The 72,089-nt window shown below is 42.2% G+C and overlaps 1 protein-coding gene across 1 annotated transcript; it reads right to left on the bottom strand.

The window, feature by feature from the left end:
- Window positions 1-28,451: 28,451 nt before the first annotated feature.
- EPS8L2 (EPS8 like 2) lies at window positions 28,452-68,351 on the bottom strand. The gene is made up of 19 exons (XM_044274959.1): window positions 68,325-68,351; window positions 63,249-63,410; window positions 62,983-63,129; window positions 58,477-58,556; window positions 55,122-55,237; window positions 50,409-50,488; window positions 49,496-49,622; window positions 49,233-49,321; window positions 48,594-48,668; window positions 48,123-48,271; window positions 46,919-47,069; window positions 45,475-45,513; window positions 45,285-45,388; window positions 45,043-45,151; window positions 44,814-44,936; window positions 37,206-37,335; window positions 35,850-36,027; window positions 32,374-32,506; window positions 28,452-29,791 (listed from the first exon to the last, which is right to left on the bottom strand). Exons 1-19 carry the CDS (start codon window positions 68,349-68,351, stop codon window positions 29,720-29,722), a joined length of 2,091 nt encoding a protein of 696 aa, XP_044130894.1. The 3' UTR covers window positions 28,452-29,719.
- Window positions 68,352-72,089: the final 3,738 nt, after the last annotated feature.

The raw sequence follows: 72,089 nt of genomic DNA, 5'->3' as shown, positions 1-72,089 counted from the left end.
CGACAGTTGAATCTGAACGGCAGTTGGTCGTGTGCAGGGGGTCAGAGTTCACGATGGAATCCTCAGGTGGCATCTCCTGGCAGTGGACCATGGACATGCTCTGCCATGTTTGCTGTGAGGTGGGCATCTTGAGTGGCAGTCCAGTGTCCAGAGGAATGAGAGAGAACTACATGGCGGCATCTTCTGGTGCCATGTTATTAGTGGATGGGGACAGGTGATGTGACTGGTGTATGAGGGGTGGCAGTGGTGCCCATAGTTCATCACCCATCATACTGGCATGTTGTAATAAGATCAGTTGTGTGGAAATTCATTATATGTAATGCACAAAGCAGCACTTCCAGGAAAAATAGTATATAGGGCTACAGCGAGCAGGGCCTGGATCCACAGCCCTCAGATGTACACCAGTGAAGAAGTCACAGCTCTCCCAAAAAGTCCAATCAAAGAGGATTTATTCTTCCACGTACAGACAGCGACATTTCTGTCCTGTCCGAGAAAAGTCCTGTGATAGGACAGAAATGTCGCTGTACAGGGAAGAATAAATCGCCTTTTTTTATTGGACTTATTTGGGAGTTCTGTGAATTGATTTATTGGCGTGTATATATATATTCATATATACTGTATTTGGCTTTGTAAGACTTTGCAAGACTTAAAGTGGGGGAAAATGTCAGTGCGTCTTATAAAGCGAGTACTAATGAGCGCCTCCATTATGAAAGCGCTCAGTAGTGTGCAGGAGGCGCCATGGGCGGTGACTGTGCTGTGTCCTGACTGCGTAACGTCCGGATGTGGAGCGCGTACTGTAGGTGCGCACTATGACCCGACGCTGTGCGATGTCTGGTCACAGTGCGGCGCAGGCAGAAGACCCGGAAGCAGTGAGTGCAGGCAGAGCGCTCCGTCCAGAGCAGGAGAGGTACTTCTGTCATTCATTTTAATGTCTCATTTAGGGTTGGACAATTTAAAAAATATTCCCATGGTAAATAATCTGATATTAAGAAATGTATCGCAATAACGATGTATATTGTAATAAATACCCATTTATCCCATAGTATGGGGGCTACAAGGAGACATTAGTGTGTGGGGGCTACAAGGGGACATTATACAGTATGGAGGCTACAGCATTGTCTCCTTGTTGCACCCATGGTAATTTTACGGTGGGCACTAGAGAACACACTGTCGATGTACAATATATCACAGTGGCCTCTATAACACTTCCTGGTAATGTGCAGTGTATCAGTGTCCTCTGTAACACTCCCTGGTAATATTACGGTGGGCACTAGAGCACATGCAGGTGATGTCCAGCTTCTAAACACATGCCCCGATCACCTGGCACCCCAGTCTCCACCACCACCCCGAGTCCACACATTTGACCTCCTGCAGCGAGTCCTGACCTGCACCCCAGTGTAGTGCTGGAAGAAGAAGAGCACCATGCTCTGGTAGATGTTGTAGAACTGCTGATCGCATCCCCCGATGGTATAAGTTTTCAGGCAGCACAGTGCCTTCCAGCAGCCCCATGCCAGCAGGTAGGTTGGCGCAGTGCCCAGCAGGACTGTGGCGGGAACCATGTAGCGCAGGGAGTAGGTTAGCAGCACAGCGGAGAGCAGCATGGTTTTGGTTCTACTTCAAGAAGGTTACACCAGCATTATCATTTTCTAACCAGTCATTCGTCAGATGTCCAATTACACACACAGATCTTTAGTTATACACACCTGCTATTGGATTGGACAGATATTGGTCAGATAATCTGCTGGTGTAAATGCCCCTTATATCCCACACTGTATCTTCTGACACCCAGCAACACGTGAGGGAGAGAAGCTGGGGTGGAGACCTTGTGCTGCTGACTGACTAAAGAGGAACTGCATTTCCCAGACAGACGGAGGCGTGCGTGTGTCCTGGACCCATCAGTACGCGCCGGGCATGTTTTGGAAGCAGCCAAAGCTGTCAATATACATCTATATACATATCTATGTCGCCATATCACCATTTCTGCGGTATACCATACATACTGATATATCGCCCAAGCTTAGTCTGATGGGAGGTGTGATGAAGATTGGGGCTCCAGTCTGAGGTCTGATGAAAAATACTTTAATATTTTTATTATATATATTTTATAATATCCTAGTATTTGAATATGGAGGCAGCACTCCAGATAAGTGATAAGTGTGGTGGACCCGCTTTATTCACCCGTGCCACGTTTCAGCACAATGAGGCATTTGTCCAGCTTGTTTTGCAGGTCTTTCTCCTGAGATTCCAGAGGGATTGCACCGCCTCTTACTGTGACGGTGCTGCTGTTTTAGGCTACTTTCAGATCTGCGTTGCGCTGTCCAGTTTTGAGATGTGGAACAGGCTCTCAAAACTGAACAAACCGGAATGAAGTGCACCAGAATGCATTCCGTTCTGGTTTGTTGGGTTCCCATGCAAGCAGCGTTATTGTGTGTGGCAAGGGAAACTGAAATGAACAAGTGGGATCTGGCCCCAAAAACAATGTCCATGGTGCCGGATTCGGTTTCTTCATTTTCAATTATAATGGAATTGGATCCGTTCTGAACGGATGCAGCCGGTTGTATTATTACAACGGAAGGGTTTTGCTGTGGTTTTGAGATCCCATGCCAGATTTCAAAACCATACAGCAGTATCTCTGATGTGAACATAGCCTTATCTATCTATCTCATTATAAATAGTGGAGTTCTTCTGATAATGTGAATGGAAATATTTAGGTAATACATGTTCCTGGGTTTTGACATGTCTGTAAATTATGTCTACTCGGCACATGCAGATGTCAGAATGCACTGATGTTTTTAGACCCCAAACAGTGTCTATTCATCGCCGCTAATCTCTGAATATATAGGAGCAGATTGGATTATAAAGGGCCCGGGAAAACACATCTACAAGTGGTCATATGTGGTAGGCGGGGTAAGCAAGTAGCCACGTTGGTGGTAGGTGGGACCAATAATACTGTGGTAGGCAGAGCTTCTACAGTAGGTAGGTACAGTAGGTACCAGTCTGTGCACAAGCAAGAGAGGCACGTCACTGGTAGATGAGACCAACGCTGCCTGTATTACACCTGCTAATGTTTCGGCAGATGATTGCTAACGAGTGTTCGTATGACCACTCATTAGCGATCATCATGCTGTGTAATACTGACGCCGATTGTCCGATGAACAAGCGAACGCTCATTCATCGGGCAATTCAAATCTTTTGCCTCCTGCAAACCACTACACAGCATGGGGTAGAGCGATGGTATAGCGATGTAATAGCAGTGGCCTCCACCGCTAGTGAGCAGGCCATTGCCAGGAGGACTGTGTAATACAGCCTTAACACTTTCATGCAAATATCTCAAAATTCTTACCAACAGGTCTGACTTTTAACACAATTAGCATTGTCTTTCGCATTAGAAGCTGCTCGAAAAGTTACCATTCACTTCCTCATGTGTCTAGGAACAGTGGTATTAAATAAACATCCAGTGCCCTCCGAGCAGACCCGTCATGTTTACTCTGCCCTCTCTTGGTAGACCCGGTGGCTGGATCCAAATGGCTGTTCCTCCCTACACTCTGCAGCCTGCCTCTTGCCAGCAAAGTCTCTCTTCTTTAGCCGTAGGGCATGTGCTCCTTCCAGTTCTTGGAAGAGCCAGTGCATGCACCCTAATTCACACTAGCCAATGGCTGGTCATCTTGGGTTGCCTAATGTAACTTCTCCGGTGCCCAAGCAATCGTTGTCTAGTTGCAAATTCACTGCAAAGGTGCCATAGATTTGTTTCTCGCCTGTTACCAACCTCTGTCTGTTTTCTGTATTTTACCCTTCTCTTTCCGATCTCCATATTGACCCTGAGCTGCCCATCCTGACCTCAGTCTGTTTTATCGGATTACACACCCTGTGCCTGCCTTGACCTTGGCCTGTCTCTATATACAGTCTTGCCTGATCCCTCTGTGCATTGCCTTGGTGTCTCTTGACACCCGTGGGTCAGCAGTTATCCAAACAGAGATTACTCTAGGAGGTAGCGGCCTGGTGATTCCCCTGCAGAGAAGTTTATATACATGTATAGGGTTTAAAGGGTGAAAACCAGGGGAATGCCAGGATAACACCCTTAGGATTAGCCCCAATTCAAATCTGTACGGTTGACACAGTGCTCCGCACCCACTGCTGTAACAAGTAGGCAGGACAGCAGCAGTTGGCATCACACAGGGCATTACTAGGACCTGAGCTCTGTGGCTCATGACTTAGTTGTGGGTATAATCAGAGAACATCTTAGAGAATTTGTTCTCCCCGTTCTCTCCCATTTGCATTCACACTGGGATAAGTGTCCCATATGCAGCCCACTATTATTTAGCCTGGGAAAGTTGTTGCTGCTCGTCCCTCTTGCTGCCAATGCCTGTTGATATATACAATTGGCTTGGATCTCTTTGCACAAAATGGCTGTATTTCAAATGCCTGATTTAAACCCCTGTATGTAGAGCAAGTATCTAACACGGTCTGAACCACTGTAGGCCTGAAGTAAATATTTATTTGCCCAAAATGGCTGTATTTCAAATGGCTGTATTTCAAATGCCTGATTCAAACCCCTGTATGTAGAGGCGGTATCTCACAGGGCCTGAACCACTGTAGGCCAGAAGTAAATATTTCTTTGCCCAAAATGGCTGTATTTTCAATGGCTATATTTCAAATGCCTGATTCAAACCCTTGTATGTAGAAGGGGTATCTCACACGGTCTGAACCACTATTGGCCTGAAGTAAATATATCTTTGCACAAAATGGCTGTATTTCAAATGGCTGAACCAAACCCCTGTATGTAGGGGGTGTGGGGATCCGCTCTGGTAGGCAGTGGTAGCGAGTGCAGTATAGAGGCAACACAGAATGGTCTTGGTGTAAAACACGATGCTTTGTTTATTCACACGGTGCATATTTGTGAAAGACGGTGCAGTTCATAGGGAGGGTGGTCACACACAACAGCAAAATAATAGTTCAAACACAGCAAGTCCCTGCTGCAGGCTACTTGAGGCCTGTTTCAGTCACATAAAGCAAAGTCTATTTAAAGCCAGGAGTAATGTCACCTTTTTCTCCTTGGTGAAGTAAGTCCATGGGTCTTGCTTCTAGCCACAGGACACGGATCCCTCCTGGTTTCAGCTGCAGGATCCTGCACAGTCCTCCACAGGCCTCAGCACACAGCCCAGCTCACCTCCACTTCTCACAGCCAGAGAACACAGAAGCTTCACATTGCGCACCACACCCTTATTGCTGGTCAGGTTTTAACCCTTCCCTGCAAAACCTGGCCTGGACCGTGGGGAGACAGGCACCCGCCCGCATATCTGCCTGCTCCCGAAAAGAGCCGGCCCGGATCCGCTGTGTTAACAGCATAACCGCTGCAAAATGCACTTTTCTGGCTCTTACTCCACCGGAGCCAGGACCCCCGGTGGCACGTATCTCCCGTCTACTACCACCCCAGGTACTCTCCTACAGGGGGTATCTCAGACGCCCTGAATCAGTGTAGGCCTGAAGTAAATATATCTTTGCACAAATTGGCTGTATTTCGAATGGCTGTATTTCAAATGCCTGATTCAAACCCCTGTATGTATAGTGGGTTTCACACAAGCCCTGAACCAGTGTAGGCCTGAATTCAATATGTCAGTATTTAAAATCTCTGAATGTAACCCAAATGTATTAAGGGTGTATCTCACAATGACATCTGCATCAAAGGCTGCCAACTATTTTTTTTGTAACCAAACAAGTGTTTGTTTAACAACTGAATTTGACAGCAGTATATAAGCCTGTAATTTCACACGTGCTGATGCTGCAAGGCCTGAAAAAATTTATTTTTTGGTCAAAAAAGTGTTTTTTTCAAACCCCAGAAAATGATGGGTGTATTTCTAGCTTAAATTGCACACTGACTAATACAGATGTTGTAGATTGCCCAAAAATTCTTTTTTTGATAACAGAATATAAAAGCTGTATATATTAAACTTGAATGTAACACTTGCAGATCTGGAAAATACAGTTTTTTGGAGAGAAAAAAGTGTTTTTCAAACCCCAAAAAATGATGGGTGTATTTCTACCTTAAATTGCACACTGACTAATCCAGATGTTGTAGTTTGCCCCCCAAAAATGATGATTTGCAATGTCCCAAAAGCTCAGATGCAGTGCTGGTGAACTGAGCATGCATAAAATGGCCGCCGCCACCCACCTAACTAACAGAATTCTAAAATGTTTCTTTTTTTGGTCAATGGCCTCAAGGCAGGGTAAAACGATTGTGTCCTGCACCCACACAACTATTTTTAGGTAGATTGCTGAGTTAGATTCTCTCCTATTCTCTCCCTGAAATCACAAGTCCAGCAGCATCCTCTCCCTACACTTGTAACAGCAGAGTGATGTGTAGCGCTACGTGACTCAAGCGTATATAGAGCCTGGGTCACATGCTGCTCTGGCCAATCACAGCCATTAAAAGGCATGGCTGTGATGGCCTCTTGGGGCAAGTAGCATGACGCTTGTTGATTGGCTGCTGTGCAGCCTTTCAAAAAGCGCCAAGAAAGCGCCGAACACCGAACCTGAACCGGAACTTTTACTGAAATGTTCGGGTCCGGGGTCCAAAAATCCTAAAGTTTGGTACGAACCCGAACTTTACAGTTCGGGTTCGCTCAACCCTAGTGCTGGCACAATTATCAATGTAACCACATCCCTACTGATGTTCAGTGATAAACAACAGTTTTATCTTTGATCTTCTCCTCTGTTAACACTGACCACTTTATTATTGCACTTCTATGAAAAGTAGAAAAACATGTTGGTAATTGTCAAGCGTAAAAGTAGCTTTAACAGGGGCGTATACGACCAGTGCCTAGCGTAGCATGAGCTGTAAATGCAGCCCTGGCCTCTCTTCTTATTTACAGTTTCTAGCTATATTACAACCTTCTAGAGGTAAGGGTAAAATGGAGAAGCACAGCCGAAGCACAAACACTGTTGCAATTTCTGTTTATCATAAATTTGTATAGAGCTTTAATTCAAGGCTATGCATAAGCAGTTTTCCAGATATAAACAAGTCTTTAGACATACACAACTGAGCTAAATCAGACAATCAGAAAGTCAGTGTGTCTGTCCACCCCCCCCCCCCCCCCCCCTCCAAAACTTTGCATAGTTAAAAGTCAAAAAGCCTCTCAGTATTAGCTGGCTGTACTGTACATTTAAACCCTTCCACAGTGCAGTGCAGCTAGAGTGTAATAACAGTGCAAATGAACAGGATATACCGTATTGCAAAAACATATAAACGCATGTAAATGCAGTTCAACAATACATAACAGTATAAGTACACACAATAGCATACATTGATGGCTTTCCATAGTAGCAATAAGGGCAAGTTTCCAGAAATGTCCACTGTCCATAGTCCATTTCCAGGAGCTTGGCAGAAGGAAATTGTTACGAAGCAGATGTGGAAGTGCTGCGTAACTTAAACAAATTTGGCTCGGGGCCTCTCCTTGGGTCTTTAGGGAAAAGTTGATGGCCCCCCTCATATTCACTCTTTAACCCTTGTACAGGGATCTGGACTTCACTGCAGTGCATCCATCAGGCCACTACTGCAGCATCCTGCTCCATGAGTCGCATTATACTGCAAAGTGCCAAAAATATGTTTGTCATGTATGCATTTACTGTATATTTTCTATAAGCACATGGTAATCACAGGCCGTGTCTTCAGCCACCCCTAGATTTGGCTGGTGTCAGCCTGTATATAAGAGAGGGCAAAACATTCTAGAGTCGATCTATTCCAGTTATTCTGTTGTAGCCTACTCCAGCCTAGGTCTAGGAGAAGGAAGCATATGTGAATCTGACAGGCCAGCTCTTCCAGGACCTTGTACTAATGAGGATACAGCTAGAACATCTCCAGAAAGCGAGCCCGGTGCAAGAGAGGTGTAGAGAAAGAGCTGTAGAGGTGATCAGTCTTAAAAATGACTTTATGGACTCTAAGGCACCCGTGTTCAGGAGAAGCCTTCAGAGCCTGAGCACACGCCACCAAGTTTGGACCACCTGTGTAGATTTCCATATTGCAAGGTGGAAGAATGGATTAGGAGCCTGTTCAAATAATGTAGCAGAAGGTTTGGAGATATTGCTTATGGTAACGTATTACACCACACACTGGGATGCTAAAGTACAAATCAACTAGCAAAGTGCAGAGTAGGAAAGTTTGCTTCAACAATTTTAATGAAACACCTTTTGGCCTGTGATTACCTGTGCAGCTGTAACATCTGCAAACTGTAACATCTGAGGATACTGGATTTCTGTTTAACATCAGCCGGTCCATTGCAAGTATGACCTGTCCTGAACTGTTTGCATTTTAATTCTTCAGTAAAGAAACCTGTTAGGCTGGTGGTCTGAGTCCACCGCTGTCCTGCTGTCCCGAGCAGGTGTGGGCGTCGCTCTGCTCGCCCTTTGCATATTGGGTCTAGTACTCTGAAAAATTCCTTTCAGTACTGCTAGAGTTAATCCACTAATACTTACCTCCATGCTGGTAGCGATACAGGCCTCTTCCGGCCTGTGTCCCGCTTAGTACAAATCTTGGCTCAGGCGGACGCGATGATGTCATTACTCCGCCTGCCTCTGATTGGCTGCAAGCCTAGTGCCTACAGCCTATCAGAGGAGCAGGAAAGGGAGACGCCTCTCCCTTGCTCTGCTGCATCTCCCCATGACCTGCTGCTGCCGCTGCCAAGCTCCGGATCGGGATTCAGCCAGCAACACAGTTCTCCGATCCGGCTGTAATTTTAACAACCGGATCTGGAGAACCGGAGCGAACCGGCTGAATCCCATGCCTGGGTCTAGCACTCTGGGAACTTCCTTTCAGCACTGCTAGAGTTAATCCTTCCCTTTTGCTCCCTGTCCAGCTGATGATTAAGGAGCTGATCAGCCTCCCAATTTAGCTGGGCTTTGGATCCACCCTCTTGCCTGAGCTTTGAGGTTTTCTAGTCTCTAGTAACCAGTGAAGGTGTAATCTTTTATATGACTACTAGTGATGAGCGGCAGGGGTCATATTTGAATTCGCAATATTTTGTGAATATTTTGTAGAATATTTGCAAATTCAAATATTCGTTATATTCAACGATTTTTTTACTCGAAAAATCGGCAAGGTAATGATTGTGCAATATGCGAATTTTCGTAATTAGAATTTTTGGATTTGAATTTTTTATTGCGAATTTTTCAACTTACAACTATTAGACAAAGAAGATTATAGAATATTCGTAATATTCTAAAACAAGAATATATAGTGTGAGACAGTGACAGGTCTCACTCAGGTTAGAGGCAAGGAAGGGGTGAATAGTTCGGTCCACACCCCTGTTCCACCACAGGTGAGAGAAGCTGGAGGTAATCAGCCTGGCACAAAGCACCTCCCAGAGTGTCAAAAAGGGGGGAGTGTGGTACCTGTGGACAGAGGCCTGGAGGCTCTGTCTGTGTGGTCTCAGCTGGGCAAGGCTGAGGGACCACAAAAGCCGGGCGATAGCTTGGAGTTGGGGGACGCAGCGACGCCTGGGAGGGTCGCAAGGCCATAGTCAGGCAGACTACTGAGCCCCAATCCCCCACAAGAAATACTGAACTGGAGACAGTGGGCGTACTGTGCTCTGTACAGCCAGGAGGCTGTGGGACATTGGCTGACAAAGCCGCATGAGTTCACAGGGTGTGAACTGGGACCTAGGTGAGTCAGGAAACTTCATGTTTAGTTAGAGCCTGGACGGGCGAGTGTTTATTATTTTGTCATTTTATTGTTGCTGGTGTTGAACAATAAATACACTGTTTGGACCTGAAACCTGGTGTCCTAAAGGCGTATCTGTGAGAATGACCCCCAAATAAGAGGCGATCCCCTACAATAGCAATATAGCGAATATTCGAAAAAAACGAATATAGAGCAATTTAGCTAATATTGTGCAATAATCTTTTTTTTTTAACAATAATTTGTTTTGAAAAGTTTTCATAAAAAGTAGGTTACAGCAAGAATGAATGGCAATCACATGTACAAGTGAGAATTAAGGTAATTGTGAAGCTTCTAAGGTTAGAAGTTATTGCACATCACAGGATAGATAATATTATACCATTAAAGGAATAAAGCATAACAGGTACAAATAAACTGCGGTACGTATCAGAGTGCAGAGATATTTAGCAATGAGAACAGACTTATAATCTAAAGGATGCATTAGGAGGTAGTTTACAACTATTATGATTAAGCCACACATCCCAGTTTTTTAGGAATGAAGACTTCGAATTCCTAGAAGATGCCCATAAACCTTCATATAAGCAGCTGTTATCCAGAGTTCTAAAAATTCTGTTAATATTAGGTAGGCTCCCAGATTTCCAGCAAGCAGCGATTTTTAGCCGGGTGGCAAATATTAAGTGGCTAGCTATAGACCTGAAGTGGTAAGGAAGATCTATAAGTCCAATAGACAGAAGAGCCATCTTAGATGAAGGTTTAATATAATAACAAGCTAAAGATGAGATTAACTTAAATATTGAATCCCATAAGCTTCTAACTGTAGGGCATTCCCACCACAAATGTAAATATGAACCAGGAGCTTGGCCGCATCTCCAACACTCTTGGGAAATCTCAGGGAAAATCTTATTTAAGTAAATAGGGGTTCTATACCATCTATATAGTATTTTCCTTGCCCCCTCTAAGTGGTCAGAGCATCTAGACAATTTAGATACAGAGGTAAAGGCTTCATTCCAGTCTGAATCTGTGAGGACAGAACCCAACTCAGTATTCCAAAGATCCAAAGTATGTTGCAAAGGGTTAATACGTGACTCTTTCAAGAGTTGATAGCCTTTAGTGATTCCTTTGTCCAGGATATGGGACATATGTATCCAGTCTAGCAGTGTATGGTTATGAGAATTAAAGTTAAAAACTCTTGGGGATTGCAATAAGTGTCTTATCCTTAGATACTTGTAAAAATCTGAGTTGGGAATATTAAAGTCTCTGTGTAATTGAGCAAATTCAACAAAGATACCATCCTTCCACAGTTGTTTAATATCAGTAATACCTGAGGCCACCCAATTATTTATCCTTAAGTCTGGGATAGCTAATTCACAGATTTCCAGAGGCACTGAAAATATTGATGTGGCAATTAGCTTTTCTGTTCTAGTAATGGAGTACAAGGTGTTATGTATTGCTTTCAACGTTGATAATGAAGAGTTATTTTTGATACCAAAGACCGCTGTAGCGGAAAGACATAAATGTATGTCATAGGGTCCCATTAAAGTTTTTTCCAATGCCACCCATTTTTTTGAGATGTCATTTTTAATCAAATATCTCAATTGGTCGAGTATAGAAGAGGCATAATATAGAAGGGACATTGAGACCTCCTGTTATGAGTGATTTGCTAAGAATAAGCGCTTTCACTCTGGGTTTAAATTTCCCCCAAATGTGATGGTTAATTAAAGATTGTAGCTTGGTTACATAACTAGTGGGAATGGAAATTGGAGTATTACGGAACATGTAAATAATTTTGGGAAGAATTACCATTTTAAGTGCAGCTATTCTTCCTAACCATGAGAGAATAGTCCATCCTTAGGTTAATTAAAGAGTCACTAATTTTATTATATAAAGGCCAAAAGTTAACTTTGAATAGTTATTAATAGCAGATAGTGCAGTAGTTGGATTTGAAGTTATAATTAAAACATCATCTGCAAAAAGACCTATACGGTGATCTGTGTTTCCCACTGTTATCCCCTTAATAAGCGGGGAGGATCTAATATGTTCCGCAAAGGGTTCCATTGCAAGAGCAAATATCAAGGGTGACATAGGGCATACTTGTCTGGTTCCGTTCTTGATATTGAACGGAGCAGACAAAAAGCTAGACGAGTATATAAAGGCACTTGGATTAGAGTATAAGGACATAACTGCAGAAAGGAAGAAGTTCCCAAATCCAAACTTTTTAAGGTTGCCTTAATGTATTCCCAGTGTATTCTATCGAACGCCTTCTCCGCGTCCAAGGAAAGGAGCAGAGAAGGCGTTCGGGTGGCATATGCCACGTCTATTAGATCTATAAACCTTCTAGTAGCATCGGATGATTGTCTGTTGGGAACAAAACCAATTTGGTCATTGGAAATTAAAGAAGGTAGAATGCTAGATAGCCTTTTTGCTAGTATTTTAGCAAATATCTTTATATCAGAATTTAAAAGAGATATGGGTCTGAAGTTAGCCGGTTTATCTGCAGGTTTACCGGGTTTTGGAAGGGTAATGATCAATGCATTTAGCATATCTTTTGGGATTGAGTTTTGCGCTGCTATTAAGCTAAAGGTTCTGTTCAGGAAGGGATTTAAAATGTGTGAAATATTCTTGTAATATTCATTTGTAAGTCCATCTGGACCAGGGGATTTATTATTTTTGAGGGAATGGATGGCTTCGGAAATTTCCGAATGCGTGATATTAGAGTTAAGGGTTTTGAGATTGGGTTGGAGTTAGGGATGGGAGGGAGATACCACTAAGTAAATCATTGATGTGCTCAGTAGTAGGTTGAACAGTGTCAGTTGATTTTTCTAGATTATACAGATTTGCGTAATAATTGGCAAATTCCTCTGCTATATGTTTGGGATTAAATAGTTTTTGCCTTGAGTATCATAAAGAAAGGGGATTCTTGTCTTGACTTCTCTTTTTTTAACTCTGTTTGCTAAAATTTCTGAGGCTTTGTTACCTTGTGAGTAGTAATCTGATTTAATTTTACATAGATGGAACTCGTGTTTTTCATGAAGATGAAGGTAGAGGTGGTGCCTGGCTGTTTTCAATTTGCTGAAAATTTTTGGTTCCACAGAAGACTTAGCAGATTCCTCTAGGGTTTTAATATCAGCTAGTAATGTATCCAGGGTTTTCCTTCTATTTTTTTTCTGAATTGCCGCATGTTTTAGCAGTACACCTCTAATAAATGCCTTATGCGCACTCCATAGTGTGGTATCTGATACCAGATTATTGTCATTAGTCTTAAAATATTATTTTAAAGAGTTTTCTACATCCGTACGTCTAGAGGAATTTTGAAGCACGGAGAGTATACTCTATTATTATACATGTCATCTAACGTGAGATTTATAAACGCATGATGATTGGAGATAGATACATCAAGCACTTTTTGGAGAAGCCACTTATCTGAAATAAAAAGATCAATTCTAGAGTATGTATTGTGTGGATGTGAGAAAAAGGTGAAATCTTTTTCATTGGCATGATGGACCCTCCAATGGAGCCCTTGCTGAAATAAAAAATCTTGAAGGAGCGAGTTTTTAAGAGAAGGGGGGGGGGGGGAGATGGAAGCTTATCAATTGAGGAATCAGGACACATATTAAAGTCGCCCCAGATCAATAAGGATCCCTGTTTGGAGTCCTGAGCCAATTTAATAGTACGTTTGATGAAATTTATCTGGTCGGAGTTGGGAGCATAAAGGTTCACTATTGTGTACCTAGAATTGTTTATGTCGCAAATAATGATAATATATCTACCCTCCTTATCTGACACTATATTATGACATTGAAAGGCAATAGTGTTCTTAAAGCCTATAATCACACCCTTTCTTTTCTTAGTAGCTGGCGAAAAGAAAATGTGCGGAAAGGAGGGGTGACAAAATCTGTAGGAGTCCTCCTCATTAAGGTGAGACTCTTGAATGCAGATAATGTTAGCTCTCTGTCTTCTCACCTCATTCCAGCATGTGGACCGTTTTAAAGGGCTATTGAGACCCTTAACATTTGCTGAGAAGATCTTTATACCTTTACTGACCATCTTAAAGCTTCAGAGCAACATGCTAGTGTTTCTAACCTAAGTAACATATATAAAAATACATGCATAGATGAATAAAGCACCCAAATTTTACCGTGTAGTAATTGTGGGAACCGTGAATTTGTACCTTTGTTTTCAAGTATTTGAGGAAATAGAGGTATATTCCATGTGTGTAACCTTATAAAACAGTAGATTAATACACAAAAAATAAAGTAAATAATAATAACCTAATAAAGGTCTAACAATGACCACAAAACTGTGATGTCTATCACTTAGTATGAGATGCGTAAAGGAAACAGTGGATTAGGGCATATGAACACTTAGATGAAATATGTGTTCTGAGAGGTAGAGCAGCAGGGTGTGGAACCCCGTAAGAATTGTATGACAAGGTAGAAAGTTTAAGAAACTATAGTTACTGTCCAGAATGGAGGTCACAGAGGATTTCTTCCTACTTTGGTCCACTCTGGTGTTAGGTTGAGCTGTTTTCTATCAGAAGAGGACCTATTGGTAGGAGAGTTCATTGCTTTGTCTTTGTCTTTGGCGCCCTCTGGTGGCACAATGATGTTCCATTTGGAAAATTTTCTGACGCTTCCTGAGGAGAAACTAGAACAGTTGATGAGTTTTGATATCTCACAATCAACTTGACAGGGAAGCCCCATTTGTAGGGGATATTGTTATCCCTTAGCGCTTTGGTGTAGATTTGAAAATCACGCCTCCTGCTTAATGTCGCTGGAGATAGGTTGGTAAATAGGAGGACATTGCAGAATCTTTTTAGGAATATCTTTCCTCTTTTTTTGAGCTTCTCTCATCAGGGAATCTTTTAGATGGTAAAAATGAATCCTGGCGAGGACGTCCCTGGGAATAGATGCTGGTAGAGCTTTAGGTTTTGGAACCTGATGCACCCTGTCAATGATTAACTCTGATCCAGGGGTATCTGGTAGATATGACACGATAAGGTCTGAGATAAATTCTTGTAGCTGAGAGTCCAGAACGCTTTCAGGAATGCTTCTGAATCTGATATTATTTCTCCTGGAGCGATCCTCTAGATCAGCAATTTAAGTTTAATAGCTGCTACGTCATCCTCAATCCCATTGTGATTATCTACCAGAGAATTATGTGCAGCAACAAATTCCTCCATTTTTTCTTCTAAATGTGCAGTTCTTTCTCCTATAGCCACTATATCTGCATGGATAATAGATATTGTCTCTTTAAAATCACCATGAATAGATCTTTTCAAGTCTGCAAGCATGCCCTGCATTGTAGCTACTGTTATACCAGTGTCTTTGCCTGGTGATGTAGAGTAAGTATCAAGGGGAGGATTATAAAATTGCTGTTCACTCACCCTCTTTTGTTTTTTAGGTTCCTGTGCTGAAGAAGGGCTGGAGCCTGCTGAAGAGGATGATCCAGATGAACGCTGATCGCAAGTGTCTGCAGCGGTACTGAGCTCTCTTTCTGTGTGGCGGGAATCGGCGCCATTTTGAGAAGAGCCGGCGGCTGGATGGAAGAATGCCGTAATTTTTTGAGGCTGTGCTCCCTTCTTTCTCCCTCTCGTCATCATCGGCAGTGCTGCAAGATCGTGGGCTGAGGCAGGTAAGTATAAAGATTACCGCTTATGTGTGAGACGCTTTGTCCCGCTAAACGGGGCTCCACAGACTGAGCTCAGGCACTATGCGTCCTCTGCTCCCGGCATCCGGCCACGCCCCCCTTTCTCTCCTTTATTTTCTTTTATTTTTTTTATAGTTGTAATTTTTTTCCAATCTGAACTTCAGATGAGAAAAAAATTATGACTATTAGACAAAGAAGATTATAGCACTATATTAGCTAAATTGCTCTATATTCGTTTTTTTCGAATATTCGCTATATTGCTATAACTTTGTTTTTTCGAATATTCGTAATATTCTAAAACATATATTCGAAGAAAAAACAAATATAGAGCAAAATTCGCAAACACTACTACTCCTAAAGTCAAGTATATTGCAGCCTTCTTATTGGCCCACAAGCTAGAGGCAGGGAGGAATCCTGTGTACTGATTAAAAAAAATAAAGAAAAAGGGAATTTTTTTTCGAATATTTGAAATTAGGAATATATATAACTATATTTGGAATATTTGCGAATTTTCAAAGTACCTATATTCGCGATAAAAATTTGAAATATGAATATTCGTGATCAACACTAGTCAGGGATACCATCTCTTACCTGGCGGTAAAGCACCTGTTCCCGATGGGCTGTCATATAAATACTTTAAAACATTTGGGGATTTATTGATCCCCCATATGGTCGAGATTTCTTTCAAACGATAAAATCCCTGACTCCATGTTGCGTTCGTACTTTACTGTAACTGTTATCCCTAAATCCAGCAAGGATCCTGCAGACTGCTCTAGTTATCCCCCCATTAGCCTGTTAAACACAGACTTGAAGATATTCACAAAACTGTTAGCGTATTGCCTTACCGTTTGGCTCCATCATTTAATCCACAAAGATCAGGTTGGATTTGTTTGTTTCCGCAAAGCAGAGGACAACACTAGAAAGGTCTTTGGCCTGTTAGACGCAGCTGATAGGGGAGGGGTCGAGGCCCTGTTACTAAGCCAAAGGCTTTTGATCGCTTGAACTGGGAATTTATGTTCCATACTCTGCATCATTTTGGCTTTAAAGGCTCCTTCGTAGCTGCTGTGAGGGACCTCTACTCCTCCCCAAGAGTGACGGTAAGACTACCACATGCCCACTTTCCTCTCGATCTATAATGGGACTCACCAGGGGTGCCCCCTTTTCCCCTTCTTTATGTGCATAACATTGAACCTCTGGCTGCCCTTATACGTAACAGTCCAGACATCCAAGGAACCCCATTAGAGATAAATCATTCTCCATTTCGCTCTTTGCAGACGATGTGTTCCTTTGTCTAACAAATCATTTCCTTTCTTTTCCTAACCTTCATGCAGTCCTGGACCATTACAGTAAACTTTCGGGATACAAACTTAACACCTCTAACACTAAGGCATTACCGACATCTCTCCGGATTGGCTTCACCTTCTTCAAACTCGGTTTGATTACTCTTGGCTCATTCAGCTGGTGGACATTGGTCCAGTTACGTACTGTACATGTACCAATATCACTAAAGCTGATGCCCACAGGCTAGAAGGTACTGTGCATGCGCCATCCCGTGATCACAAGATTTATGGCTCATGCCCACGTCATTTGCGGTCCCCAATGCATAGGCATTATCCGCGTGGCTGCCACAGGCGGATGGAGACCCATTCAACTTCTGTACTGAAAAAAATAGAACATGTTCCATTCGCACCTTCCGGATTGCGGACCCATTCAAGTAATGCGGTGCATAAACAGCCGGTGCCCGTATATTGCGGACCCCGGGGAATGGCCGTGTTCATGAGCCCTTAAAAAGATGAGTGACTTTGATTAGCAAAATGTCAGCCATTAATTAAGACAAAAGAAGAGGCGCGGGGCAGGGATTGCTCAGGAGAGCAAAGGACTTGGTGTTATTGGGACCGTCCCGGTCACTTGCTTATTAGATAGTACTTCATTTTGTCTCTAATTATATATTATGTATTTAGAAGGAAAGACCTCATTCATTGTGAAGACATTTTTTGGTCTTAAAAATCTCTTGATAAGCAACCAGACTCCTGACTATTTGTCTGCTTGGACTCAGAAAACTGGCTATATAATGGAAACTACTTCAGATGCAACATTTATCTTACAGTGGCCATGATAGTTGTATGTAATTTGACATTATAGATGTCCTTTTTATTTACATATAAGATACTTAAATGGGTTATCTTGGAATGACAAATTATCACTGTGGCGAAACCAACCTCGCCACTGGGTTTTGGAGAGGACTGTTTAAAAGCCTCTTGCCTCAGGATTATGGCCCATAGTAACTGTAAAGGAGAAGACAGACCGGCCGCACAGCTTAAATCTGTCTGTAGAATTGTATTTTATGTTATTATGCGTTCGGTTACATTGTATGTTATGTGAGGGCACCCAGATAGCTAATAGTATTGTATTTGTGTATTCTGAGTGCCATTCACCTAATGATATGCACTCAGACTTGAGCTATCTGGGGATATGTTAAATGTCTGTGGTTGCTGTGGGGGTGTGCCATTGTGTGTTTGGGTGGTGATTCCTGTCCTGTTGTCTCCACATGTGTATTGGTGATCTCCCCTTTGTCCTGAGAGATAATTGGATTGTGTTCGGTCGTCTCCGGGACAGAGGGGAGGAAACCATGATGCATTGTGGGGATATGTTGTGTCTGTTCTGTATCTGCAACAAACTGTAATAAAAACCAGGCTGGGTGTGCCAGCACTTCAGATCACTGCTTGACCCTCAACACGGAGCCTTGTCTCGTTATTGGGGGATTCCCTGTATGCTGTTGGAGACTGATTGCCAGGAGTGTAAGCTGACGGATACGCTTTTCCTGTTCGTCTGACTGACAGCTACTTGTGAGGTTCCAGTTTGGAGTGCTATTTTGTATCCAGTTCGGGAGGTTGGTGTTCTGCAGTAGCTGTGCCTGTCTCTCGGAAAGGGGCATATCGCCTAAACGGATTTTAACCCCTTGTCTGCGGAAACGGTGCCGTTACATTGGTGGCAAGCAGCGGGATCGTTCCTACAGCCAGAAGGACAGCTACAGGAGACACCATTTCTGTGGATTCTACAATTTAAGGGCAACGCATGTCTCAGTACAGTGACCCTAAAAGCACCAGGATGGAACCAGCAGTGGAGTACAGATACTCTGTGGAGGAATTTGACCGTATGATGTGGTTGCGGCTGAACTTCTTCGGACCCAATCCAGGTGAGAAATACGTGAAGTTCGTGAGGAATCTAGTGTCTACGACCCTACTATACCGGGCAGAAGGTGACGGTCAGCTGCCACGTTGGGTGGACCTCCATCGGAGGTTACGGTTGCGGGACAGTGGGAGCCTAGTCTCCATTCCCCAGCGGCAGTGTGAAGTGCAGGGAGAGGAGAGCAGCGGCCTCCCTCCCCAGCGGCAGGCTGAGTTACAGGGGGCAGAGGTAGTTGTTCCTGCCCCCCAGCAGCAGAGTGATGTGCCGGGAAGGCAGTGTGAAGTGCAGGGAGGGGAGAGCAGCGGCCTCCCTCCCCAGCGGCAGGCTGAGTTACAGGGGGCAGAGGTAGTTGTTCCTGCCCCCCAGCAGCAGCATGATTTTTTGGGAATTGGGAGCCGAGTCTCCATTCCCCAGCGGCAGGCGGAGTTACAGGGGGCAGAGACAGTCGGTCCTGTCCCCCAGCGGCAGAGTGTCCTACAGGGAATAGAGAGCCCAGTCTCCTTTCCCCAGCAGCAGGACACTGTATTGGGAGCGGATGCGGTCGGTCGCACTCCCCAGCGGCTGGAAGTATGTATGGGAGAGGAGCTCGTTACCCCCTCTCCCCAGCGGCAGCTTAACGCACCAGGGGGAGACAGTAAGCCCCACAACAGTGCAGATGGGACCGTGGTCTCTGCACTTACAGCACAGGGGGTAGAGACAGTCGGTCTCCCCCTCCAACAACCAGGCTCCAACCAGGCTTCTTCCGTGGTAGCGCTGGCACCAGGGCTGAGTACCGCTGATCCCTGCCCACAAAGCAACCTCCACTCCAAACCAGGGAGCAACACAGAGACCGGGAGTACCAGCTTCCAACATCACCTTGGTGGACTTACTGGACAGAGACAGGCTAAGAAATTCAGCAGGTCCAGTATTGGGTTGTGGGTGGGCTGCCAGACTAACTCAGGTACCGACCGGCGTGAGGTCAGGTATCTGGTTAGTCTTCCCTGGGGGGGGGAGATGTGTGGCGAAACCAACCTCGCCACTGGGTTTTGGAGAGGACTGTTTAAAAGCCTCTTGCCTCAGGATTATGGCCCATAGTAACTGTAAAGGAGAAGACAGACCGGCCGCACAGCTTAAATCTGTCTGTAGAATTGTATTTTATGTTATTATGCGTTCGGTTACATTGTATGTTATGTGAGGGCACCCAGATAGCTAATAGTATTGTATTTGTGTATTCTGAGTGCCATTCACCTAATGATATGCACTCAGACTTGAGCTATCTGGGGATATGTTAAATGTCTGTGTTTGCTGTGGGGGTGTGCCATTGTGTGTTTGGGTGGTGATTCCTGTCCTGTTGTCTCCACATGTGTATTGGTGATCTCCCCTTTGTCCTGAGAGATAATTGGATTGTGTTCGGTCGTCTCCGGGACAGAGGGGAGGAAACCATGATGCATTGTGGGGATATGTTGTGTCTGTCCTGTATCTGCAACAAACTGTAATAAAAACCAGGCTGGGTGTGCCAGCACTTCAGATCACTGCTTGACCCTCAACACGGAGCCTTGTCTCGTTATTGGGGGATTCCCTGTATGCTGTTGGAGACTGATTGCCAGGAGTGTAAGCTGACGGATACGCTTTTCCTGTTCGTCTGACTGACAGCTACTTGTGAGGTTCCAGTTTGGAGTGCTATTTTGTATCCAGTTCGGGAGGTTGGTGTTCTGCAGTAGCTGTGCCTGTCTCTCGGAAAGGGGCATATCGCCTAAACGGATTTTAACCCCTTGTCTGCGGAAACGGTGCCGTTACAATCACCAATTCTCAATAAGTGTCTGATCAGTGGAGGTCCAACCCCGGAACCAGAAATTCCTATCTCTCGTTTGAATGGAGTGGTGGTTGATGTTCAGAAGGTGGAGAGGATGATGAAAAAGTAGAAACCTAAGATGCCTGTGTGAAAAACTCTGCAGAGACAAGACATGGCTGAAATAAGTTATTATGGCAGTCCATGGTGTGAATGGAGAAGATAAGGAAAGAGAACATTAGAGGAGACATCACTGGATGTAAGAGGTATGTGCTGCTGTATTCTCCTGTATGTTTGATAGGGTGGAATGTAATAAAAAAAAAAATCCATCATAGGTCCTAATGTGGTGTCTGTTATTTTGACAGCATGATTAGTGCTGCATGCTGCGCTATTCTTTCTGTCAAATCTGAATAAACTGCAGACAGAGGCTCAGAACACAGCCTATGAACACGGTGTGAGGATAGCCTTATTTTGTTAACATTTATCACAGTTCGCTTTCTTGAGGATACTTGGTTTGAGCTTATCACTAGGGGGTACTTGGTGTGAAAAGGTGGAGAACCTCTGTGCTAAATAACTTTTAGACACTGTACAAATGTGCCATTTTATAAGTTTATTGTTGCACTTTACATTGTACACGTGGTATATAATGGAATAATTACAGTATATTGTTACAACATAGGAATAAGAAACCGGAGAAGGTCTCAGCATGACACGGCATACCATTTGTTTACCATGGATGACTGACAGCGTCCTGAATGCCAGGCAGAAGGAGTGCTGAGGAGAAGGCAGCCAGTCTCACAGCTTGCCAACGCAGATCCTCCAGATAACCTGTTTCTACATGCTTTGTGCAGCGATGTATTTGCTATACCAGGGTGTATCCAGAGGTAGAAATCATAGATTGGAAATTCACTGCTGCACATCAGAAGTTCCAGTATAGTACAACTATGCATCAGGGAAAATGTATTATCTGGCTAGATTCCTACCATGGTAAACATATCCATAGCCTTCAATGTGTCCGACATACGTCAAAAGAGTTATTTTTTGTAAATTTTTGGTAAGCATTAGCATAATGTTATCAATTTACTGAAAAGCTTAATTGATTATCCTTTTCCATAATAGGGATCTCAAGACAAACAAATACCTTGCAGTATAATGGGAGTAAATAGGTGATTTATGCAACTGGGCCTTAATATCTGGCGTATATGCTGGATATAGTGCATAAACGAGGTCCAAACTGAACCTTAAATAGATGCCATTGGTGTAATATAAGGTTGCAAAGTTACATGAAGAAACAGTGGGGGTCATTTATTAAGGCCAGCGTTTTAGACACTGCTCTTAAACAGCCCTATACCTGGCTGTGGATCTGCTGAAGTTATGAAAAGGCGCCGGCCTCTACATAACTTAGGCAGATCCTCTGCCACTTCAAATTGTAAGATAGCTTCCTTGCTGTCTTACATTTAGACCATTTTCTACCTAAAACAGGTGTAGAAAATGATGAATGAGACGGGCCTGCCGACCTGGCCCCTTCCCCCACCCATGCCACTCCCACTTTTTTTAGACCTGGAGTGAGAAGTTGCAGATTGCGGCTCAAAGAACCTTTGCGCCATAATCTGCACCAGAAATACATGGAATTTAGGCGTATTTCTGTTTAATAAAAGACCCCCAGTGTTTGCAGTGAGCTCCAGTTCTGGCTAATAGAGGCAAGTCTTAAGTTGGGGGAAACTCCTCTATGATCTCCTTATACTCTATGTATAATATTATATATATATATATATATATATATATATATATATATATATATATACAGTGAGGAACAGAAGTATTTGAACACCCTGCGATTTTACAAGTTCTCCCACTTGGAGAGGGGTCTGAAATTCACATTGTAGGTGCATTCCCACTCTGAGAGACAGAATAAAAATTAAAAAAATCTGGAAATCACATTGTATGATTTTTAAAGAATTTATTTGTCTTGCACTGCTGAATATAAGTATTTGAACACCTGAGAAACAGCAAGAATTCTGGCTCTCAAAGACCTGTTACTGTGCCTTTAAATAGTCCACCTCTACTCCACTCATTAATCTAACTTAGTAGCACCTGTCTGAGCTCTTTAAAGACACCTGTCCACCCCACAGTCAGTCAGACGCCAACTACTACCATGGGCAAGACCAAAGAGCTGTCAAAAGACACCAGAGACAAAATTGTGAACCTCCACAAGGCTGGAAAGGGCTACGGGGCAATTGCCAAGCAGCTTGGTGAAAATAGATCAACTGTTGGAGCAGTTGTTAGAAAATGGAAGAGGCTAAAGGAGACTGTCAGTCTCACTCTGACTGGGGCTCCATCCAAGATCTCACCTCGTGGGGTATCACTGATGATAAGAAAGGTGAGGAATCAGCCCAGAACTACAAGGGAGGAGCTGGTGAATGACATGAAGAGAGCGGGGACCACAGTTTCAAAGGTCACTGTCAGTAGAACACTACGCCGTCATGGTTTCAAATCATGCATTGCACAGAAGGTTCCCCTGCTCAAGTCATCACATGTCCAGGCCCGTCTGAAGTTTGCCAATGGCCATCTGGATGATCCAGAGGAGGCATGGGAGAAAGTCATGTGATCAGATGAGACCAAAGTAGAACTTTTTGGTCTAAACTTCACTCGTCGTGTTTGGAGGAAAAAGAAGGATGAATTGTATCCCAAGAACACCATCCCTACTGTGAAGCATGGGGGTGGTAACGTCATGCTTTGGGGGTGCTTTTCTGCGAAGGGGACAGGACGACTACACTGTATTAAGGATAGGATAAATGGGGCCATTTATTGTGACATTTTGAGCAACAACCTCCTTCCCTCAGTCAGAGCATTGAAGATGGGTCGTGGCTGGGTCTTCCAACATGACAACGACCCGAAGCACACAGCCAGGATAACCAAGGAGTGGCTCTGTAAGAAGCATATCAAGGTTCTGGAGTGGCCTAGCCAGTCTCCAGACCTAAATCCAATAGAACATCTTTGGAGGGAGCTGAAACTCTGTGTTGCTCAGCGACAGCCCCGAAACCTGACAGATCTAGAGGAGATCTGTGTGGAGGAGTAGGGCCAAAATCCCTGCTGCAGTGTGTGCAAACCTGGTCAAGAACTACAGGAAACATTTGACCTCTGTAATTGCAAACAAAAGCTTCTGTACCAAATATTAACACTGATTTTCTCATTATGTTCAGCAGTGCAAGACAAATAAATTCTTTAAAGATCATACAATGTTATTTCCTAAATGTTTATTATTTTTTTATTCTGTATGAATGCACCTACAATGTGAATTTCAGACCCCTCCATGATTTCTAAGTGGGAGAACTTGCAAAATTGCAGGGTGTTCAAATACTTCTGTTCCTCACTGTATATATATCTATATATATATATATATATATATATATATATATATATATTTAACACAGCAGATTTGGTGAAATCTGTGATTGACAATTAGTTCCATATATTTGCACGGGGTTGCCTCTGCAGTATGTGTGTGGATTTCTGCAGGCTCCATTCACATGAAATCTTCTGTGTCTGAATACATTCTAACAGGGCATATGAACAGAGTTTCTCCTAGGACCTCATTGTCATGTTTGAATTCTGGAGTCCATATTCCGGACGTGTGTCTCAGCCTGACCATGGGTTTGATGAACTGAACTCACTGCATCATAAGGCTCTATGATGCAGGGAATTTGGATCGGTAGAGGGGTGTCCCAACATTCATGGTGTATCTCTAGGATGTGCCACAAATATCAGATAAGTGCAGGTCTCAGAGGTGGATCCCATCACCAGAGTAGGGCTCCAAAGTGATGGAGGGCACACCACATATGCATGGCACCCTCTGCATTCAGTAATATGAGAATTCCAATCTGAACAAGTCCCATAGCAGTGAATGAGGAGCAAGGCGTGCAAGCATAGCCACCTCTACATTCACCTCTATGGGAAATAGGCGAGCCATCACTAGGCTATTTTCAGACCTCCAACTGTGGTAAATGCAGTGTGGCTCCACATATGTGGTGTGCTCTCCTTCACTTCGATGGCCACTTTCTGGAGATAGATGTGGGACCCACAGCTATCCGACATTTTTAACATATCCTACTGATAAGCCATAAATGTTGAGATGGTACACCCCTTTAAACCTATGGTTGTCTGGGACACATGTCCAGGATTACAGATGTGTATGGCCAGCCTTATAGTCATTGATTACAGAACAGGTAGAGACCTGTGCACCTTCACCCACAGGACAGCCCACATGTCTGCCCTGGGATTTAGAGATTAAAATTTTTATTTTATTTTTTATTTAACATTCATTGTCATGCAGGACAGAAAACACATACACATTTCATATAGTAATGCAGTTCCTGAGACATATCTCAAATGCTGAATAAAAATTGCTGCAAAATGCTTTAAATTTTGGAACTTGGTTCTTTAATGTTTCGAAATATCTTTAAATTAGTCACATCTTAACATACTTTTTTTTATTTTTATCAAAGGAATATCAATCTGGAGATTGGAATGAGAGAAGGCAAGTGGATATTTAAATAGAACCAAAGCATCAAACAGGAAAAAGTGAATTATTTATATGAAACCCAATCCCTCCGACAGACAATATACAACTTTATGATATCATATACATGATATACCTGGAATACACGCTCACGCACACACATAAAATATCCACATTATAGGCAAATAGTGTTTATTATCAGTGAGAGGCTATTCATTGATCATACAGCTCTAAGTCATTTATATCATGGAATATTTTTGGGGAAAAATTTGGAAAAAGCTGTTGGTCTTCAGCTACTATTTACACAATTTCCCTTATTTTTTTTCACATTTTCTAAAGTTATTTTATATATATATATACCGTATATATTTGTATCTTTATTTAAGTAGCTGTGTCCTTCAGCTGGAGTAACAGAAAAGCCATGAGGCCTTGTTGAAAAAACGCGGAGGAAAAAATCTCAGAATCCTGACTTAATATATAAAAGTTCATACTTTGTCTTAGGTACTGTTCACATTGGTATTATGTCTTGCTCTTGTAATGGAAACTACACTGTATTGCCGGATCCATCATGTGATGTATACTACTTGCGCCCATCGCATCACATTCCTGCACGGGATGTGCCGTTGTGAAATTGCCAAATCGGCAGCAGCTTACATTACCAGCATAGCATTTAAAGAAATCTTAGGCTTTGTTCACATAAAAATCACATCACATGAAGGTCTTGACGAGGTGCACGGGCTCCGGTATGTTCTTGATATAAGAATATATTGGCGAAAGTCTCATTTTAATATCAGCGTGAGGGTTTAGCCATATATTATCAATTGCATTTGCCATTGTAGTGCACCATTTTCAGTGATTTTTCTGTTTCTTTTAGCCCCATCCGCACATTTGTCTTACATGTGGTCCGTTGCGGGCATCCTCCATTGTATGCATTTTTTCTGGGGATTGCTGTAGCAAAGATCACAGGGCAGTTGCCCCCGGGTAAATGCAGCACAGATTGGGTTGAGCATCTGTTCACCCACTAGGTACTTCCATTAGAATTTTTTTACACTATAATGCGAAGACGTTCTGACGGGCTACCGCTTGCATTATTTTGGTGATCGTTAACGATCCTTGAGCAGTGTGAAGTAGCCTAATTCGTTTGTTCACATGCCGCTTTTGTCCTACATTTAATGTACGCTTTAGGAAAAAAGGATGCAAATGCGTAGAAATGCTTTTCCATCAGTCCAGAAAAAAAAGTTATTATCCATTTTTTTTTTTATATATTTAGGTGATGAGAGGCACTTTATGGCATCCGTTTAGGGCTCATGCACACAAACGTATTTTCTTTTTGTGTCCATTCTGTTTCTTTGCAGACTGTATACAGAACCATTCATTTCAATGGGTCCACAAAAAAAAACAGATTTACTATGTGTGCATTCCGTTTCCGCATGTCGTATTTCCGTTCTGCAAAAAAACAGAACATGTCCTATTATTGTCCGCATTACTGACAAGCTTAGGACTGTTCTATTAGGAGCCAGGCTGTTCCGTTTCGCAAAATACGTAATGCACACTGACGTCATCCATGTGCATGATCCCTTAACGTGTTTCTTCTGAGTATACGTTAAACATAACTTGGGACAATAACGGGATGTGAGCGCAGCCTTATCCACATGCTGCAAAATCTGCAGCATAAATTTTTCTGCGGTATGGATTTGAACTCTGCAGAATGCCAAATTCTGCGGTGGATTTCACCCTTTGCAGTGCCCAAGGTGTCATCTGTAGCAAATCCGCATCAAAATCTGCACGTAACTTACATCTCAAGTGGATGCACAATAACAACTCGGGATGCTAACATGGCAGTGTTGTTTTTCTTTAAAGCTGGTCACATTGTTTCCCATATACAAGAACGTGCAGGGGTAAGAGTGTGTTGGTCGGAGCATTGCTCTGCATTTATTTCAGTTGCAATAGGATTGTATTATATTACTTTTCAGTGGTCAGTTAGGGTCCATTCACACGTCCGTAGTGTCTTGCGGATTTGCAATACACCCGGGCCGGCACCCCCATAGAACTGCCCATTATTGGCCACAATTGCAGACAAGAATAGAACATATAATATTTTTTTCGGGAGCTGCGCTCTGGAAATGTGGATGTGGACAGCACACTGTGTGCTGTCCTTATCCTTTCCGTCCCCATTGAGAATGAATGGGTCCGCAGAATTGCGAAACGGATCCGGGCCCATTCTACGGATGTGTGAATGGACCCTTAAAGTCATATATAATGAAGCAGCTGATGTCTTTATAGTGTTATATCTGTAGAGATGTTATAATGAGGTGTCATATTCTAGGTCCGAAATTTATCATTTCACAAAATGTAGGAATCAGAATTTATATCAAGTGGTCAGGTCGTGTCCAGCAGGTTTATGGGGTCTCATGGACTTGTTTGCTGTTGAGTAGTCATTTCATGTGGTGTATCTGCAGTACCCGACAGACGGGAAGACTTGCACCGGCTAATATAGTGAATGTCTACCTTTGGGGTATGTTCACACAGCAAATTTTGACGCATTCTACAGCAGAAGCTGCTGCGGTTTTTCACTTTGAATGTCGTGGACCAGCTCACGGTTTAGCCACACGGAATGGAGCTAAACCTCGAGGAGGCATCTGCTGAGGCTTCCAGCGGTGTCTGTCCAGACAGTGCGCCAAGAAGGGCTGCGGGGTAGCGGCCTTAAACCACTGGCTGCGTGAACTGCAGCGCTGCCTCCCATTGCAATCAATGAGAGGCGTATACAACATGGCCACCAGCAGAATTTTGTCACAGACACCTGCTCCAAAATTCACCGATAAATCCTGCTTGTAAGGCCTGATGCACACGACAGTTGTTTTTGCGGATAGGATGGGGACCCATTCATTTCAATGGGTCAGCAAAAAAATGCTGATAGTTAATCCGTTTGTGTTCCGCAGTCCGTTGTCCGTGTTTCCCGTCAGCAAAAAAAAATTGTGCATGTCCTACTTTTTTCACATTTGCGGACAAGGATAGGCATTTATTACAAGGGATCTGTGGAAAAAAACTGATCCTCCAAATAAAAATGGATGCTGCATCCGTTTTTTTTAGCGGACGCACAATTTGCTGATGCAAAAAACAACTGTCGTGTGCATGAGGCCTTAAGGGGGAAATAAAATCCACGTGGAAACTGACATGTGCTGCGGATGATAAATCCACAGAATGTTCATTCTTTCTGTACATTTTCACAGTGGATTTAACCCTTTGCAATGCAGATTTTGCTGTTGATTCATGGTGGACAATTTGTAGTGGAAACACTTTAAAGGGGTTTTCCCCATCTCAGACAATGGGGCATATCGCTAGGATATGCCCCCATTGTCTGATAGTTGCGGGTCCCACCGATGGGACCCGCACCTACAATGAGAACGGAGCCGGGAAATGAATGGAGGGCGCACTGCGCATGCGCAGGCGCCCTCCATTCATTTCTATGGGGCTGCCCCATAGAAATGAATGTGAGCATGGGCCGCTCATGCGCGGTACGCTCCCATTCACTTCTATGGGAGCAGCGCTTGGCGGTGGACAGACCCCGGGAAATCCGGGGTCCTCCAGCCACAGCGCTCCCCGCTTCGTTCTCGTTGTAGGTGCGGGTCCCAGCGGTGGGACCAGCGCCTATTAGACAATGGGGCATATCCTAGCGATATACCCCCATTGTCTGAGATGGGAATACCCCTTTAAAATAAAAAGTCTAAAACTCTTTGCTGTTTTTTTTAAATATGTCTTTGCAGAAGTTGAAGCTCAGTTTTTCTAATACAGAAATCTAAATCCACTGCATTCTGACTGCCTGCAGTCACCACCAGAGGGAGCTTAAGAGCCTAATTACTGTAATGAATGGATTAATGGAAACAAAATAATGAGATTAGTTCCATTGGTTTGTTAGCTACAAAATTTGCTCTTCAGGAGGAGTTATTCAAAAATAGTTTAAGAAAAAATACATTTTTTTTATATTTTGTATACAAATATTACATTTCTTATTGCATTATTTATCTAGAGTGAGATATTCCTTTAGTAGATATCATTGGTCCCTGCTTACTTTCAGCAGAATCCTCCTCTGTAGCAACATTTTATTGTGTTATGTGCATTGTATACAAGACAATGAGCAGAATAAGGGATATTCAGTATTTATCCGTTAAATGAAATGCCCCTCATTTCCAGTGGAATAGAGAATTGTCTACATGCCTTGCAAAGACCCTTGGTGAGACTTTAACCTGACTCTAAAACCTTTGCAAAAAATGTATAAAATAAAAGTACATACATATAAAAATAATACTTTCATGCAATACTTATAGCTCTCCTCCTGATTTAACCCTTTAACTGCTAGCAGGACAGCTGGCCTCATAAGAAAAGAAAGAAAATTGTATAGAGATTAGATAAATCCATGTGATATATAAACATAAATATATGAATATTATATATATCTATACATATATGCAGATATCCTCTAGCAGGTTCTGCTACTGACAAGTGCTCAAAGGCAATGGAATTTGGTGGTGAAAACCCTGCAATACACCACATTTCCCACTAGAGGGCTTTATAAAACTTGCTGCACATCTATGTACCGACTGTAGTAGAGTTAACACTCATGCTTTCGGAGATTTCTGAGATGTGTTATCTAAACTAAGCAAACTCCTTCAATTGCTTTACAATGGTTTTTTTTAGTTTTTTTTCAAGATAACACGATGACTTAAGAAATTTGAGTTAAGAGTTTGAGTGCTAACCCTGCTACATCTGTATACATTTGTATATATTTCCTGCTGAGGTCAATGTCTTATGTTCCTTGCAAGTTGTGGGTGTCAAGACATAAACCTTCTGCAGCCAGAGGCATGAATATCTGCAGCAAGTGACTTTACAAGGCTACGTGGGCAGAGAAACAGAAAGGGGAGATGTTTTGCTAGTTGGTGGTTTCACTCTTTTCTTGACGTCGTTTCATGATTTCCTCTAGTTCTGATTCCCCTTGACTTTTCTGCAAGAGAAAAAAGTTCAGAAACGGGATTATAAAAATTGTTATTTTAGGTTGGGTTTCCATGTACCCATTGGCATGTCCAGCCAAATTCTGTAATCGGCAATTTATCGACTGGGACCACGTTGAACCCCTGCTTCACACCGCGGTTGTGTCGCTACTGAATGTTGGGTGATACACCCTACGATGTGGCATTAAGTGCTTATGTGATTATTACATACCTACTCCCAGATTATACCTTTTATCTGCTAGGGTGGTAGGTGTGGAGAGCATACTGTATGTGGATACAGACCTGATAACTGGGTGTTCCCCCACTTTTTTATTGATATTCCAAATTGATATTGATATTCCAAATAAAGATTTATTTCTTTTTAGCGTCGTACACAGGCAGTGATTAATGGTTCAGTCTAGGCCCAACAACCTGAGGGTCCAGGGGCCAATCTGCCACACACAGGAATAGCAGTGTTCATATCTCTGTACTGAGAGCTTTGTATTTATTACCCATATGTTGTGACATCACTGCATTCATTATTCCTGCGCTATAAGCGTATGTTCACACTGCAGATTTTGCAGGTTTCTGCCGCGGTTCTTCACTTTGATTATCACCGACCCATATGTGATTCAGTCCCATTGAATGGAGGCAAACTGCAAGCGCACCACCTCTGTCCCATGTCCGTCCTTTACATGGTCGCAGTGTTAGACCGCCAGGTGCGCAAAAGGCGGATACCAGCAGATTTCCGGTGACAAAATCCACTGAGTGAACGATCCCTAATATCACTGTGTTCATTACTTCTCTATTGTTACATGACGCGTCTTCATTTTCCTTGGAATACAATGCTGTCTTTATTATCACCCTGCTGTGACATCATCACTATATTTATTCTGTAACATTACTCCTGTGACATCACTGAATACAATAGTGACATCACTGCGGTCATTAGCCATTAGCTGTGACATCATCACTATATTTATTATCCCTGTTCTGTAACATTACTCCTGTGACATCACGGAATACAATAGTGACATCACTGTGGAAGTTAGCCATTAGCTGTGACATCATCACTGTATTTATTATCCCCGTTCTGTAACATTACTTCTGTGACATCACTGAATACAATAGTGACATCACTGTGGTCATTAGCCATTAGCTGTGACATCATCACTATATTTATTATCCCTGTTCTGTAACATTACTCCTGTGACATCACAGAATACAATAGTGACATCACTGTGGTCATTAGCCATTAGCTGTGACATCATCACTGTATTTATTATCCCCGTTCTGTAACATTACTTCTGTGACATCACTGAATACAATAGTGACATCACTGTGGTCATTAGCCATTAGCTGTGACATCATCACTGTATTTATTATCCCCGTTCTGTAACATTACTTCTGTGACATCACTGAATACAATAGTGACATCACTGTGGTCATTATACATTAGCTGTGACATCATCACTGTATTTATTATCCTTGTTCTGTAACATTATTCCTGTTCTATTCATTGAGCACAATAGTGACACCACTGTGTGCAATAATTGTGACCTCAGAGTATTTATCCATGTCCTGTGACATTTCATGTTAGTTATTCTGGTTTGATGACATCACTCTGTGTATCATCTCTGTGATTATTGTTCTGATGCTGTTACTTCACTTTTGACATCACTATCGTTATTATTCCTGTGCGGACCTATCAATGTTTATTATCTCTGTACTATGATATCTCTGTATTTATAATGCTTGTACTGTGATATCACTGTGTGCATGATCCATGTTCTGTGACATAACGGCAAGCAATATTCCTGTGCAGTGACATCACTGTGTGCATTTTCATGGGTTATGGGTATATGATTAGAGATGAGCGAAGTATTCAAAAATTCAATTTGGCTGCTTCGCCGAATTTTATAAAAAAGCGCATTTCTTTGTAAGTAGCAGGTGCAATGAGTGGGAGCTGTGATTGTGCAGCTCCCCGTCATTGTACCCCTCAGATGTCTCGTTCTGAAAGTAATAACAGAATGTAAAATAAAAAAATAAAAAATCATACTTACCTCATCCATTTGCTCGCGACGGGCCGGCCGCCGCCATCTTGATTGAAGATCTAGCGCAAAATCTCGAGCGGCCCGTGTTGACGTCATCATGTCAGCCATGCGGTGACATCATGAGTTACCGCACACAGGATTTTACACAAGAACTTCAATCAAGATGGCAGCGGCCGGTCTGTCGCAAGCAATTGGATGAGGTAAGTATGAGTTTTTTTGGTTTTTACACTACTGTATTTCAGGGAAAATCAATTCGCTACCTCAAAGCACAAGTAAATTCGGCTTTGTGGCAAATTGAATTTTCCCTGAAATTCAGATCAACACTATATATGATGTGCAGAGGTTGCATTTTAACTTGGTAACTGGGACCTCAGTGACCTAATGGTTCATCTGCCAAATAAAAGGATGCCATGTAATGTTCAGGGGGTCCTAGCAGTTGCACCTGGACATGTGGCATTGGAGGTATTGTGCAGCCTCATCTATTGCAGTTGGCTGACCATACAATACAATAGACATAAAGGTTTAGTGAAGACTGTACTTACCTCTAGTTGAGACTTCTGTACAGCCAGCTGGCTGTATACCCTTGCACCCTCTTCTCCACAAACTTTCTTCAGCTCCTCCTTATTGAGAGAGAAAAGTTGTGCCCCATTTAATATGCCCAACTGAGCGGAAGTTCTGTAAGGAAGAGATAGTGTCCATTATAGATACATGCCTATAACATGACCATTATGGTCCATTTGGCTCTGTTCACACTAGCGTTAGTTCTTCTACTCTTTATCTGACACTCCCCATGTTGTACTATTCTATCCACTGAATAAAAAGTAATCCCTGATGGATCAATTTTAGGTCCATGGAGGAAGGAATATTGGGCTTGATTGATCATGACGCAGTAGTAGAAGAAATCCATAGTATTAAAGAAGTAATATCTTGTATCCAGCCTAATCAAACTCCAAATCTAGGTGAGAGCACATTTCCAGAACGTCGCCCAGAGGCTTGTATTGTAAAAAGTGGATACCACACAGAATACTTCTTTACTGCGCCCGAACCAAGATATGTAAAGTTTCTCCCAATCTTTAAAAGTTGATTCCACCTTAGTGAGAAGGGGTAGAAAATTTAAGGTATATAATTCCCAAAAGTTTCTGCTTATATTGATACCTAGGTATTTAAAGGATGTGAGCGTTGGTTTCAAGGGGGTAGTAGATATGATCTCCTGCCAAACTGGTTGGGGCATAGTCACATTATACACCTCAGACTTATGTAAGTTAATTTTAAAATATGAGATGGAGCTACAGTCAGGTCCATAAATATTGGGACATTGACACAATTATAACATTTTTGGCTCTATACACCACCACAATGGATTTGAAATAAAACTAACAAGATATGATTTAACTGCAGACTGTCAGCTTTAATTTGAGGGTATATACCTCCATATCAGGTGAACGGTGTAGGAATTACAACAGTTTGCATATGTGCCTCCCACTTGTTAAGGGACCAAAAGTAATGGGACAATTGGCTTCTCAGCTGTTCCATGGCCAGGTGTGTGTTATTCCCTCATTATCCCAATTACAATGAGCAGGTTAAAGGTCCAGAGTTCATTTCAAGTGTGCTATTCAAATTTGGAATCTGTTGCTGTCAACTCTCAAGATGAGATCCAAAGAGCTGTCACTATCAGTGAAGCAAGCCATCATTAGGCTGAAAAAAATAAAAATAAACATCAGAGAGATAGAAAAACATTAGGAGTGGCCGAAACAACTGTTTGGAACATTCTTAAAAAAAAGGAACGCACCGGTGAGCTCAGCAACACCAAAAGACACGGAAGACTACGGAAAACAACTGTGGTGGATTTTTTCCCTGGTGAAGAAAACACCCTTCACAACAGTTGGCCAGATCAAGAACACTCTCCAGGAGGTAGGTGTATGTGTGTCAAAGTCAACAATCAAGAGAAGACTTCACCAGAGTTAATACAGAGGGTTCACCACAAGATGTAAACCATTGGTGAGCCTCAAAAACAGGAAGGCCAGATTAGAGTTTGCCAAGCGACATTAAAAAAAGCCTTCACAGTTCTGGAACAACATCCTATGGACAGATGAGACCAAGATCAACTTGTACCAGAGTGATGGAAAGAGAAGAGTATGGAGGAGGAAAGGAACTGCTCATGATCCTAAGCATACCACCTCATCAGTGAAGCATGGTGGTGGTAGTGTCATGGCGTGGGCATGTATAGCTGCCAATGGAACTGGTTCTCTTGTATTTATTGATGATGTGACTGCTGACAAAAGCAGCAGGATGAATTCTGAAGTGTTTCGGGCAATATTATCAGCTTATATTCAGCCAAATGCTTCAGACTTCATTGGACGGTGCTTCACGGTGCAGATGGACAATGACCCAAAGCATACTGAAAAAGCAACCAAAGAGTTTTTTTAAGGGAAAGAAGTGGAATGTTATGCAATGGCCAAGTCAATCACCTGACCTGAATCCGATTGAGCATGCATTTCACTTGCTAAAGACAAAACTGAAGGGAAAATGCCCCAAGAACAAGCAGGAACTGAAGACAGTTTCAGTAGAGGCCTGGCAGAGCATCCCCAGGGATGAATCCCAGCGTCTGGTGATGTCTATGCGTTCCAGACTTCAGGCTGTAATTGACTGCAAAGGATTTGCAACCAAGTATTAAAAAGTGAAAGTTTGATTTATGATTATTATTCTGTCCCATTACTTTTGGCCCCATAACAAGTGGGAGGCACATATGCAAACTATTGTAATTCCTACACCGTTTACCTGATTTGGATGTAAATACCCTCAAATTAAAGCTGACAGTCTGCAGGTAAAGCACATCTTGTTCGTTTCATTTCAAATCCATTGTGGTGGTGTATAGAGCCAAAAATTTTAGAATTGGGTCGATGTCCCAATATTTATGGACCTAACTGTAAATTGTTCTAGTTCTTTCAGAAGCGTGGGAATTCCATGCAAGGGGTTAGTTATCATAAATAAGGTATCATCGGCATATGCCGCTACTTTATGCTGTTCTTTAGCTGTTGTAATACCCTGAATCAGAGGGTTGGATCTAATCTTAATGAGTAATGGTTCTAGAGAAAGAATAAAGAGAATAGGCGACGGGGGCAGAATTTACTTACTCCGAACTATTAGAAAAACTGTAGTGGAATAGTTACATAATCAGTTAGTAATCATTTTATTGTTCTATTAATTAAGAATTTAATTTCCATATGATTACTTGTCTTTCAATGTGAAAATTGTTAAGACATAAGTTCGACAAATTATTAAGAGTTTGACTGTTTTCATAAAAACTTTTCTTTATGTATAATTTCATTACAATACATGACATGACATTCAATGCTATGTATAACGATTTTATTTTCTGTATATGACATTGATTTACTTTTTCTCGCATTGTAAAGAAAATTGTTGCTTTTTGAACTTTGCAAAATTCTGAATAAATAAAGAATTTAAACAGGATACTTCTTTACTGTGTCCCTCAGACCCGTACAGGCCTATGCAGTTAAAAATAAAATATAAAAAAAAGCATGATGATGCATAGTGGCCCAGGTTATGCCAAAGACATACACTGGGTGCTAGGGGGCCTATAGATTCATCAGAGGTACAGAATATGCTGGTACCTCTAACATGTATACAAATGACGTGAGCAGAGCCTAAGAGGTACAGCAAGATAGCTAATGTTCAGCTTCATAGACCCCCGACATGAGCAGTTATTCCCAGGGAGCGCTGGCGGCCACTAAAGGTAATATGTAGTATTACATGCTGCCCATTCAAATGAATGGCTCTCTGGGTAATACATAGGTAAGCTTGGTTAGTGAATGCCACTCCTTGCTCACAGCTTTCAGTTCTTGCTAAAAGGAAGGAGTTAAGAGTGGGACCTCTTAAATTTTAAATATATATTAGGGCCTGCCTTTTTCACAGTGATTACCTCATACCACCAGTTCCTGAGCCCTTGCTTACAGTTTGTATACGCAGAGTATTAAGTGTTCCTATTGTCACCTACCCTTTACTAAAGCCCTTTGCTTCGAGCCAGGCTTTGACTTCTTCTGGCTCCGACTGGAAGGTTAATGGTGCATGCACTTGCTGAACCTTTGGTGCAGCAAAGTTCCTTTTAGGTGCCTGCTGTGATGTCAGCTTCTTGAGGAGTTCGTCATTCAACTCATCCATATTGTGAATTATCTCTGAAGGAATAAAAAGACCCGTTTTTCACTGTTTTCAACTTTATCCTTTGATATAAACTAGCAGTTGACTGAATGGTAATGCAGAAGACTAGGTAATAAAGATGTGCAAAACTTCAGCAAGTCCAACCACCCAATTTTAAAGGGGGTCTCGCAAGAAGAATATTATACATTACAGGACCTGGATCTGAATACTTTTGTAATTGCATGTAATTAAAAATGTAGTATAGCCACAAAGTTATTCAATGAAATGTATCTGTATAGCACCACTAGGTGTTTGTTCTTTTCCTCATTTTTCTGGCCACTGGACTGAGGTGGTCACAGATGCTCAGCTTCACCATGTCACCAATGAACCCCCTAAACTACTGCAGGAAAGCTCAAAATACCCAAATTCAGAATATGGAATTTTTATCTTTCCACTCACTTGGATTTTCCTGCAGTAAGCCCGCAAAGGATCCGTGCGCTGAAGCACTTAGGAGTCCTCTTCATTATGTTGCAGAGCGTAGGAGTCCATGGTATGCATTAGCAATCAGTACATGGACTCTTTGTAGAGAATGTGTGTGAGTAGAAATTAAAAAATTCTGAATTTGGGTAATTTGAGCTATGTAGTAGTTGGGTGGGTTTTTAAATGCTATGAACATCCTCGGGAGCAGTTTTTTTTAATTTATTTTTTCATAAATGCATTTTACTAACTTTAGGCTAAAAATCATTTTTTTTTTCAATTTATCTTTTATAAACAATTTCCAACAGTTTCTGTCCTACAGCCTTTCAGTGTTTTACAGTGAAGCCGTCAGGCAGCTGCACTGATGGCTTCTGACAGCTTATAGAACTCATTTAATTTTGACCTGCACAGGTTTCCCTTTAATAATTATAATTTCTAAAGCAAATGAACATAATGCACAGAACACAACAAATAAATACATTTGCACTTATTTCCATTATTTGGTCACCAGACATCAACTGTATAATATCTTCAGGCATTTCCAACTCCTTAGAGAAACCATGAGGCAGCAGAGCAATAAAGGCAGCTCAGAGTAAGCAGGAAGATTGTACCTCTATCCTTGGCTTGCTGCCTCTGGGTATTAGAATTTATCTCAAAGATATCATGTCAAATCGAAAGACTATAGTAACCATATGACTAGGTATAATAGGAAAGATAGATACATTAAAGTGTAACTTACGCTCCTTCTGATTGTTGGACCATCCTGTCGTCTCACTCCCCCATTTATCTCCAGCATAACTGCCAGGAATCTTATATGCTGGGCTAATGGGAGCTCTAGGGCTCAGTTCTCCTTTGTACTTTGGCCCAACCTGGAAGATAAAGCAGATATGTATTAAACAGTGAAAATAAGTCTATACTAATTTGATTTAGTACATTTAAATGTTTTCTTTATTAGGACATTGTACTGGTTTCTAAAAAGCCACACTTACATATCTTTCTTCAATGACAATATATCCATGAGATATGTATATGTTGTCGTGGGGTTTGTTTGGTCCTCACTACCTACCCGCGATGCATGCCACTGGCCACAATGTAAAAAATCATATACTGAGCGCAAGGCTGGCGTCAGCACCCGACACACCTGGGTATGCTGAGTCCCACTGCTCCTGGGGGGGGGGGGGGGCCCACTGTGCCTGCTCACTCCTGCAGATGTGTCCTGGTCTTCATTAAACTGGCTGTTCTGAATTCTAGGGCAGCTTACCCCAGCAATACAGACAATTTTCGTCATGTGCACTGCTGGAATGGGCGGCCCCAGGACTCAGAACAGGGTAGATGGAGTTTCCTACTGGGCTAAAGGACCTTCCTGATGTCATCGGCCCATGTGACCAGTGGGGGAGATGCCGGAGGAGCAGAGAGCTGTGTTCCTGTAAGAACTGGAGCCTGGCTGGAATGTGGTGAGGCCTAGCTGTGTATGTCTGTTCCTGTGTGTGTGTCTGTCTGCCTGTCCCTGTGTGTGTGTGTGTCTGTCTGTCCCTGTGTGTGTGTGTCTGTCCCTGCGTGTGTGTCTGTCTGTCCCTGTGTGTGTGTCTGTCTGTCCCTGCGTGTGTGTGTGTGTCTGCCTGTCCCTGTGTGTGTGTCTGTCTGTCTGTCCCTGTGTGTGTGTGTCTGTCCCTGCGTGTGTGTGTGTGTCTGTCTGTCCCTGTGTGTGTGTCTAAGGCATTACTTAGACTCCATACCACAGCCTAGCCAGTGCCTAATGGGTTACAGTTTAGACCACCTTCTGGTACATGTTGATAATTCCCTTTTAACCCCTAGTCCATGTCCCCTCAGTACTGGGAATCAGTGGGAGTCATATTAGAAGGTAACAAAAGCATAACTAAAAGTGGAACTCCCTTTTAATGTCCCCTAAAGGTGGCCACAAATTAGATAGAAATTGGCTAATGATATCACCATCGCACAGGTGTCTGTCCATATGTATGTGTCTGTCCCTGTGTGTGTGTGTGTATGTGTCTGTCCCTGTGTGTGTGTGTGTGTCTGTCCCTGTGAGTGTGTCTGTCCCTGTGTGTGTGTTTGTCCCCGTCCTTGTGTGTGTGTGTGTCTGTCCCTGTGTGTGTGTCTGTCCCCGACTGTGTGTGTGTCCGTCCCTGTGTATGTGTCCCTGTGTGTGTCTGTCCCTGTGTGCGCGTCTGTCCCTGTGCGTGTATCTGTCCCTGTGTGTATTTGACCATCCCAGTGTGTCTGTCCATATGTATGTGTCTGTCCCTGTGTGTGTGTATGTGTCTGCCCCTGTGTATGTGTCTGTCTCTATCATTGTGTGTGTCCGTCCCTGTGTCTGTGTGTCTGTCCCTGTGTGTGTCTGTCCCCGTCCTTGTGTGTGTCCGTCCCTGTGTGCGTCTGTCCCTGTGTGTGTGTGTCTGTCCCCGTCCTTGTGTGTGTCCCGTCCTTGTGTGTGTCTGCCCCTGTGTGTGTGTTTCCGTCCCTGTGTGTCTGTCCCCCGTGTGTGTCTGTGTCCGTCCCTGTGTATGTATCCCTGTGTGTGTCTGTCCCTGTGTCCGTGTCTGTCCCTGTGCGTGTATCTGTCCCTGTGTGTATTTGACCATCCCAGTGTGTGTGTCCATGTGTATGTGTCTGTCCTTGTGTGTGTGTTTCTCCTTGAGTGTGTGTGTCTGTCTTTCCCTGTGTGTGTGTCTGTCTCTCCCTGTGTGTGTCTCTCTCTGTGTGTTTGTCCCTGTATGTATGTGTGTGTCTGTCCCTGTGTGTGTCTGTCCCTGTGTGTGTCCATCCCTGTGTTTGTCTGTCCCTGCGAGTGTGTCTGTGCCTGTGTGTGTGTGTGTGTCTTTCCCTGTTTGTGTCCCTGTGTGTGCCCCTGTGTGTGTGTATCTGTCCCTGTGTGTATTTAACCATCCCGGTGTGTGTGTGTGTGTGTCCTTGTGTGCATGTGTCTGTCCCTGTGTGTGTGTGTCTCTCTCTCCCTGTGTGTGTGTGTGTCTCTCCCTGTGTGTGTGTCTCTCCCTGTGTGTATCTCTCCCTGTGTGTGTCTCTCCCTCTGTGTGTGTGTCTCCCTGTGTGTGTGTGTGGGTGTGTCTCTCCCTGTGTGTCACCATCACCATGCCCACAGTGTTCCTATGTCTTGACGCAGCTGCATTAGGATGTTGTGTGCGGAGCAAGAAGAAGAAGATGGAAGAGGATGCAGCGCCACTAGCATGGAGTCCGTGGGAGAGACACAAGTAGGCACACTAAGGATGTCTTTAACACTACCACATGATCTACACTAGTGATATTTGTGGTTTTACATAGGACTGCAGGTAACACTACCACATTATCAGCACTGGTGTTATCTGTGATTTTACATAGGACTGCAGTTAACACTACAACATTATTAGCGCTAGTGTCATCTGTGATTTTACATAGGACTGCACGTAACACTACCACATTATTAGTGCTAGTGTCATCTGTGGTTTTACATGGGACTGCAGGTAACACTACCACATTATTAGCGCTAGTGTTATCTGTGGTTTTACATGGGACTGCAGGGAACACTACCATATTATCAGCACTAGTGTTATCTGTGGTTTCACTTAGGACTGCAGGTAACACAAACACATTATTAGCACTGGTGTCATCTGTCGTTTTACATAGGACTGCAGGTAACACTACTACATTTTCTGTACTCAGATAGCCATGACTGTGTTATCTGTGCTGTTACATAGGACTGCAGGTGATATCTACTATATTTTCTGTACTCAGAGTGTTATCACTGTGTAAGGGGGCCCACTGAGACTTTATCGCCCAATGGCCCCTCATGAACCTGGAGCCGACTGCGCGGTATAATATTTTTTGCGGTAGCCCAATGTATTGGGAAGCTCAGTCTGCTGTACTTTCCTATATACTGTAGTTTAAAAAAAAAAGGTATGCTGGTACATACCCAGTGTTGGACTGGGGTGCTTACCTCCAGGCTAGATAGGGACCACTAGTAAAATTCATTCTCGGGGCTCACTGTACTGTTACATGCAAATACTACAGCTCACACAATGGCAGAGAGCAGCAAGATGCTCAAGATGATTGATTATGGGGGTCCCTGCAGTGACTTCGATAAAGTATGTCCCTGGAAAATAGGATGCTGGCTAGCCTGCCTCCATACTTAGAAGTATTCTCAGCCACTCAGCATCTACAAAAATAAACTGAGTAGCTGGGTATTTTTTTTATATATGGACGTAGGCTGGTTGAGATGCTGTATGCAGTCAATCTGTTGTGCTATGTGCCAGTTGTGCAGAGAGTGAGGGACTAGGGGTCCACGCTTGCTCAGGGGGGTTCCCCTGTGGACCAGTCTGACTCTATACATACCACTCTAACAGAGACCAAAATGACACTCTTTTGGCCCTTGTCAGGTGGAGAGCGCCTATGGCTAATCTCATGTTCTTTACTGGCGCATATGCCGAACGTGTTCACCAAACACAGCCGTACTTAGCACAATACATAATATATTTGCCCAGTTCTTGATCTACTTAATGTATTTAGGTTCAGTATGGTAACAGTCTACACTGAATATAGATTTTCTAGGACATCTACAGTGCCTTGAACTTTTCCACATTTTTCCATGTTAAACCCACAAACTTAAATATATTTTGGGGGGATTTTATGTGATAGACCAACACAAAGTGGCAATTATGTGTGTAGAGAAAGTGAAAAGAAAATGATACATGGTTTTCAGCAGATAAAAGCAAACACACTTTTCGTGGGCGTACTGCAAAATGACCACAGATTGATGTGGAAATGAAAGAGTGGATCACATGTCACAGAAACAATGGCTTCTCAGTATCTACAAAAATGATCATATATGAAGCCAGGCGTCTAGCTGCAGAGAAAGGCATTCATGACTTCACTGGATCCCCATCATGGTGCTACAGATTCATGAGGAGATGTGGCCTTGCTATGCGCACCAAAACTAGAATTGCGCAAAAAATGCCAAAAGAATATGAGTCCAAGATTCTTTCTTTTCACAAAAATGTGCTGGATGCAAGAAAGAAAAATGGCTATGAAATAGGCCAGATTAAGAATAAGGATGAAGTCCCATTAGCCTTTGATGTTCCATCAAACAGGACCGTTGATGTGAGGCACAAAAACCGTAACGGTGAAGACCTCGGGACACGAGAAAACCCATTACACGGTTGTAATGTCCTGCTGCCCAGAAAGGACCAATCTGCCACCAATGCTTATTTTCAAAAGGAAGAACATAACAAAAGAGGCGATTCCAAGAGGCGGTTTTTGTGAGAGAGGAGTGGAATAAGTGGCTGGCTGCTGGGAATAATGATCTTACACCCACTGGACGGATGAAAAGGCCCACTCTCACCCAAGTATGCGAGTGGGTGAAGTCTTCATGGCAGTCAGTGAAGGATGAAACAGTTATAAACTCATTCAAAAAATGTGGCATCAGTAATGCCCTGGACGGTTCTGAGGATGGTGTCCTGTATGAAGACTCCAGTGACAGTGATACCAATGATAGTGAGCCACTGAGCTTGAGTTCGGAAAGTAGTGAAGACTTTTTGGGGTTTCCAGATGACTAGAGGTGTATTGTTCTAAATCTTTCCTCATCTTTTACTGTTAATTACAGTAATAATGTTTCCTAATGCTGCTGTTGGCTGTTTGTCTACACATTACATGTTATTTTACAAAAAAAAATTAGCCCACCTTGTAGTTCAAATAATTTTTTCCCCCATTTTCCTCCTCTGAAAACTAGGTGTGTCTTATCATCAGGTGTGTCTTATAAAGCGAAAAAATACTGTATTTTTTGCCACTAATACACACCAAAAAGGGCTTTAGAACATATAACTGCACCGCTGAACAGCAAATAGGCCCTTATTTTGTTCCACTTATACACGCCACAAAAGGATTTAGAACATATAACTGCACCGCTGAACGGCAAATAGGCCCTAATTTTTTTCCACTTATACACGCCACAAAAGACTTTAGAACATATAACTACATAGTTGAACAGCAAATAATATATATTTTTTTTAACACTAATACACGCCAAAAAGGGCTTTAGAACTTATAACTGCCCCGCTGAACGGCAAATAATATATATTTTTTGTCCACTAATACACGCCAAAAAGGGCTTAAGAACATATAACTGCACCGCTGAACGGCAAATAGACCCTTATTTTTTTCCACTTATACATGCCGTAAAAGGCTTTAGAACATATAACTACACCGCTTGAACTGTAAATAATATATATTTTTTGCCACTAATACATGCCAAAAAGAGCTTTAGAAAATATAACTGCACCGCTGAACGGCAAATAATATATATATTTTTGGCACTAATACACTCCAAAAAAGAGCTTTAGAACATATAACTGCACCGCTGAATGACAAATAGGCCCTTATTTTTTCTACTTATATACGCCACAAAATGCTTTAGAACATATAACTGCACCACACAAGGGCAAATAAGACATAGAAATATTTATTTGTAATAAACCCTGTTAATGGCTGTATCAAACAGTACTTGCACCCCAATAACAAAAACGGTTTGCTGGAATTACAGAGCTATATATAATAGGAGCAAGGTGTAATAGGATTGTCCCTCTTACCCAGGCTTTAAACTCCCCTACGGAACCCTGTTCTGCTTCATTACTGTGGAATGATTCCTCCCTATCCTTTCCCTGAACTTCTATACAGCAAAATAAAAGTTTTAAAGTATTTTCTAACACTGTCCCTAGCGCCTGCTAACCTCTCTCCCTGCACTATGTACACTGGAAAATGGCTAATTCAAAGATGACTGAGGCTATTTATAGGGCTGTGACATCACAGGACTGGCTGGCTGCTGATTGGCTGTTTCCCAGAGTTCCTTGCCCCATGTCCTCACATGTGCAGCAGCCATTTTAGAAAAAAAAATGATTCGTTACCATGAAGCGTGAGGAAATTCGGCTTCAGTGCAAATCAAATTTGTCTTGAAATTTGGATCTAATTCCACTTTGTCAACTTCGATTAGCTCCTCTCTAATCTAAACCAATCCATTGTAGCTCTGGCTGTATGTTTAGTGTCATTGTTCTGCTGTAAGGTGAACTTCTGCCCCAGCCTCAAGTCTTTTGCAGCCTCTTTTGTCCTGTATTTAGCTCCATCTCTCTTCCCATCAACTCTGACCAACTTCCCTGTCCCTGCTGAAGAAAAGCATACCCATAGCATGATGCTGCCTCCACCATGTTGCACGGTGGCGATGGTGTGCTCAAGGTAATGTGCAGTGTTACTTTTCGCCACACGTAGCATTTTGTATTTAGGCCAAAAAGTTCAATTATGGACTCATCTGACTAGAGCACCACATGTTTGCTTTGACCCCTACATGGCTTGTGGCAAACTGCAAACTGGACTTCTTAAGGCTTGCTTTCAAAAATGGCTTTCTTCTTGCCACTCTTATATGAAGGCCAGATTTGTGGAGTACACAAATCTGGCCTTTACAAAGTTGTCCTGTGGACTCCATTTACTAATTAAGTGACTTCTGAAGGCAATTGATCACACTGGATTTTATTTAGGGTTATCAGAGTACAGGGGCCCGAATACAAATGCATGCCACATTTGTCTGATTTTTATTTATTGTAGACCATGTATCATTTTCTTTTCACTTAACATATACTTGCTACTTTGTGTTGGTCTATCACATAAAATCCAATCAAATACATTTTAGTTTGTGGGTGTAACATGAAAAAATGTGGAAAGGTTCAAGAACGATGAGTCCTTTTTTTAAGGCACTGTATATTTTCTTTAGATTTTACTAGACTTCGGGGTAGGAGCTGGATGAAACATGGATTATAAGTAAACTTCATCAAAGCTCTTAAGGGGGTTTGCCCATGTACAACATTTATCACCTATCGACAGGATAGGTGAAACATCTATGATTACTGGGGTCCGACTACTGCACCCCAACGATTATTAGTGTGCTTACGTGACCACCGAGCCATTCACTGTCTATGAGATTGCCGAATACAGTGCTCAGCTATCTCTGCCAGTCCCAGAGAAGTGGAGTTGTTGTCATGTATGCGCACTACTGCTCTGTTCACACAAGGGTCTTGGGGACTCCTAATCTTGTGATTGTGATTACCTGTTGCAGTGACCTGATGGTTCACTGCTAAAGGGTTAATGCTATAATGTTATGGTTCATTACCTAAGCTGTTAAATCTTTACTGTGATGCTAACTATGCACTATGTATTCCAAACATTTTGACATTTGAGTAGTTTATGGCAGTGCTGCTTGGTTATCCTGTAGTCATGGCTAGCTTCATGTGTATTGTATTTACCCATGAATTACACTTTCACAAACCTGAAGTTATTTTGTGGTGGGCAGACTTACCATTTGACTATCTAACTGGTCGAATTGCTCGGTAGATACTACATCAAGAATATTATATGGGACGTATCCCTCCTGCCCAATCCTGTTTCTTAATTTCCACCACTGCTTATTGTCCTCCAGAACCTACAAAACAAGAGAACAAGTTCTTACACATACAGATTCTCTATGTAACTAACAATGACTTGTTTTATTTGCCTTATAGGAGTCTTTTATCATAAATCAAGCTTACCTCCAGGACTTCATCTTTCAGTACTGACAACTCATTGGCATTTCTAGCGGTGAAGTCATAACGAATTTTGGCGCATTTCTGTGGCTGTGCCGGCACTGGTGCATTATAACTGTTTATAAGAGAGATGCACATATGTATAGGTATTTTGCTTTGTCCATTTTTGACCATGAATCTTTTATTATTTATGGATATGCCCATAAGATTTGTGAACATTAGGGATTAACATTTACATCACCACCCACCTGCTGAGTTTAGGGCCTGTGTTATACTCTGGCTTTATTTCTGGAGGAATGTTCGATTGTTTGAATGATGGTGTCCTATAAGGATTTCCATTAGGAGGAGGAAGCTGAAAGATAATATAAGCACATTGCAGGTTGATCAATTTTGTTTGCTTAAACTTTTGGCAAGATAATGAAACAGAAAAAATCTTACATTCGTCCTGGGTCCAAGATTTTCCTTTGGCTTTGGTGGCTACAAAAGAGAAAACTTCATCAGTAGTCATTAAAAAAAGGCTGCCAAAATGATATCATTAGTAGGTGTGAGGTAGGACCTATCTGCTCTCCTACACTCCGGCACATTGCAGAGATCCTAGAAAAGATGCTCCAATATTTTATTTAATGAAGAACTAGTCTTTAATACCCAAGGAAAATTAAATCAATTAGTTAAAATAATTAAGACAGCTAATGGTGACTCTCATACGTGCAAAGGTGAACCAAGTTGATGTTGGACAAAGGTGAAACTCTGTTGTGCCTACAAGGGGGGTGAGAAAGTCACTAGCAAGCATGGAAACCAGTAGGACTCTCAAAATCTCATATTTTCTTCATATAAATTACTTTGTAGAGCTTTTCATGTCAAGCATGTCTAGAACGTTCTTTACGTCACACAGTGGTAGCACTGAATATTTGCGAGAACCTGTCCCTTGAGGCCTATAGGATAGCTTCTGCAATACCTACCACAACATTCATTACTGGTCATGCCAGCACTTTTGGCTCGCTAACCAAAGATATAGTAAAAGCAAAGGGAGTAATGTGAAGGCAAAGGATGGAGACAATTCACAGAATTAAAGGGAACCTGTCACCTCCGAAAACCATCCCAAGCCGCCAGCAGTACCTGCGAGTAGCCAGCAGCGTGTTTCTGATGATGCCTTTCTTCCTGATGCAGCAAAAGTAATAAAAATGTTCTTTTATCCCCTGCCTGGTGCGCTTCTCCACACATGCTTGAAGTCAAGGAGGCGCCCCTTCGCTGTGACTGACAGCGCTTATGCACGACAGTTCGGCTGATTTTGCCGAACAGCCGGCTGTCAGTCACAGCGAAGGGGGCACGGTTACTGTGACTTGAAGCAAGGAGGCTGCTGCCATCTTGACTTCAAGCATGTGTGGAGAAGCGCACCAGGCAGGGGATAAAACAAAAGTTTTGCTGCATCTGCCTTCAGGAAGAAAGGCATCATCAGAAACACGCTGCTGGCTACACGCAGGTACTGCTGGCGGCTTGGGATGGTTTTGGGAGGTTCCCTTGCCAAAGGTATTTACAAACTGCCGCTCTGGTCCTCCTTTCTGGAATTCAATTACTTGGCTGCAGCGATGACATGCCCACATACCCTACATCATTGCTATAGCCAATCAGTGGCCTGAGTGGTATACGGTATGTGACCCCCCCCCAGTGATTGGGTTGCAGCAGTAACATGAGGTATATGAGCAAGTCATTGCTGCAGCCAAGTAAACAAAGCCTGGTGGGGTGGACCAGAGCAATGGTGCCAGAAGCAGAGGGGATTTAAACCAGTGAGCATACAGTAGCTTCTTTCAAATTGTAAGCACTATCAGAGGCTTTAGTCTTGTTTTTTAATAACTCAATCAACCCCTTTAAATGATCAACATACATCTTCTAGGAAAAGGGGTTTATTAGGCTCTGGTGGGTGTCCCACATCTTGCTCCCAAGGTGCTCCCTGGAAGATGTCTATTGGAGGTATCCATCCATTATTAAATCTTGGTATGTACTGTGGGATTAAAGGTTCCTTTGGCCACTCTGCCCTGAAAAATGTAAAAAGGCAACATGAATTAGTTGCTTTAATTGTCAAAAAAAAAACACTGAAGACTGTACCAATGAAATTAAATACGATAGCTGTCACAAATTGTGACAAATTATATGTTTCATACCGATATACTTTAAGGGGTTCTGCAGTTTTTTAAACTGATGATCTATCCTCTGGATAGATCATCAGTATCTGATAGGCGGGGGTCCGACACCCGGGACCCCTGCCGATCAGCTGTTTGAGAAGGCAGCGGCACTGGCAGTAGTGCCGCGGCCTTCTCGCTGTTTACCGCAGGCCCAGTGACGTCACGACTAGTATCAATGGCCTGGGCGGGGCTAAGCTCCATTCAAATGAACAGAGCTTAGCCCCGCCCAGGCCACTGATACTAGTTGTGACATCACTGGGCCTACGATAAACAGTGAGAAGGCTGCGGCGCTACTACCAGCGCAGCTGCCTTCTCAAACAGCTGATCGGCAGGGGTCCTGGGTGTCGGACCCCCGCCGATCAGATGCTGATGATCTATCCAGAGCATAGCTCATCAGTTTAAAAAAACTGAAGAACCCCTTTAAAGGCTATGTACACCATTTTTTTTATTGTTGAATTGTACTTATTTTGAGCGAAAAATAATTTTTCTATAGTTTTTTTGAACCATGTCTTCATGCAGCCTTGAGTTTCTGTAATATCAGGATCTGCATTTTCACTCTATTCTGTCAGGCAGCTCACCTGACAGGCTTCTTATCTCTGATCTCTGACCTTAGACACACTCTTATTTTACTGATAAGAATGTGGCTTAAATAAGTGTTTATGACTTTTTAGTAATTTAGAAATAAGGTTTATTAGATGACTGGCACAAAGTGAAAGTAAAAAGTACCATTCACACAGCTAGACAAACAGTTAACCCTTTGTGACAGAAGGGCTCAATATTTTTAATAAAGACAAACTGAAAAAAAAGATTTTTAGCCCCAAATGACTAAAATGCAATATTTAAAACATTGCCCCCAAAGGTGAAGATAGCTTTTAAAATATTAAAATGAGAATCTCTTCCATTTACCTTGATTTTGTCCATCTCTCTCCCAAACTATCCCAGATTTGCATTTCCTTTGGAGTTAGATGACCCCTCAGGAAGTCAGTGGCATCCTTGGACAAGAGAGGACAGGTGATAGATCTTCCTAACTCTGGTCCTCCAGAGCTCTGAATTATCTACAAAAAGGGACATCAAGCAGATTGTAGTGTGTTAGCAAGAGTCACATCTTAAAGCGTCTTTATATAAGTAGTGCTGGCTTTTTTATCCCTTTGATAAGATCTATGCATACAGTCTATAGCTTTCAGCTTTGTAGTTTAGTTGGCTTCTGAATTCAGATATCAGATTTCATTTGGCTGCATGAATATCTAGGTATATAAAGCACATATAATTCATCCCTACATTTAAATCTTAAAAAAATTTAAAACCTCGGATGGACTGTATAGAAAGCCATGAACATCATGGTGTCAACTTTTATAGATCAGTTGTGAAAGTAATTACCAATTCCAGTGGTCCAAAGATAAAATGGACCAGTTCAGCTGAACTAGGGTTCTGGATATGTTTTCTTAACTTGGCCTGAAAAGGAATATGATAATGTTCTGTTAAAGTAAACAGTCTTCAGTCGTTATTCATATTTTTGATATACATAAAAAAATGCTTATCTAACTTACAATTGTAACAGCCTGCGCAACGTGGGGCACCTCACTAGAAGGGTTGCCCAGCCAATATATTTTTTTTAAGTTTTCAGAATGACGTGAGCACGAAAGTGAGATTAGATTAGTATGTCTTCTTTTATTTTTTTTAATTTTTTTACGCCATTCGGCCAAGCCATCTTCTTTAAACTTGTGGAAACATCTTTGGAAAATATTCTTAAGACATATTTTTTGCAATAAGGTTCTTTAACTGCCAAAAAACTTTTGAGGTGCTTGTATCTGGATTGAGGCAGAAGTAAATTTTCTAAACTACAACATGTTATGAAGCAAATGATTTAACAGTCTTTCTGGCCAAAAGCACAACATGAAGCTTCTTGGGACAATTTTGGACTTCTCTATGTGTAAGGTATGTGTACAAAGTGTCATAGGAATGAGGCAAATTAAGTCATGTCAAAGAATTGACTACATTGCTGAAAGTGGTTCTTACCAACAGGTTGATGGCCAGCTTGATTTTCTGAAAACAGTCTATGAACTCTAGCTCATTAGGTGGTCTAGATCGTAACGTCAAGACTCCCTCTGTGATGTAGAAGAAAGTTCATTATTGGATGAAACAGCAAGTTTGTTTCGTAAGAATACTAATATATTTTTGAGTCTACTTATACATTGTACTTGGAATAAAATGTAATACAGTGTAAAACATTCAACAGTAGCCAGAAAGTATTTACAGAATGTATAATAAAGGTTGATTACCTGCTGGTCCTTTCTTTTTGTTCTTTTTGCCTTTCTTTCTCTGGTTCAGTTGCTTGAAGGCTTCTGCTGCTTTTTGTAGCTTTGCCACAAAAACCTCTATGTCATCCAGTGTGCAGTTTAAGCATTGCTAGAATGGCGATAGACAAAAATTATTACTGCAATGCATACATCTTAACATCATAGTTTGACTATATAGTAGTTGTGCAGTCATCAGTTAAAGCTTATGATTCAGTTTTGGCTTAAGATTTGTCCCAACCATTTCTCATCCAAAGGTGCCCAGACACATTAATTAGAACTTGGCTGAACATGCTGCTTTTGACAGAAGAAGAAGAAGAATTGTGTGTGCTGGATATCAACAGTCCCAATTCTTTTCATTGAAATTTACAGGTACACTCCACCAAGTGAGTATGTATGTTAATGGAGGAGTCAGCAGAAATAACAGTTGGCTTTATTGAGCATGTGGCTGAGCAGAAGAGCCCACAACTTGTGTGGCTGAAGAGGAGGCTTAGCCCAAGGGGGTGACTGGTGAAAGGCTGCCATGTGGCAGTTGTGGGAATGAAGGAGCCTGGGAAAATTGTGAACTGACCTGGTGGTGTGTTGTTTGTGGTTTTCGTCTCCCTTGCTATCTGAGATGGCACTAGGAACTGAGAAGGCTCTTTTGCCTTTTAGTAAATATTTCCCTAGATAGGGGCAAGTCTGATTTTTATGGCAATTTCTGCATGCTCCAACTTGTTGGGGATTCCTCATGAGTTTGTTAGCTCCTGTGGCCTCCTTGGTGGCCTTATATGACCTTTAAGGCGTATGGCCACCTTTCCAGGAGGGCCTTCACTGCTGAAGTGAAGTAAACTGGATGGCAAGGTCACTGCATAAAATGTCATGGTCCAAGTAGGAGCACTATTTGACATTGACTTACTGTATCCTTCTCAATCCTCTTTGCCAATGCTTCCCGTGATTCTTCCAGTTCTTGCGATACGTTACTTCTTCGATCAAACTCTGTAAAAAGAAGCATCATTTTTAGAATTAAGAAGAAAAGAAGCAAGTAAAGGTCTTTTTGCATGGACAGAAAATCTTCCCTTAAAGAGCAACAACTGACAGTATGCTGTAGAAAGTTGATTGGAGCTTGTTGTCTTCCATTTAGATGATGTGATCATTGTGTCCATGTTCAGATAAAAAATCATTCATATAATTGTTTGCCCTCGTACAATTTGCATTATTGTCGGCAGCACATCCCCTGTTTGCATGAAGGGTTGTGCTGCTGATAGATGATACTTGTTTTGTCTACATAGAAGATGCATTCACTCAATTGATACATTTCATTCATTCATTTGATGTAAAAGGGTCTTAAGAACAGGACAGCACAGATGCCAAGAAGAATGGAGATTTAACACTGGTGTCTTAGAATGCGCGTGTAATGAGCGGTAAGTAACAGTGCATCCCTGAATTCCACCCACACCACTGGGATGATCCACCCTAGATAGTGGCACCCAACTTGGCGGTGATCCCTGTTCTGACTAAGTGCACAGGGCATAACCAGGAAGGAAGGGCCAGAGAGACAGGTCAGAAAGCAGCAACAGAAATAAAAACATAGTCCCACACACAGTACCAAGCTGTGTCAAAATCAGGAGTAAACGTCTTTAGCAAATCTGAGACAGAATTAGAGTCAGGTCATGAAAACTCAAAGTCAGATAACCAGAAAACCAGAGAGTAGTAACAAAAGCTACTGATGCAGAAACAACAATTACAGGCACCTATGCCCAGCAGGCACCTGTTTAAATCTCCCTCTGGAAGGAAGCACGTAATGCTGGAACCGTGCCTGATTGGCCCAATACCACTGTTCCCTGAACACGCTGTCAGCACTACCATGGAGGGACAGGGCTTGCAACAAGAGCACTGCCAGATAAGTCCATGACACTGTCTTTTTACAGCATGATAAAAATGCTGCAGGTTGTACCAAATTAAACTGTTCCTGACTGCCTAACAAATATATATACGTTGGCGGTTGGGTATTTAAAGATGGTGTCCGCTTGTGAGTACAGCGGGCGCCATAGCTGCTGGGTGTCTGCTGTTTTGACCACGGCATCTGGGAGGTCAAAAACCAGGAGTGTGCGCTCCTGGCTGTGTGTCAGCTAACCCTAGCGAGGTTCAGGCTCAAACCTGTGGCAGGGCTCCATAGGAACACAGTGAGAGAAGCAATCTGATCATAGTTTGTTCAAGGTCCCAAGTTTTCAAAAATATAAAAAAATATAAAAATTCAAATCACCCCCTTTCTCCAAAATTAAATTAAAAATGCATAAACAATTAAAATAAACATAATGGGCATTATCACCTGCAAAAATGCCTATACTATTAAAATATAAAAAATATTTATCCCATACGGAAAACAGCAAAACAGAAAAAAAAAGGCAGAATATGACCAATTTCCTGTTTTTGGTCGCTTCCCCTCCGACAAAAAATGAAATCAAAGATTATCAAAAAGTCATACATACTCCATGATATCAATGTAAAGTACATATGATACTGTGGAACTTAGACAGCTCTTTACACATAAAAATAAAAACATAAAAAAGTTATGGAGGTCAGAATAAGGCAATACAAAGAAGAAGAAAAAATTTCAAAGTTTTTTTCCAAGAAAAATTATACATACAGCTGCAAGAAAAAGTATGTGAACCCTTTGGAATGATATGGATTTCTGCACAAATTGGTCATAAAATGTGATCTGATCTTCATCTAAGTCACAACAATAGACAATCACAGTCTGCTTAAACTAATAACACACAAAGAATTAAATGTTGCCATGTTTTTATTGAACACACCATGTAAACATTCACAGTGCAGGTGGAAAAAGTATGTGAACCCCTAGACTAATAACATCTCCAAGAGCTAATTGGAGTGAGGTGTCAGCCAACTGGAGTCCAATCAATGAGATGAGATTGGAGGTGTTGGTTACAGCTGCCCTGCCCGATAAAAAACACACACCGGTTCTGGGTTTGCTTTTCACAAGAAGCATTGCCTGATGTGAATGATGCCTCGCACAAAAGAGCTCTTAGAAGACCTACGATTAAGAATTGTTGACTTGCATAAAGCTGGAAAGGGTTATAAAAGTATCTCCAAAAGCCTTGCTGTTCATCAGTCCACGGTAAGACAAATGGTCTATAAATGGAGAAAGTTCAGCACTGCTGCTACTCTCCCTAGGAGTGGCCGTCCTGTAAAGATGACTGAAAGAGCACAGCACAGACTGCTCAATGAGGTGAAGAAGAATCCTGCTAGCGAATCTACGATACGTAAAACACTACACAAGAATGGATTTCATGGGAGCATACTACAGAGGAAGCCACTGCTGTGCAAAAAAAACATTGCTGCAAGTTTACAGTTTGCACAAGAGCACCTGGATGTTCCACAGCAGTACTGGCAAAACATTCTGTGGACAGATGAAACCAAAGTTGAGCTGTTTGGAAGAAACACACAACACTATGTGTGGAGAAAAAGAGGTACAGCACACCAACATCAAAACCTCATCACAACTGTAAGGCCTCTTTCACACGGGCGTCATGTTTTTTGCCCGGATAAGAGGCGGGTGCGTTGCGGGAAAATGCGCGATTTTTCCGCGCGAGTGCAAAACATTGTCATGCGTTTTGCACTCGCGTGAGAAAAATCGCGCATGTTTGGTACCCAAACCCGAACTTCTTCACAGAAGTTCGGGCTTGGGATTGATGTTCTGAAGATTGTATTATTTTCCCTTATAACATGGTTATAAGGGAAAATAATAGCATTCTGAATACAGAATGCTTAGTATAATAGTGCTGGAAGGGTTAAAAATAATAAAAAAGTTAACTCACCTTCTCCTCTTGTTCGGGTAGATGCCGGTCTGTTCTTTAGCTGTGGGCTGAATGACCTGAGGTGACGTCAGATCACATGCTCCAATCACATGGTCCATCACCATGGTGATGGAGCATGTGATCTGACATCACCACAGGTCCTTCAGCCCACAGCTAAAGAACAGACCGGCATCTACCCGAACAAGAGGAGAAGGTGAGTTAACTTTTTTATTATTTTTAACCCTTCCAGCACTATTATACTAAGCATTCTGTATTCAGAATGCTATTATTTTCCCTTATAACCATGTTATAAGGGAAAATAATACAGTGAATAGACTGTCACCTAGAACCCATGCGTGAAAATCGCACCGCATCCGCACTTGCTTGCGGATGCATGCGATTTTCACGCAACCCCATTCATTTCTATAGGGCCTGCGTTACGTGAAAAATGCACAAAGAGGAGCATGCTGCGATTTTCACGCAACGCACAAGTGATGCGTGAAAATCACCGCTCGTGTGCACAGTCCCATAGAAATGAATGGGTCAGGATTAAGTGCGGGTGCAGTGCGTTCACCGCACGCATCGCACCCGCACGGAAAACTCGCCCGTGTGAAAGGGGCCTAAGTATGGTGGTGGGGGCATCATGGTTTGGGGCTGCTTTGCTGCATCAGGGCCTGGACGGATTGCTATCATCGAAGGAAAAATGAATTCCCAAGTTTATCAAGACATTTTGCAGGAGAACCTAAGGCCATCTGTCCACCAGCTGAAGCTCAACAGAAGATAGGTGTCACAACAGGACAACGACCCAAAGCATAGATGTAAATCAACAACAGAATGGCTTAAACAGAACAAAACACGCCTTCTGGAGTGGCCCAGTCAGAGTCCTGACCTCAATCAGATTGAGATGCTGTGCCATGACCTCAAGAAAGAGATTCACACCAGACATCCCAAGAATATTGCTGAACTGAAACAATTCTGTAAAGAGGAATGGTCAAGAATTACTCCTGACCGTTGTGCACGTCTGATCTGCAACTACAGGAAACGTTTGGTTGAAGTTATTGCTGCCAAAGGAGGTTCAACCAGTTATTAAATCCAAGGTTCACATACTTTTTCCACCTGCACTGTGAATGTTTACATGGCGTGTTCAATAAAAACATGATAACATTTCATTTTTTGTGTGTTATTAGTTTAAGCAGACTGTGATTGTCTATTGTTGTGACTTAGATGAAGATCAGATCACATTTTATGACCAATTTGTGCAGAAATCCATATCATTCCAAAGGGTTCACATACTTTTTCTTGCAACTGTATGTGCTATCGTTATAATCATACTGACCCAGAGAATGAACATAACAGGTCAGTTTTACCTCATAGGAAACGAGTTTATTTGGAATTTTTCCCTCTCCCCGCTATATTATATGCAACCGTAAATGGTGCCATTAGAAAGTACAACTTGTCCAACAAAAAACAAGCCCTTATACGGCTATGCGAATGGAAAAATAAAAAAGTTATGGTTTTGGGAAGGCCGGGAGTAAAAAAACAAAAATGAAAAAACTGTAAATTGTCTGTTCATGAAGGGGTTAATAAAAGTGCCTTTTATGTCGAGATAAATTTGTTGCAACTTACTTGACTTTTAGACATTTTTCTCTTTTTTAATCCTGTTCATCAATATTTTATGCCAAAATATAATGCATGTCGTTAATAAATTTGGTGTAACTGAGGTTTATAAAGTATGACTGATTTGGTGATACACTATAGTCATGAACGAGATTTGGCACGGTATGATGCCCATAGAATATATACATCCTTACCAATCTCACTTCCTGAAGATGGGGAAATTACACGGTTCTTGCTATCTCTGACGGGCTTTGGCGCGGTGGCAGGAGGAAGGATTGATTCTCTTTGATTGATCCTCTCTTGGTTAATCCTATAGAATAAGGCAACAAAGGCAAGTTCAGAAGTTCAGTTCGTATAGTGAGCACTAGACTGGAACTTACATTCTAATTAAAAGCTCTATGAGACAAGAGCTGGTGCTGAAGGTGCTTGGCTACAGTTTGATTATATATGCTTGTCCATATAAATGAGATATACATTATCTGTATGTTCCTATAGAGGTATGCCAAATCTTTGGACCAGTCCATTATGTAGTTCAACCTATTCTCCTATAATGTTAATTGAGATGAAGGCAAAAACCTAATCTTGATGAAAAATTACTTCTCCACTACAAGTATCACAATCAGAATAAATCCTAGGATCAAAAACCCACCTACTGTAATCTAGTACATATAAACTTGTAATATTTTATGACGGGAATGCCCTTTTAACCATGAGAACATACTGTGGTAGAGCATTCCACCATCTCACCGCTCTTACTGTAAAGAATCCCTTTCTGTGTTGGTGTAGAAAGCACTTTCCCTCTTAATGTAGAGGATGTCCCCTTGCTATAGTTACAATCCTGGGTATAGATATGTCTCTGTACTGACTTGTGAAATATGTAGACATAGTGATTAACATATTTTTTGCCCCATAAGACACCGTTTTTGCCCCCCTAAAGTGAGGGAAAAATGCCCCTGCATCTTATGGGGTGAATACTAATGAGCGCTTCCATTATGGAAGCACTCATTAGTATCGAAGGACCAGGAAGCGGTGAAGGCTCTGTACTCACCGCTTCCTGGTCCTCGGCTGTGAAGGCTGTGCACAGAGTGAGGGCGCTCTGTGACCTCACGCTGTGCGCGCAGGTTCACAGCACAGCCGGAAGCAAGATGAAGAGGATCACGATGTAGGTGAGGAGCGGTGGTGTCTGGGAGCAGGAGAGATAAGTGGATTTTTTATTTTGTCATCAGAGGCAATGGGAGCTGATAAAGAGGCAATGGGGGCTGATCAAAAGGCAATGGGGGCTGATCAAGAGGCAATAGGGGCTGATCAAGAGACAATAGGGGCTGATAAAGAGGCAATGGGGGCTAATATGAGACTGGGGGCTGATCAAATGAGGCATGGGGGGCTGATTTGAGACTGGGGGTCTGATCTGAGGTCTGAATTGGGTCTTATTTATATTGGGGCTCATATTTGAGGTCTGATTGAGGTCATTCACTTTCAGGTGTGAACTGAGGTCTGATTGTGGGTCTGATCTGAGGTCTTATTGGGGTCTTATTAACATTGGGGATATGATTGGACTTGTGATCTGAGGTCTGATTAATATTGGGGGTCTGATTGCTGGTCTGACCTGAGGTCTAATAAAAAATATTTTTTCTTATTGTCCTATTCGGGCAACTAGGGGCGTATGGGCCGGTGCGTCTTAAAAAGCGAAAAATACGGATCCTCTTTCAAACAAAAAGGACCACCTTTTCCAGATACTGCTGACCACACAGTCCATTTACTACTTTATTTGGCTACCTTTGAACGTGCTCCAGTCCAGCCATTGATTTTGTACACTGGTGCCCAATACTGCTCACAAGACTCCATGTGAGGTCTGACTAGTGACTTGGAAAGCAGTAGCGCTATGTTCTCATCTTGTGCCCCTTTTGATACACCCCATCACCTTATTAGCTTTGGCTGCAGCCGCCTGACATTGGTGGCTAGTAGTTCACCCTACTTTTTTTTACAATACCCAAATCCTTCTCACGGTCAATATTATCCAGTTTGCTCCCATTTAGCAGGTAATGGTGACATGCATTTTCTCTTCCAAGGTGCAGAACCTTACATTGTCTATATTAAATGTATATTAGAAATATGATCTATTATATGTCATAAAGTAGCCGCAAAGGTGACATACACATCCTCGTTCAGAGTAGTTTTCTGGAAGGCTTATATTTTGTGCTGTTCTCTATGAACTGTTCAGCTGTTCTGGTTGAAACGTTAAAAAAATGAAGCCATAACTTATTGCAGGACGATTGCACGTTTCCCTAAACATATATAAAACTGGCAAGAAAACGAATATAAAGCGCTGCAGAGCAAGCCTTTTACTGTGTTTATAACATTGTGTAATAAATCTTATATTTGTACTGTGTATCACATATTTACCACCATGCCTGACGTTTGCAGCTTTCTTTTGGGCTAAAGTCCTTATGTGCAGGTGATACACAACCAAGGGTGAGACCATAGCATGACAGACTATTTCTGTGACTATTTCTGTCCATACGAAAGCAATTTTTAGAGCGTTCTTCCAAGATTTGACTACACTCACTGATAATTGTATATTAATGACTATGTTAAAGCTCTGAAAATAGCAGCAGTTTGTTCAGGGTGTAAAGATAGAGAACATTTTTGCCACTGTGAAATGTGATAAAAAATACAAAAATGTGTACAAAAGTGGGGTTATCTATGATTTGAAGAAAGGAGTCTGCTCCCCCTCCCTTAGAAGGAGTGCCACTCTTGTCCATGTGTTGTGCTTTGAATTGCACCCACTTTAAAGGGGCTGTTCACCTTCTGGGGCCTTTATGCTAGGCCCCCTCAAATGTCGCCGAACCTGCTACTTACCTTCTCCCTCCCTATTGGGTTCTAGCTGTTTCGGTACCCCCACCACTGCTGCCTCGCGCTGGTCTCCACATGTCAACATCCTGTTTGACACGGGTCATGTGGCCACTGAAGTGTCCCCCATTTGTCACATTACTGGGCCACGTACTAGCTGCAGAGGTCACGTGACCTGCATGAAACTACATGTTGACACACGGACACTGGAGTGAGGCAGCAGCGGAGGGGGACCGAATAAGCTAGAACCCGGAGGTGGGGAGCAGGTAACTATGCTTCCCTTCACATGTCTGGCCACATGAGAGAGTCTGGCTGAAACGCCCCCAAAGGTGAACAACCCCTTTAATGTGCAATACCAGACACATCCAAGAGCGGCACTGTTCTGGGAAGGAGGGGGGGGGGGGGCAGATAGCCTTTTTAATGATGTGCTTCTAATTCTGTGAACTTATTGGACCTTCAGTAATATTTCACCATGTATGATCAGCTTCGGCTGCTGTGAGGTGGTGGAAATGTTATTGAATGAGAATTTCAGAATTTCCATCACAGACTGCATTTTTAGGAATTTAGTATTTTTTAAATGTACTACATGCACTTATCAATACCGAAAATAAAATGTGAACGTATACAGTAGTATTGGCGAATAGTTTTAATCAAAACCGATGAGACGCAATGATTGATAACATTTCATATGATACTTACTTGAGGGTCTGTAGTCGCATTTTTTTGCCATGTTTAATGTCCACAAGCGCACTTTCTATATCTGCGTGAACCAGTTCAGCCTGTGAACGTAAAGCATTGAAAGGTCAACTACAGCATCTAAAAGTTGTTTAGCAAAATAGTGTTCAATATCATCTGTACAACACACTAGTTAAAGGGGTTTTCTGAGATTTTAATCCTCAGGATATTTGATCAGTGGCAGTCTGACTCCCGTGATCTCCGACGATCAGCTGTGGCCTCTTCCTAGACCTCCCTAGACCAGTGACATCACATTCATTGGTCACGTTATCCAGGAGCAGCTCAGTCCCATTCAAGTGAATTTGCCTGAATTGCAGTACCAAGCACAGCCACTACACAATGTAGGGCGCTGTGTTGGTGGAGTGCTCTTCAAACAGCTGATCGGAGGGGTTCCCGGGTGTTGGACCTCCACAATCAGATATCTTGAGAGCTATTATAATAAACCCCTTTAAGTCAATCATCATCAATAGTGATGAAAAGGATTATGGGTTTCTTGGTTTCAGAACAAATTCAGAACATGATTTAGGGTGGGGTTCATGTTTAAAAGAAAAATGAAAAAACGTAGAGAGTAATGATGTGGAATTTGGTTGCGAGGTAAAGAGTGTGTACCATCATCATTATTTTAGTTTTAGACCTCTTGATCCAGCTATAATGCCTAGTAGGGTTGACCCTGCTTTTTAATAACATGCGTCCCTTCCCCCAATCCTCTGTGCATTTAGGAGATATAAGTTTTTTAAATATGCAAATTAGGCCTTAAGTGCACTGAGAGTGGACCCTAGCCATTCAGTGCACCTTAGCTCTTCCGCTTTGCTTCCCCAGACACTACCGCCTCCACCTAGACACCTTCTCCAATGAAGTGGATAGGGGAGTATCCTGGGAAGCAGAAGAGCCAAGGTGCTAGAGCCCACCCTCAGTGCCCATAAGTTCTAATTTGCATATTTCTAAAACTAGATATTTCTCCTCCAATGCAAAAATGGATTGGTGGAAGAAAAGTAAGCTACTAATCAGCAGAGTCAGCCCTAGCAGGCATTAAATCATTATAATATTGTTGGGGGTCTGAGTCCTGGCACCCCCGCCAATGAGCCATTTCAGGGAGCCACCGCACTTACCGGAGCTCTGCTGAGCACAGCTGGCAAGTTTTCAAGCACAGTGACGTACATTGTATAGTGGCTGTGCTTGGTATTGCAGCTCAGGCCCTTTGACTTGAATGGGGATAAGCTGCAACTTGGCCATTCGACCGATGTACAGTGATATCACATGGCCTAGGAAGAGGCCACGGCGCTCATGGAGCTGCTGCCTTTTCTTACAGCTAAAAATGGGGGTCTCAGGAGTCAAGCCCAGGCCTATATCTGATATTGATGGCCAACTATCCAGATGATAGGTTATCAATAGTAATTCCTGGATAACCCCTTTAAAGGTCAATATAAATTCTGTCCTCAACATCAATAAAGTTGCAGTTTTATCGAGTGCTGAACTACTATGCTTTTTTGGATATCTGCTCCTGGGGGTCAGCCCTGTGTTCCTGCACTGAGTCTTCATCCGCAGTATTCAGGTGAAATGATCACTTTTGTCTTTACTATAAATTGCATACTGAATTTACAATGGGAGACGTTAAGAAGACGGCCTATAAGGAAAGCCCTTACATATAAAGCCCATATATTACAAATATTCAGTAATTACGTGCTCAGAATAAATGTAAGGGTGTAGAACCAAAAAGCCTACATAACACTGTCATCTTCAGCCTATGATATAATGATTACAGCGCACATCAAACAGCCTTTCTCTAGTAGTATAAAAATAGGCTTTTATTGCTTGCTAAATATGGAATGAAGCCATATAACTGCTATAATTATGTACGGTACTATGTGAAAAGTGAAATATGGTATTTCTAAAGTCACTTTGCACTTCTCTATTTTTATACATCTGAGCATTAATTGACATACTGTACTGTAATTGCAGCTTGTGAGAAAGACTTACCTATAGGGCTACCTACAGTATTTTATCTGTATGTGTATTAAACAACTGTCTATTGTTTAGGAAATACATGTAAAACTGAATTATGCCAGTGATTGGCTGTAGTGGTATTTCCGACGTCCCCCCTAACAATAGACACTTGGATGTTGAACATCATCTTTGGGGTCTGATCTAAATTGGTCCTAAATCCACTCCATAAACATAGCCTTAGCAGATAAATATTCTAGTCAGCTTGCAACCACCACTAGGGGGAGATTACTGCAGACTGTTTTAATATTAAATTGGATACATAAGCAGTATGCAATAAGCTCCCCTAGTGGTGGCTGCCAGTATTTTATCATGTAAAAGGGTATGCCTTACACCAGACATGCTCAACCTGCGGCCCTCCAGCTGTTGTAAAACTATCACTCCCACAATGCCCTGCTGTAGGCTGATAGCTGTAGGTTGTTCGGGCATGCTGGGAGTTGTAGTTTTGCAACAGCTGGAGGGCCGATTATTATAACTTGAATTAATCGAATTGCGATTTCAACGTAATTCTCAAATCCGACAGTACATTCTAGTATATGGAGACGTTCCCATGGTGATGGGGACGCTCCATGAGCACAGAAGTCGGCAGAAGCGGCAACGGGCACTGACTGGAGCAGCCAGGAAGCCAGGAATCCAAAGGACAGGTAAGAACAACTTTAGGGAAGTGGGAAAGAAAAAAATATAACAATTTAAAAAAAACTAACGATATTCAAAATATTTGCGAAATCTCGAAATTGCGATATTCGAGAAAAAAAATTGCAATTTGAATATTCGCGCTCAACACTATTAGGCTGCCCTCGCTCCTAATGTTTTAGCAGGTCAGCTCAGCAGCAGACCCTCACCCCTAATGTTTTAGAGGTCACCAGCAGGCCCTCACCCCTAATGTTTTAGATGGTCAGATCAGCAGCAGGCCCTCGCCCCTAATGTTTTAGAGGGTCACCAGCAGGCCCTCGCCCCTAATGTTTTAGATGGTTAGATCAGCAGCAGGCCCTCGCCCCTAATGTTTTAGATGGTCAGATCAGCAGCAGGCCCTCACCCCTAATGTTTTAGAGGGTCAGATCAGCAGCAGGCCCTCGCCCCTAATGTTTTAGATGGTCAGATCAGCAGAAGACCCTCACCCCTAATGTTTTAGAGGATCAGCTCAGCAGCAGACCCTCACCCCTAATGTTTTAGAGGATCAGCTCAGCAGCAGACCCTCACCCCTAATGTTTTAGATGGTCCCCAGCAGGCCCTTGCTCCTAATGTTTTTGAGGGTCACCAGCAAGCCATCAATCATAATTTTTCAAGGGTGTGTATGATGATGCCCTCCTTTATGTGTAATAAAGGGTGTATTGGAGTGCCGGTTCCTTGTAATTTTTGGCAGCCCTTTCACTTAGTGCATAGGCTGTATGAGTGTAGGAGTCCCACTACCTGAACAATTGTACCACAATGTGAATGAGGCCCTCCTTTATGTGATATATAGGTTGTATCGGAGTGCCTCTTCTTTGTAATTTTTGGCAGCACTTGCACTTTATATACAAGTAAAGATACAGGAAAGAATGTTTCCTAACCATTTTTCCTCTAAAATCGATTTTATCTTCGATTTTGTGCGTATTATTGTCAGTGACGTACTTTTCGGAAAACATTGTTCCCAGCAGCGACCTGGGAGTCCAAGATGCATCCAGACATCCTCCCCATGCTGTTTCCGAACCATTTCAGTGGTGTTTCCATCAATTTCTGACCTTTTCCTATGAACCAGACCCCCTCCCCTCTTCAGAGCAGGTGGTGCCTGGTTTAATGCTCTTCCATTGTGCTTGGGTTCTCTGTAGAGCACCCGAGCATCCCGAGGTGTTCTACTCGAGCACCAGAGCACTTTGGTGCTCGATCAACACTATCAATGAATAATCATCGGTTTAAATGGAATCTGTCACCAGGATCTTGGACGATTATCTGCAGTAATACATGCACACTGGAGTCCTCTCTATTATGTTAGTGCAGCTTTCAGTGCTGACAGTGAGTGACCGGGGGTCAGTAGTAAAATAAATAATAGTGATCTGGACTCCTTATGTGCAGGTAATAGTCCAGAACCATGGTGACAGATTCCATTTAAGAGTGGACAGAGCTTGAGCCACAAAGCACAGAGGCCATACAGAATATCTGATGGGACCAGCATGGTCTATGTACACTGCTGGGTAGGCTCAGTATGAACATGAATATGAGATATTTTTCCTGTACATACAGAGTCCAATTTTTGGACCTATGAGAGCTCCAGGAAATATATTGTCTCCCTTTATAGATAGACGCAGTGTAAGTCTAAAGCTATGGGTGTGTTAAGATGCAATGACTGGTAGATCAAGTATCCTAGCTCCAGGTAGAAGAATAATGATATTCGTCAATCTTCATTTTTATTTGTCTTATGCAAAAAAAAGATTGTGTTGTATGGTGCATATCATTTTCTGGAAAGTATTATTCTTTATTTGTTCCACTTACCTCCATCTCACAGTTGAAGAAATGTACATCAGGTTTGTTTTGTTCAGGCTCTTGACATACTAGAAGAAGCAGGTGAGGATAGCGATGAGGACCTTGAATGCTACGGCAGTGTTGGACTATGGAGAGGGGAAAATTTTCCAGTTCTTCCTGTCATAAAAGAGAAAACAGTGTCAATCCTTATATATTTTGTTAAACAGTTAACATCTTCTGCTAACAAGGTGCCTATATTTATATTATTTGTGGATGGTATGTAGAGAACAAGATACCTGAGTTCCAGAGTCTAGAAGGCTGATTGATGTGTTCATTACTTGAAAAACCATCTCCTGGGCCCAGATCTTGTCCTTCGATTCCAGCTGAAATAATCGCTTTATGGTATCTTCTACAGTGCCGAGGGCATCATTATTATCCATCAAAAATGTTGCCAGATGCTAGGAAAAAAGAAAAAAAACATTGAGTTTTGCATCAGTTCTGAAGGTTTTCTGATAGATAGTATTGAGAGTACATCTGTGCAGAACAAAAACATTCACATGAGAAAAAGTTGTAGTTTTTCTACAGGTTGGAGAGCACATAAGAATTTATTGATCCGTATAATGTGTGTAACAATGAAAAAGTGATCTATAGTATAACTGACTCTGATATGGACCTTCACACACCAGGGAAGTCAATAGAAATGGATAATGTTGTGGCACTGAGCAATAATATTTTATTTGACTATAGGCTGCTCCTTTGATGTTCATTCATCAGGTTATTGCATCAAAAGGTCTAAAATAGCCTAGAAATCCACCTAGCATAAGCCAAAAAGCACTATGTGGGTGTTGCTCTGGTGGATATTGATGACCTATGCTAAGGACAAGCCATCAATATAAAAATCCTGGGGAACCACTTTAATTGTAATTTTGGGCCACATGTAAGTGGTAAAGTACATTTGGACATATGTGAAAGTTCATAGTCAAACATTTCTTAAGGAAAACAGTTAAACAGCTTCAGTAACATATATGTCCTCAAAGGGGATGCCTAGTTTAGAAAGCCCATGTTCATATATTCTATTAGGAAATTCTAAGATCATGGAGGGGAGTCTCCTACAGTATTTAGGATGTGCATCTTTCGGCCAAAATGGAGAACTGTTACAAAAAGCATCCCGTGCTCTGGAGATCCTCTCCTGCATTATACAGCTGCTCGCTAGGTCCTTGTCTTTAAATATTCTTCAATTACATTAATAATACAAGTTAAAACTGATAGTGGTGGCCCTCTAAAAATAATCTGAGTGTAATGGTGGAGTAGGATGAGGAAAATGCCAATCTATTAAATACCTTTCTCTCTACTGGAGAACACGTAGGAACAGCCAATGACATGGGACATGTTTAGGTATAATGTTAATTCTCCATTAAAATATGATCTGTTTAAGGGCTCATGCACATGATCGTGTTTTTTGTCCGCATCCGCATTTTTTCTTGGTCGAATGCGGACCCATTCACTTCAATGGGGCCGCAAAAGATTTGGACAGCACACCCATGTGCTGTCAGCATCTGTATGTTTGTTCCGTGGCCCCGCAAAAAAATAGAACATGTCCTGTTCTTGTCCTTTTTACAGACAAGGATAGGACAGTTCTATAGAGGGCAGGATGTTTCATTCCGCAAAATGCAGAACACACGCGCTAGGTATCTGTGTTTTGCAGATCCATAATCCGTGGACCGCAACAATGGTAACTCCTGTGTGCATGAGCCCTAACCCATAAAGAAATCCAGTAACGCTTAAAAAAAACATTAAAATAGACAAATCTCTGGGTCCAGAAGGCATTCACCCCTTAGTTCTCAAGGAATTAAAAGGGTTTTCTGAGACATAAATACTAATGACCTATCCTCTGGACAGGTCATCAGTTTCTGATCACCAATCAGCTGTTTGAGAAGGCATCGGCACTCCTGTGAAGGCCGTGGCCTTGCCCCTTCTCCCCAAGCACAGCGCCGTACATTGTATAGCATTCACTTGTATGGGGCTGAGCTGCACCTAGGCCACATGACTGATGGCCGATGTTGTCACTTGAGGTAGGGAAAGCTGAAAGAAGGCCAAGGTGCTACTAAACTCTAAATAAACTCTATTGTGGGGAAAATATTTGAAGGCTTTCTTTCTGCATCCACCTCATAGGGTTTTTCTTACTCTAGATCAACAAAGAGGTAGAGACGAGCAAATCTATTCATAGGAATCAATTTGGCTCATAAAGCAGAGTTCTGAACAGTCCCTGCTGCAGTAGCAGAAGCAGAGCCCTTTTGCTGCTACTCGGAGCAGAGGCAGGTGCAGGATTGTCAGGGCCAGCCAAGATGTTTGGCTCTGTTGTTCAAGCGGCAGGGGGGCATCCTCAGCTTCGGGGACATCCCGTCGCAGGTGCAGAACTCTGATGAGGCAAATCACTTCTTATGAAAAAACTGACTCTACTACAGTGTTGATCCAGAGGAAGGCAAATAAAACCCCCCATGAGGTGGATTCAGATTGGCTCATTTCTACAGTGAAGCATTATACTGTAGGTTGGATCTGTGTCTTTTTCCAACCTTACCGGTTATATAACTATGACAAGGGACCATTCTAACAAAGCAGACAATAACTTCAGCACTAATTGAACACCCAAAATCGGTTAAAAAACAAGAACTGTCAGGTTGGCATATAAATTCAAAACACATGAGTTGTTGTTTCCTACATTATTCTCCTTGTTCTTACTGAAAAATGTCCTTTTTTTAAAGCCTTATTTGTCAATGGATGTCGGCAAAATGCAATGCATTTGGCTTCATGACAACTGCAATTAGATTAGATCACCTGCAATTGGAGAACACAATTTGGCTTGGCTACATTATTCATTGACGACTTGGCTACATTATTCTTAATCTTATCTAAGGTTGTTTATTCATATGAACCCAGTAAACCTGACCACATATCCTTATTACATTGTAATTAAAATGTTTTTTTTTATAATTTTTTGAAGCAGTTTGCAAAAAAGTTTCATCCATACGGCAACTCACATGGTGTGAAAGTGAAACCCAGTAAAAGCTTGTGGAGCTTCCCTTATATAATGACTACTGTGGCTGAGGGATTTCACAAATGAACCCCCTCAGAATATCTCACAGCATGATCTATCCATACCAAAAATGAGCTATGGCAGATTATAATAAGCATCCCACAACATTCTAGTTATACATTCAAATGGTATATCCATAATCTTCTAACATGCGAAGGAGCCATATCAAACACCATTTTGTCTAAAGCAGCAAATATGGTCTGTGACTCCACCACGGGACCACACATCAGGTCCATAAAGGTGACATAAGGACATAGCTATAGTCTGTGCTGCCTCTTCATATATTTTCCTATGTAAAGCTTTTTGCACTTCAGCTTGGCACATGAATAGTCCGCCTGACAGAAGTGAATTATGAAAGACTTCTGCTGACAGGATCAGACCACTCGTGGTGAAATTGGTGGTGGTTCTGTAGACGATCAGGGTAACAGAGAGCAGTAATGTAGTTACTAGGGTTCCATGGCCTAAACCCTGACAAAGCTGCATGCTTTAGAAGTGAAATACGTAGGGGAAGCAATCAGGGTTGGACTGGCCCCACAGAGTACCAGAGGATCCTCCAGTGGACCCAGGTTCTGACGCAATAATTGGCCCCTTATAATACATGGCACCTAAGCTAATAGTAATAGCAAACTAACCAATTGCATGCAAAAATATAATACCAGATGCTGTGCGTCGGCCCCTCGGTCCGCTCCTGCCCAACACCGTTTCGCCTGCGAAGGCTTCTTCTGGGAGTGCCGTACTGATCATGAACCGCCTCTTAAGTATTTTGCGCATTAGATTAAAATGAAAACCGGTCTGTGGTATGTCCACAGGATGTCCATCTCCGACAGATCAATACCATAGTAACATAGTACATAAGGCTGAAAAAAGACATTTGTCCATCCAGTTCGGCCTGTTAGCCTTCCTCTGGATCAACTTGCAGGATAACAGGCTGAACTGGATGGACAAATGTCTTTTTTCGGCCTTATGTACTATGTTACTATGGTATTGATCTGTCGGATATGGACATCCTTCATCATAAGCTCTGCCCAAAATGGCATACGCACAGCATCTGGTATTATATTTTTGCATCCAATTGGTTAGTTTGCTATTACTATTAGCTTGGTGACCGCCATACCTAGTTTCATTGAAACAGGCTTATCTTTATGCTGCTTTACATGCTTCCCGCTGGCAGTTTTTTTCATTCATTATTTTTTATTTTATTTGTAACCAGAGTTTTCTGTTGTGGTCGACCCCTCGGTCACCTTCTGGGTCTATTAGTTCTCTCCTGTTTGTTCTCATTTGCTGCTTATTTTATGACTTAAAACGATGTTGCTGTATCTTTTGATAGCATTCCTTAATAATGTATTGTTTGGGTAATAATTCTATGTATTATATTCTGCTGTTGCAGATTTTTTGTGATATCATCCTTAATAAAGTATGGTTCTATATTATCTTTAAGTGTGGAGGCATTCAATATTTATTTGGTTTAGCAATAAAAAAATACAGTTTGTTCTGCAAAAAATTTAGCCCTCACACAGCTCAGTCATCAAAAAACTAAAAAGTTATGTCTCAAAAATATTTCTGCAAATCCAGGTGCTGCTCTTTGCTCTTTCCCTTCTGAGCTCTTTACGACCACAAATGGGGTGTTACTGTATTCAGGAGAAAATGGGTAGCAAATTGTGGGGTGATCTCCTGTTATCCCTTGTGAAAAAGAAAGTTTGGGCCAAAGCAACATTTTATTGTTAATAAAAAATAAAAAATTGGCCTACAGGGAAACTACCCAGGGGGCCGCCCGAGCCCTCCTCACTGCTGCTGGCCGGGTAATTAGTGGTTTGATGCTCATTATATTTTTTTCTTCTTTTCTTGACCATCTCGGGAGCATACTACTGGGGCACTATAGGGGACGTCCAGGAAACATGTTGAAGGTAGGGCTGGAACAGGAGGAGGATAGAACATGGCACTTATTGATGGCCATCACAGACCGAGTTTTTTAGGCAGTATACAGTATATGTTGTATTTGGTTATGCTAGGATTGTATTTTGTGCTCTACTATGGTATTGCCGACCCCACCGTCTGTCAATTTGAACCCACCTACAACATGGGGTCCACTTCTAGTTTTTTTCCAGGGCCACTTTAAGTTCCCAGACCGCCCCTGGGTGCATCTCCTAATTCCCGCCCTTCCCCCTTGCAAAGATGAAGTAATATAAGATCATAACATTAATACATAACCCGACTTTTGTTTTCGTTCTATAAGTAAATATCCATTATACATCTTCCTCATTGCATCTTTCTGACTCACTTTCTGCATTTCCTGCTTCTTACACATCTCACGTGATGTCATAGCATAATAATCCTACCAGACCTGTTTGAAAATCTGACTCATATATATAATCTATATCTTTATGTTTTCATTTTCACATTTGGGACAGGACCATGCCCCGTCCATGTATGATCAATGTCTACAACACAACATTTCCACAGACCATTCTACTCTTTCAGGTTTAAGGCCCTGGGCTGTGCAAGCAAATTGAAAGCTTGAGAATGTATATAATATACTTGTGGAAATAAAAGCAAAGATTCTAAAATAAATAGTGCTGAAATGATGGCAATAGTAGTAATTTCTGTTAGGGTATAGTGGCACAGAGTCGATTTAGTGCAGCAGAATTTCCAGCTTGGATTCTGCTGCAATTCCATGGCAGAAAATGCGACAAAACCCACATATACATAGAGATTTTTCACAGATTTTGCAACATATTTCACCCTATGCATTGTAAAGGTGAATATATAGAATGCACACCACTGATCATTTCCAAATGGGTCTTCTACGTGTGTTATACATACACTCGCCCAGATTTACTAATGCTGTAGATGGCATAAATTTGGATCAGCTGTTTAGACCAGATCAGATTTATTCAGTAAATTTGGGCCAGTGCGTGTACGAGATATAGTAAAATCTCATAGACATTGATCCTATTGATTATTTTTTGTATTATTTTCTATTTTGTCTAAGTATTGTCTAAGTATTTTTTCCCCACAATCGGAATATCCGTACCATACCCCTTCTATGTGGCCGTACTCTTATAGTATTAACATTTTAAAGGGGTTTTCTGGTTTTATTTAAGCAAAGTTTAAGCATTGTAGCATTAATGAAAGGTTAAACAACTTTCTAAAAACATTTGTATTTCATCCCGTCATTTTTCAAGATGAAGAATAGCCTGCTCACATTCAGAATTTGAAAACCTGTCCTGACCCTATGCGGCATACATAGTTGTTGGGTTTATTGTAATGTATAAATTTAGGCAAAAACTTTCAGCCCAGGGTTCAGGACAGTACAGACATTTATGCCACTTCTGTGTTTGGTGTACAAAAAAGTCTTTAGACTGATAGACTGTAAAAAAAACAGCAAGCAGAGATCTTAACAATGTTGAAAAACTAAAAGACAAAGTAAGTTAGAAAACAGTCTGATTACACAGTACAATTATTAAAAGAGTTCTTAGGGATCTTCATATTGATGGTCTATCCTTAAGAAAGGTCATCAATACATTCAAATTGATGGTCTATTCTTAGGACAGGTCACCAATACGTGGATCGGTGGGAGCCTGACTCCTGATCAGCTGTTCAAAGAGGTTGGGCGCTCCGTGAGTGTTTAGGCCTCTTCCTAGGCCATGTGATATCACGTTCGTTGGTCACAAGGCCTAGAAACCACTCACTCCCGTTCAAGTGAATGGGGCTAAGATGCGATATCAGCCGTTATCCAATGGATAGAGCTGTGCTTGGTAAACTGCAAGGAGCCTGTAGCATCCATTGGAGCTCCGGTGAGCGTCGCGTCTTCCTTAAACAGCTTATTAGTGGGAGTACCCGGAGTTGGACCCCCAATGATCTCATATTGGTGACTTATCCTGAAGATAGGCCATCAATATGAAAATCCCCGAAAACCCTTTTAACAATTCATGACCTTTTGGAAGTAGGTGTGCCGCTAAATAAGAACTGTGTAGTGGACAGAGCTGGTTACTGGAGCACTACTCCCATTCACTTCTGTGGTGCAGTAACCAGCTCTGTCCACTGCACAATGGATGGATCTTTGTAGTTCCAGCACCTATTTTCAGGGTGTGGGGTATTGGACCTCTACAGATCCTAGACATAGGTCTTCCATTTTTAAGTCCTGGAGAAGCCCTTTAAGCCTTCTTTAGATCAAACAAGGCCTTTCATAAATTTCTTATACTAACACATGGTTGCATTTGTAGTGCCTTAGAACAAGATTACTTTGAACTATGGACATTTGTCTACTATTGCCATCAACTCTTTGGCTTTGAAGGGTTAACTTGCACTGTGATACAGTATATATTGTTGTGTATACTTATACTGTTTCATATTATGGACAGCCAGCTAATACTGAGAGACTTTATGACTTTCAACCTATGCAAAGTTTTGGAGGGAACACTAACCTTCTGACTGTCTTGTTTAGCTCTGTTTTATGTCTGAAGACTTGTTTATGTTGGGAAAAACTGCTTATGCATTCCCTTAGACTTGCATAGAAGCTCTATACAAGTCAATAACAAACTAAAATTGTAATATTGTATCTTTTTAGGGTGTGCGTCTCCTCTCCATCCCTGCCTCTAGAAGGTTCTAGTTCAGCTAGAAACTTTACATAAGAAGAGCAGTCAGAGCCCTTAGTTGTCTGCATACGGACCAGTGTTTAGTAGAAGAGACTATGCCAGACTGCATGAGTGACCAGAAGAAGATGCTGAGATGAGGATACTTTGCCACAGATCCTGGGTCACCAGCCGGACAACTGAGCCACAGATCCTGGGCCACCAGCCTTTGGCTAGAGAGCCAGTTTTCTGAGAGAGAGGGAAAGCTAGCTCAGGCCTTTGCTGAGCATGAAACGTTCTTCCCTGGAGGAGACTGGAGAAGCCAGCCCAGTGCATTGTCTGCATTATTTTACACCTGAATTCCTCCAGTAAAGAAGCACACTGGTTTCCTGCAGATCCTGACTCTTTTCCATTGGAATATTTATAACAACTCCTTATCTCTGAACTTCCTTTGCATATATCCCAACTTTTGAAAAGGCCAATGTCACGGATCAGCGGGTGCGAATCCACTGTGCCACTGACTGGCTATACTCTGGAGGGGCGTGTCTAAGCACCTACCTGTTTTTTACTAGAGCCTCAGTTGGTGAGGATAGAATTGAGCCATTAGGGTAGTTGCTAGGGGCTACTCCAGAGCAATCTGTAACATCCCAGAGTTATGTTACTAAACTCTTTTTCCCCGCAACTATTTGTTGGTAACATGTGCCTTGTCATCTAATGTGATTTATTTAATATTCCTAACAAATGTGCATTTTCTAAGCCTGTTACATGTATTTGCTGTAATTTCCAGGTACACCAGCAGGTGGCAGCAATGTGTTAGCAAGGTCTTAGTTCAGTTTAGCATATCTTGACTGGAATAGTACATTCCAGTTTAGCTCCCCCCTCTATGAGCAGAAGTGGGCTGGCCCATGTCCTGCCTCATGGGGAGGAAAGGAAGTTAAAGTTAGTGTGCCAGCCACCCCGGCTAGGGGAAGGCTGTGATGGTAGGAGCTCCCAATTCTAGGGATCCCAACCCAGGATCGAGTCTCGGCTGAGACCAAAGATCTTCATTCCCAGCCTGAGCCTTTAGCCTCAGCTGGTGACAAGCAAGAAGCAGCACCTCCAGAACTCCAGGAAGAACCATTCCCTGTGAGCATAACTGTGAGTAACATCCAGAGACCAGGAGAAGCCAAATTCCTCCTCAGCTAGTCAGTCCCATACAACGCAGAAGATCGACAGAGCAGAAGATATAGATTCCTGCCACATATTACAGAGCCATAAGCAGACGACGAATCCTGCAAGAGGGCTCCAGGCACATGATAGAAGCAGAAGAGATATTGATCCCTGCCATACATTGCTAATACCTGCTGGGACCCAAGACTATTGCTGTATCTCGTATGGATTAATGCTGCATCAAGTAAAGACAAGTGAATTATATTTCAGTCTGGATCTCATTCATTGCTACTAAATCCCTCAATTACTCCACTAGCAACACA

The sequence above is a fragment of the Bufo gargarizans genome, unplaced genomic scaffold, assembly GCF_014858855.1.
Source record: "Bufo gargarizans isolate SCDJY-AF-19 unplaced genomic scaffold, ASM1485885v1 original_scaffold_2171_pilon, whole genome shotgun sequence".
Classification (NCBI taxonomy): domain Eukaryota; kingdom Metazoa; phylum Chordata; class Amphibia; order Anura; family Bufonidae; genus Bufo; species Bufo gargarizans.
Note: the sequence above shows the minus strand (reverse complement) of the source record. Positions and strands in the feature narration are given on the sequence as shown.

What these genes read in the sequence shown, in the direction of transcription:
- EPS8L2 (XM_044274959.1), bottom strand. Translation starts at nt 68,351, where the DNA reads ATGTGTAAGAAGCAGGAAATGCAGAAA. An exon ending in CAAAAAGAAAGGACCAGCAG is followed by an intron (nt 49,322 to 49,495) that starts GTAATCAACCTT and finishes TCTACATCACAG; the next exon opens with AGGGAGTCTTGACGTTACGA. An exon ending in TGAAAGATGAAGTCCTGGAG is followed by an intron (nt 44,937 to 45,042) that starts GTAAGCTTGATT and finishes CTTGTTTTGTAG; the next exon opens with GTTCTGGAGGACAATAAGCA.